This window comes from Lytechinus pictus, chromosome 19 (genome assembly GCF_037042905.1).
Source record: "Lytechinus pictus isolate F3 Inbred chromosome 19, Lp3.0, whole genome shotgun sequence".
In the NCBI taxonomy this organism is placed as follows: Eukaryota; Metazoa; Echinodermata; class Echinoidea; order Temnopleuroida; family Toxopneustidae; genus Lytechinus; species Lytechinus pictus.
In genome coordinates, this window is record NC_087263.1 from 14,998,755 (window position 1) to 15,070,843 (window position 72,089).

Sequence of the window (72,089 nt, forward strand, 5' to 3'; positions counted from 1 at the left end):
AAATAAGACCCGAAACAGGGACTGAAGCCTTGTCTTCTTCCTAAACCCTAAGCTACGTCCACAAAAGGGTTTTTTAGAACATGAGCTAACCAAGAAGCTCCTAAAGGTAACATACAGCCCTCCAGAGCCCGATTCATAATTGTCTGCCGACATAATCGAATCAAAGAAAATTTTGATTGAGGGGCTGGATGAAGCCGGGGCATATTTCATGGTTGCTTGGTTACCCTCATTAATCTAGGCAGGTGGTATCTTCCAAGACTTTGATCAATTGAAGAAACGTTGCCAATTTGCGGATGGTGAGCGAGTCACATACAGGAATGCTGTTCGATCTTGAAGGAGCCCTTACCAATGACTACTACAGGGGAATGAGCCACAGACATTTGTTGGACCTAGGTTAAATTCAACTTTGAGAAATGTAAAAAAAAACTAAAAAAAACAAGATTTTGCATAATATGATCTGAAAAATTGGTTCAACTTATGCAATCATTCATTTAGAAAGTTGAATTATGAACTGGTTATTTTTTAATGAATTGCTTTCCATTGTTATGATACATTATATCTTCGTGTATGTATTTGAAAGCCATAGCGAACTAGATTCAGGATTATTTAATTTTGAATCTAAAACATCGGCCTACTCAACAACACAAATTGCACTGATATCATTTTGAGTTTATTTCATTGACAGTGTCTCTAAGCACATCATTACCAGATCATCTGATTCGGAAACATCCACATATGCACATTTTCCACTCCCTGGGGACTATTTCAGCCAGATCTTACATCTCTATTAAATGTTACAGTATTGAGCAACTAAGCTACAGTAACATTCCCATTTCAAACCTGGGTGGAGAGTGGCAAATACAGATTCACGCCTTGCAAACTAGGGTGCTAGCAATATCCTGACATATTTCAACTTTAACCCATTGAAGACTGAATGATCTTGTTATAATAACACACGTTTTCCTTAAGACTCCAGTTCCCATATAATCATGCTCAGTCTCCGACGGGTTAACATTAGGTCTATATTAAATACATATTTTAAGTATGAAACCAAACAGTATCATTTTCAACCTCCTAGCTCTAATCAGGTAAAGTGGTGATACACGCCCACCTAATCTTCTTTACCCCCATAAGATCTTAGCAATAATACCACTATCCCATTATCAATAACCATACAAGATACCTGCAAGAGTGTGCATTTCACCACACAATCAACCACCATAGGAATCTCAACAATGCATAACAGGGCTGATATTCCATACAAAGGAGACACGAAATCTGCAAGCAATTCCCGAAACGTGCATCATTAAGATGACTCCTTAGAGAAGCATAGCTCAATTAATACCACAAATCTGCTTCCATTATAATCCAGATCATATCGATGATGCAAAGAATAAATTGATGTTTAATCCATTAGCTTTGTGGAAAGGCAAAGCGTATTGATTCTCCTCGTGATCCGATGCAGCTTGACATCAAAACTTCCAATATTAGGGTAGGACTGCATTCCGGGAATTCAGTCCAAGACGGTGTTATTATGTGCATCCATTTTGATAGACCAGTCCAGTGATTTATTAAGTACCTCTTTTGGAACATCCACTTTTGTTAAAAAGAATCTAGGCATTTCATTCTCACAATGGATAGGCATTCTGCCACTGAGGAGCAAAGTGGGCTGGCCCTTTTGACAAAAATCAAACAGAGGCAAGTGACAACACATACACACACACAATTGACTCCCCGAAAGCAATAGACTTAAAACCCCCCACCAGTTTGCTCAAATGCTAGGCTTCTTCTTCAGTCTTTATCAGGTCAGTAGAGTTGAAATCATTCCAAAAATTCTCCCAAATCACACTTTATGAAGCTGACAAACCATCATGTCATTTTTAATAATCTTGCATGATCCAAGTCAATATATATTCTACCCGAGAAGACCTTTTCACAATTGTATTTTAATATGATGCAGGTATGTAACTGACTCTCTGGTGTCTGATGTGAAAGACTACACCTGGCTGGGTGGAATTATATGTCTCAATTTTATTCAATTATGATCTGGTATTCGCTCATATATTTGGTTCCTAGAGGCTTTAAATATGATAGCCATCATCAACATTGATATATGAATGAGAGAATAAGGAGACCGTAAGACCCCCTTCATTCACTTTCTTTCATTCATTCTTCTTTCCTCGCCTTCCTTCTTCTAATTCTCCCTGTAAGTATCATTCATTCACATTTTTCTTAGCCTAGAGGCTTAAATCAAAATATGATAGCGATCATCAACATTGATGTATGATAGAGGATGAGAAGGCCTAATAAAGATCCCCATCGTTCACTTTCTTTCTCTACCTTCTCTCCCCTTTCTGATCAACATTTATAAGGTGCCCTTCTCATCCTTTCTCTCCTTGCATTTTTCATTCTCCCTTTCATTCCCCCCTAGCATCCAGTTATGGAGGGGGGGGGAGGGGGGTATGCTCTAAATTATGAAAAGTTCTAACATTGTTACACAAGAACTAAGTGCAAATGTACATGTACAAATGAGAAATTGAGAACACCAAAATGTCCCCTTCTCTTTCTTCTCTTGATCCCTCTCCCCTCCCCCACTCCCCTTTCGTCTCCTTTCGCATAGCAGCAACCAATATTCCTTATAGCGCCTTTATCTCTATCATCAAGCGACCCAGCATCTCATTTCAACCAGTTTCATTCATACATGTTTTGTGGAAGGGGATGTCAAAGCTAGGTATTTATTAACTTTCGCCTATGGCCGAAGACAGTAATATATACCTCAAGCTCGATATGAATATAGGGTATACAAACAAAGGAAAGAGCAACCATTAATAAAAACCTAAATGCAAAGCCACATAGGATAAGGGGTTGTAGACAGGAGAAAGTGAGGGGTGAGATAGAGGGAAATAAAAGAATTCATGGAGAGAAAGCAAAAGAGGAAGATGAAGAGATAAGGAATGGAAATAAACAGATGGAAAACAATAGGGAGAAATAGGGAGAGAGGGGGACAGACAAAGAGGACCATAAGATAGAGAGAAGATAGATATACATAGAGAAGAAGAGGGAGAAACAGAGAGGGGAGATATGGGGGGGGGGGTCCTGAAAAGTTACTCAAAAGAATTGCCTCCAATACAAACAAATTACAGACCTGTATATTGCATTATCAAATGATAATAATAATAGGCATTTATATGGCGCCATCTTTATAGAAATATTCTATTCCGAGGTGCAAAAGAAAAAGAAATGATAGCGTTTCTATCATTTTTGTTTAAAGTCCAATTACAAATATGTTTACAATTTAAACCTATCCTATACACCTCCCTTTCATTCAATACCAATATCTCAAACAAAGGGAAAAACGAGACTAGTAAGGTATCTCACAAAATAGCGACAATACCACCAAATAATATCCATAATTATGCATAAAGGATTTCTGCAAGCCTGAGTGAAACCATTATCCTATCATCAGTTTTGACAGTTTTTGGTGTCAGAAGTAATAAATATTTTGGATGGAGTTGTAAATACTCACAGCGGGCCACATTCCAGGTTAATAAAATATTATATTCGCCTCATAACCAGGTCATAATGGTGTAATTTTCATGGTAGTGAACTTCAATTGCCCTTCAAAGTCAAATACAATCCATATTTATGTAAAGTAATCAAAGTTGAAGAAGTTCTGAAAAAACTGAATTTGCTCGGTGAAGTTCTGAGAGCAACAGACACACACCACTATTTTTCGTTTTTTATTTTAATATTCGTTTTTTTAATAGTTATTTTCAATGAAATGACATAATGCATTCATTTACAATTGCTACTCTCCACACAGGTGTAGTAAATGGGTAAGAGCTAAAAAAGAAATTCATTGAAAGTTTGAGCACGAGCATCACTAAAGCTACAGTGATAATATGTAACTCTTGAAAACATTTGCATTTACCTCTGTAAGAATGTTTCATATCATTATCATCATATTACTACTATTATAATTATTATCGTCATTATTATCATTATCATTAAATTATCATTATTATTATCAATTACCACTACTACTACTACTGCTACTGCTACTGCTACTGCTACTACTACTACTACTACCACTATACCACCATACTACTACTACTACTACTACTACTACTACTACTACTACTACTACTACTACTACTACTACTACTACTACTACTACTACTACTACTACTACTACTACTACTACTACTACTACTACTACTACTACTACTACTACTACTACTACTACTACTACTACTACTACTACTACTACTACTACTACTACTACTACTACTACTACTACTACTACTACTACTACTACTACTATTGTTATCATTATTATTATTATCATCATTATTACTATCATTATTGATATTATTATTATTATCATTATTATTATTCTTAGTATTATTATCATTTCAACTGAACGCAATTGTGATACAATGACTCTTAAAGTACAAGTATAGGTCACTGTGTATAGAGCTATAAAAATACATGGCAAATCTGTTTGTACAGTTTACATTGTGTTCAGTCAAATATCTTGACTTCTTTATCACAGTTTTATCAGGTATCTAAACAATTTGACTGATATATGCTATTATCAAGAATAACCTATCATTGTAAGTAAACTAACTTAAAAGTTTATTAGGGAAGGCTGGTTTACTTTGCAGTATAAAACAAGGTCAAAGATACATGTAGTTCTAGTATTTTAATTTAAAAAAAATTATACAGGCAAATATCATATCATAATTAAGGAGTCAGGATTAAAAAGAAACTAATAAAATAAAATAATAATAATAATGATAACAATACTACTACTACTACTAATAATAATAATTTAAAAAGCAATTAATCCATTTGAGCATTAAAAAAATGTTAATTGAAAAAGCTATTCATTAATAAATTTTACAAAGTAAATGGACAGAGAAGAGAGGAAAGAGTCCTTTTCCAACTTTATCTAACAATTTCCCTAAATGAAAATACTATGATTTTAACAAAATAATAAACTTGTAACTTAAAATTGAGAATAAAAGAAAACAATTATTGCTTACAGACAAACCTATTGATCACCAAATAAGCCTTAAAAGTAATTGCGCTGTGATAAGGTGAGAGAAAAAAAATAAGAGTTTTCATCTGGATGAAAGGCCAAGTCCAGGGTAGCCTAATGGATGATCATATCCATGTATCTAAAATTAAATTTGTGTACATTGCTTGGGAATATGAATCTCATCATGAAATTGGTTTCAGTTCAGCTAAACATAGGAAATTAGAATGCAATTACTTTGGTACAATATATGTTCAAGAGTTATTACATGCAGTTGATGGCTATCAGTAAAGTGTCCTTTGTTTGTCTAAGTAGGGCTATTCGAAGATGAATTAGACTTTGGATAACCCGTGTATACGATTTCAGAAATCTATCATAAACTTGAGGTCCATTGAAAACAATCCAATTACTTGCATCACTATAATCAGTATTATTATCCGTTAAAATTGATATTCATCAATTGACAATAAAATACATTGTAAACGTTGAAAATGTAAATAAAGCAATGAATGGTTAATTTTGGGGTTTTTCTCTTTTACAACTCGCTTATAACTTTGACTATATTTAATTTGAAATTCATGCTTTTTATTTTATTAGAAACATTAAAAAAATACAATCAGTACTGACTGTTTGACAAGTATATCCTACTTTTACAACCCTGCAATTAAATTACAAACCCAATTGTATCAGTCGTGAAAGAATGCGTTTTTAAAACACTATAAGTTTGTCGTCCGTCAAACTTGTATTGTCACTTAGTATGCAAAACATGAAAAAAAAATACTTCTCTGTGGAGATTTTTCCACTCAAAACCCACAGAGTAATTCTTCTTACAAGTCCTGCTGAAAAAACTCAGTGCCTCAATGTATGCATATTCCTCAACTACAGATGGCAGCAAACAAGTATCACAAGAAAACACCATTGAGGAAATAACAGATTCCCCAGACTTTTTTGTTGGAATATACATCAGTACATTGCTCAAATTTTCGGTTGTATATTTTGTTTCCATTTTTGACCAATTAGTGAGTTTATAGACCAAAAATGTGTTGACAAAATTAGAAAAATTTGTGAGACTTTGAAAAGCGACGTTTCCATCTAAATGTTTCATCCTCTTGTACATGCCAGCATTTGTATGAAGAACGTCTTTGTATTCAGTACACCAACAAGAAACATCCAAACAATATCAAGACATTCAGACAGAATATACCCACTGCACAGAAAAGTAACAATGTCACACTTACAACAGATAGACAATACATATCACAAAACAGGAAAGGGATAAAAGGGTCGGTGGGGGGGGGGGGCAATAATAAATTTCAAAGTATTCATATGACTTATGAGCAGACAGGTGGAAATTTTTCTAGCATAACTTTAAACAAACGTTAATTAGACAAATATATATGACTGGGCAAGATACAAGAATGCTTAATTCTGGGAGTTGATTCTGACACCACCACATCTGTAACCCCCCCCCCCCCCCGAAAAAAAAAATGAATGAATGAATAAATAAATCAATAAATGAATACATAAATAAATAAATAAAAAGTAGGTGTTCTCTATATGCACATATCATTTAGAGAAGCAATTCCTGAATGGATAGTCCCCCTTAGGAAATACAAAATCAACAAATCCTTGAAAGACAATTTGCCAACCCAGGGGCTATGTAAGGGGGCTTTTTTATTTATTTATTTATTGTTTTTTTTGGGGGGCGGGGGGAGATGACATCGATGCAATAGTTATTTTTCTTCTTGAATGGTAGGGGCATTGTACATTTAGCTGACTGTTGACCAAACCTCTTTTTTGATAATCTTCTTTATTCACTTTTATTCTACCTTTTCTCTCCTTTTATTCTTCACTACTTGAACAAATGTTATGTTGTTCGAGAACGAACTACATCCGACACTGACCATAACAACATTACAAAATCCCCTAGAAATAGGGTAGCATGGGGTAGGGGGTGGGGGTAGCAGGGAAATGAGGAAACAGTCATTTTGACTTACATTATTGTTGAGTTGAGATGACAGGTTTCCAACCCGTCCTTGCTCTCTCTCCAGCTCTCTCCTTAGTCTCCTGATTTCAGAAGCTGCTCTGTCCTCGGCCTTTGTGACAGAAAAGTTTCAGAAAAACGGTGACTCTTTTAAAGCCTGTGTAAAACTTTGGCAACTGGTTAATGATGTAAATAATAATACTAGTAATAATAATAGGCATTTATATGGCGCCATCTATCTAGAAAAAATCTATTCCGAGGCGCAGTATTTATTATTATTATTACCCCGGCTTTAGCTCGAGCTGCCTTTCAGCACTCTGTGCATTCAAGGAATTAATCCTGCCTGGTACCCATTCACCTCACCTGGGTTGAGTGCAGCATAATGTGGATAAATTTATTTATTGAGTTATGCATCATTTAACATTCTAATCTAACTAACTTGTAGTGGCAACTTATTTTTTTTCAAGCATTATTCATTTTGGAAATTTGAATTTAAGGTTTATTAGGGACAAAGCGCCCTCTCTATTAATAAAGCAATTTTGTTCCTTCATAAATGGCGCTACTAACATTTATTTTACAAATCTAGTGATTGGCTATCAGAAAGTTACAGACAGATTACATCTCAAAACTTTCAGTCTATTCCATGCTTAAGAACTGTTTTAATATCAATAACAAACATACATAAACATACATATTTCAATTTGACCTAAAATTGCAAAATCATCCAGTTTATTCTTTGAATTTTTTTAAAATTATTATGCTAATAGCCAGAGCAGTAACTACAAATTTTCTTACCGTCGAGTACAGAGATGACGACGTAGAGACAAGGGATAGAGAGGATCCGGTGAGCTCTTCGGCGCCCTCGTTGCTCAGAACGCCCATGCTGAGGGCAGCCCGCTGGCGTTCGTCCAGCGAAACCGATCCGTTGCGTACTCTGTTGGTGAACGGTTGTGTGAAGGCATTGGCGGACATACTATTAGAACGGACCATTGAGGTAGAACTGATGGTGGTTTTAAAGAAGCAAAAAAGAAAATAAAGCAAGAAAAAAATGACAAAAATTCTAGCTTTCAAATTATAATAAAAATGCAAACTTCAAAAAAAGTGAACCATTTAATGCAGTACTGATCGTCGTTTGTAAAGAAGCGAAATTAATCAAATATAATCATATCAAAGCATCCATACTAGCAACGCATATAGGAAAATGCAAAATAGAGATAAATATTTATTTGATATGAGAATAGAGATAACTGATGGAGAAATAGTAAAAGAATTCTGAGAAAGATGTTTTTTCATCTGTATCTAATCATGATTTAACACTGAACTGGGGAAAATTGAGCTACACTATCACAATACACACAGAGGCTCATCTTCTAAAGTCAGGTTTAATTCAGACCATGGTCTAACTCTGTGCTAAAATTATGGGAAGCCAAACGTGTCAAAACATTTATTAAGTTGTATGTTTCTTATATTCACTGTGCTCTTTCCGATTCATCGATGGTGAATACAATCGTCTATTTATACTTCCTAGCCAATTATGAATGATTTGAGAGCCAAATGAGCTGGAATATTATATCTCTTCTGGTAGTGATTTAGGTAGCAATTGGCTATCCATACTTAAACCACAACTTTAAACCTGAGTTTAAGTTAAACCCGACTTCAGAATACGGACCTGAGATTCTAGACTTGAATGCAAGGCATGCACTGCACTACAAAGAAAATCCAGTGTAGATTTTGGATGGCAACAAAAATGGCATTCAAGTATGTTACAGTGTTAAGCAACTTGACAAAACCTTGAATATACAGTATACAACTTGTTGAAATATTTGTTGAATTATATTTGCCAGATACAATTTTGTTCAGTCGGATAGATCCTCAAATAATACTGCAGTCTTTGAAGGAAAAATTACAGTTACTTGTACAATTTTCTTCTTTTTTTATTTTAAGCTGAATTTTGCCTTGAATCATTTTTACTCTATATGATTTTATTGACTGCTGGGTTATGTAGCTAACACATACCAAATGACTTTAAGCTAAGACTTGTTACAAGAACAATACGTAGTATAAAGGCAGATGCTACAAAGCCAAATCTCCGACCCTGTTTCATAAAACATGTGATCAATAGCCAATGCTGTTCCAAGCCAATCAAATGACCCATGTTGGTTACATAGGAATTGATATCTTTAACATTGCCAATAATAATCAATTCCATGAAACAAGGCCCAGGTGAAGAGACACTTACCTGATGGCTGAGGTTGCAGCCGGGAAGTAGCCAATAGGAGGCTGAGAGACAGTAGACCCTGTCGGAGAGATGGATCCGCTCTTCTCCCCCGACAGAAGTCCAAAGTTACCGGCCCTGAGCCAGGCCATGTCCTCCAGATCCTTCTCGGTGAGTCCCTGGTTTGACCGCAGAGACTTCTCGGAGAAGTTGGACCTGGTGCTATTGCTTCGCATAACATTCCCTGAGGCATTGGGCTGGGTGGGGCCGTAGCGCTCACTGGCGGCGTGACTGGAGACACTCATCGCGCTGGACGTGGTGGACTCGATCGACTCCATGCTGTCCGATTGCTTCATGCTGGACGCGTTAGCACGATTATTGTTGCTCCGGAGGTATGGAGAGTTGATGCCAGCTGTATGGAGGGAAGAGATTCCGCCGATCTGTATCGAGGCATAGCCATCACTGACATATCCACTGTAACGTGGCGGAGAGTCCGAGAAGGGCGAGGTTTTTAATATGCTATCGTTAAGCGAAGAGTTCTGCGAGCGCCGTCGTATACTTTGAGGACTGGTAATGTACGACATACTGTGTTCGCTATCGCTCATTGCACCATGCCTATTGCTCATGTCCAAGACAGAGTTCTCTTTGCAGAATTGCGCATGGGGATTGGATATGATGGTGTCTTCGATCCCTGAGTCGCGAGTTCCTCTTCCGAACAAGTTCTTAAGAGCTTGTGACTTGCTCTTGGAATCAATGTGGCCTGAAGATGAACTACTTTTTAGTTCCTGCATTATGTGTCTGGCAATCTGTCCATGGGACTTTATCTGGCTTCGCTTGAGGGAGCCATATCTGAGACCCTCCCCTGGAGATTGAATCCCAGAGCCATCCAACTTTCCTGGACTGGTAACCTTTGAGCTCCTGCCACCTGTTCCGCCTTCACCTCTTGGTGATTTATCACTAGTCCTCATGTAATGTGACTCGGAGCTTCGAGGCGAACGTTGCCGATCGGAACTTGTGCTTTCAGAAGCAGACAGTGATCCTTCGAGACTAGCCTTTCCGGACCTTGGTAAGCTTCCTGTCCTGATATTTGTCGGCCTTGGCTGGCCATTACCACCAATCCTACTACCGTTAGATCCAGGTGTCCTTTGCCCAGGTGCATGCTGCACTGGTTGTCTCCTGTACCCAAATCCAAACTGAGCATTACCTGTCCTATGAGCTTCAGCCCCATTTCCTCTCTGAACAACCCCTTGTCCATTCCTGGGGTCTTTTCTCTCCGCACCAGCGTTACTCGTCACCGTTCCGATTCGTCCTCCGGGTGAGACCCTCATCAGGAAGTTGGGGTCTCGTCCAAACTGTTGCCGATGCTTGACCTGTAACCGATCAAGACTCCTCTGCCAGCTTGGAGGACCACCCTGAGGCGGGTGCGCACCCGACGCCCCTTGCTGCTGACCTCTTATCGGCGACTCTCCAGACCTACTTCCACCGCGAGCTCCACCTTCTCCCTTCTCTCCGCCATCTGTGACCGTTCTCGCCTTCCCCTGCCTTGTTTTCCCATTGCTTTCCTCCATCTTACCGTCCTTGGACGTATGCTTCCCGCGGTTCACCTTGCTCCCGGTTCCACCGTCTCCATTCTTCTTCTCGCGCCGAGGCGACGAAGATTTCCGGTGGGCATTTTTGTCGGTGGCTGCCTTGACGAGAGAGAGGCTGTCCAAGGAGATGGCTTCGCCGCAGAGCTCAAGGTTCTTAGAGGAGTCGCAGGAGTTTCTGGAAGATCCTGTGACGTTATCGTCAGTACTGATCTCGGCAATGGTGTCACTGATTCCACTCGAGATTGAACTGCTATCATCCAAGCTGAAATGAAAAAAAAGAAAATATGATAAAGGAAATAAGCAAAAACCAATATTCAAAGATGGAATTGAATATTTGAACCAAAACTTATCAATAAATAGTATTGTCAAGATGGACTAATGGGTTCATGCTCCAAGTCCCAACAAATAAGTAAAACAATTCAATAAAAAGTAGTGACATGCTTAAGAAATTGCAGTAAATAAACACATGGTTATTTAACATTCAACATAGGATGTCATAAACATTTTTATTTTCATTTTTGCACCAATCTTTATAATCTAATTCCTCTTTGAAGCACTTGATCTACACCTTTAAAATAGGCTTATGATAGTAACAATTTTAAAACTGATTTTGTTTTAGCGTTCAAAATGAAAGACTCAAGTGTTGATAGGAATCGGTTGAGACTTGAGATTTATGAGTGTGAACCTGTTGGTCACCTTCCGAACTCTATCACAACGATGGGTTGCATCATAAAATAATTGTACGACCAACTTGTGGTCCCCCTGGCAAAAAAAACCTTGAATCAGGGGCGCAAACATATCACCTGTTTTGCTCATGTTTTGATGAAAGAATTATGGAAGATTTATGTTTATTTGTGATATGAGGGTATGACTTTGATAATAAATGGGTATATTCTACCATAACAACGTCAAAGGTCATTGGCATTAGTTAATGTAAAGAAATCACTAATTCTGCACTTTTTTTTTAATCTGAAAGAGCAAATATTTGCGAACCTACCCACAAATGGTTGGCAAACATATATCATTTGCAAAATTTAGATCTAGAAGGATTAACATTAAGGTTGCATTAGAAGGATTGAGGAAACATTAAGGTTAAGAACGTATGAGATATGCCATAGGTTCACACTATTGTCAGAGGGGTGGGGAACTCTCCAGGTCTTGAAAGTGTCCCATGTGTGTCTCTAGGTCTAAAAATGCATATATCTCTCCTCTCTCCCTTCTCAATCCATACAGGCATCCAGAGGATACACATTTTGGAGGGGAGAGCGATATTTTAGTGTGTATATTAATTGGGCACAGCTGTTTTCATCAAGTGTGTGAATGCACGGAGTATGGTCATGGATGGCATGCCATCCACAGCTCTTACAAGTGCTCTGCGATAACCATACACACGATCTGCATAGTCTCTGACACAAGTGTGAACAGTTGCAAAAATATATATATATACAGTATATATAATATCGGGAGAGGATATCTCTTTCCCTTGGACGACAGTCTGAATCAGAGTACAGAAGCAGGTTCAGACGTACCATATCATGTTATAGAGTCTGGGGAAATGATAGGTCGGGTTTTGTAGGTTATGTTTTCTCATGGTGGGAGTCTCAATAAATTAAATGAATTTGGTATGGTATTCAGGGTGGTTTGCGTATATTTTAGAGGCAGACACATGAAATAAACATCTTCATGTTAAATATCTATTACAATGTCGGCAAGTCCTCAAGAAAATTGAACACACTTTCTTCATTTAGCTTGTGAGTGGTAAGAAAAAGGGGGAAAACTATTACAGTGGTGCTAAGAAGTTAATGAATGGCCACACCAGAAAATGAACATATTTAAAAAAAAAGTTCAAATCCTGCCATCTTTTAGATATTTAATTGTGAAGTCAGGTGATATAATATTACATTCAATATTGTTTGTTTCTATGGACTCTCCTGACATTGTAATGTTGTTGTCTACCATTCAACACTCAGCACGAAGGAGTGCATTTTCTGGTGGGGTTCACTAACTTTTTAGCACCACTGCACTGTAAAAAATGATGTGTTAATTTAGCACCTAAAGTGCTTGTATAGTGACTGCACAACGAGTGCTGATTTTCTAGTTTAAATTTGAACTGGCAAATCAACACTCGTAGTGCAGTCACTATACAAGCACTGTAAGTGCTAAATTAGCACTTTATTTTTTACAGTGTGTAGATACTGTGGAACCCCCGCCCCCCACTCCCTTCAAGGAGAATAATAAACAAATTAAAACAGATGGGAGGCCAAAAGAAGCAAGGACATTTATTTTTAAGTGTGCATTCTTTTTTGTAGCCATGACATGGAATGTGAAAAATTGCTGTTGTGTGTAAACACATAAAAGAGAAAAGAATGCTCCTTGCCTATCAAATAATGAGAGAATCACCATTTTCATGCATGCCGAAAAGGCATGCATCATGGCTATCATCTTTTTTTATAGGCCTATGAAATATTTTTAATTTTTTAATATATTTTCCTCCTTAATTTACTGTTGATATTAATATCAATGTGAAATATTTTTAATTTCATCATAGTTTTCCTCCTTAATTTACTGTTGATATTTATACCACTGTTAATTTACTGTTAACAATCCACTTGTGTGCTTTAAAACCACGTAAATGTCATTTTTATCATTAATATAAATTATACAATTCCACTTCGTATTATCAACAACAAAAAAAGCTGTAGGCCTACTACCTGTAATCTGTTAAATTTTCTTATTGCTTACTCACAGATAAATTAATCATTATCCTGTTTTTCTAGCGGAGTTTGAATTTGACATTTAACAGCCCGAAGGGAATGTGTACTCAGACAATTTTAACAATGACAATGACTATTTGTTTTGATGTCTCCTGTGTTTATCAAAATGACAGATAGAGCACAGTGTAGGCCTACCTGTTGCCATTATGGCTTGTCAAGGAAAGGTTTAAACATTTTGTTCACATTTATCTAGATATTCATTGCTCCTTAATCCTCTACCTCTATCACTCTTCATCTCTTTGCCCCAAACACATTTTGGCTAATATCCACTTGGTCTTTCCCACCACTTGATATTTATGGTTAAATGAACTGTTTATGAACCATTGACAAATTAAAAAATAACAAGTAGACAAATTGGAAATCAGACCAACTGGGGATTAGACTAAACGACAGTTAGTCTAAGTGGGTGTTGGACCAAGTGGGTATTAGAACAAGTGAAGTGTAGACCAAATGGCAATTCTAGACCAAATTGATAGACCAAATAGGTTAATCCCAGTAGGTATTGTGACTACCTGAGAACAAGACCAACTGCTTGTATACCATGTGAATATATTTAACCATCTTCTTGATTGATTGTACGCTTGATTTTCACGATTAATTTCACATTATATTCAATGCAATCAATCGTAAAACAACGTTCTACGATGATTGTTAAGTTTTGTGTTATGGGGCACCTGATGTGTCCTTGCACTCGGTGAAATGAATCTGAAATATTTACAGACAGCTTCTGATCTCAGTCAACTTTACTGTAAGCACTGTTTGGGGAATACATATTTATTTCCCTCATCATCATCATCTTCGTCATACCAGAAAGGTCAATTTTATGCAGGCCAGGTTCTATGTTCCAGTTACATGTATCTGAAGCTTTAATGATCAATATTTTTGCCTTTAAATGACATAAGCAGTATTTTCATTTCATTAGAGCAATTTCCTTTTTAAAGTTGATGTACTTGGAATAAAATGCATGAACATCAATTTAGAAATGGTTTTAAAATTAGACCATGACCATGAGAAAAAAATGAACAATGAAAAAGTGATTTTTGACAAATCTCATCACAATACCAATTTGAGGATTTTATCTATAATAGTTCTCTAATTTGTTTACTTTAACCAAAAAATTGTACGGGTGGAAATTCAATTGTCCAACACCTTACCACACTGGGATATTTATTTTATTTTTATTTATTTATTTATTTTTCATTTTTTGGGAGGGGGGGGGCAAAAGTCTGTCAGCATTTAGGGGCTGGTTGTAAACATATCATTTTCATATCTTCTCTTTGTCGGTTGCAAAGTGATATAAGAAAAATAATTCAGCATAACTGTATGGATCAGATGTATGTAAAATTATAAATAAAATACCAAGCATGCAAGGAAAGTAATCGGATATAAACAAAATACATAGCTCAATTTGAAATATGTGCACTATTGGGTTGATAAATACCTCAATTTTGCAAAGAATGTCAAAATTACAATGCCAAGGGGATTGATTTCTCGGAAAGTGTTGGTCAAGCTTGTGTCTTCCTGTTATTGGCCATCGGTCATTCTATTTATTTTTTTCTTTTCTGTTCCTTGGAGTATTGCCATGGATGGTCAAATAGACAGGTCTCCCCATGTGTCGAATTGAATCAGGCTATAGATTCAGAAGCCCTGTTCAGATGAGTTTTTAAGTCGGGGTATAGATCAACTGGGCCTCTTCACATGGCTATTCAACGTCAGAAGGGGGGTATCAGCACTTTTTTCTATAACGATAATGCTATATTTTTTGAAAAATAAAGTTCCTTGTTTATTATTCAACTATCATTAAAATATGTATGCCAATTTTTATAACAAACTTTGTTTTGAATTTCTTCTTATGGCTTTCAGGAAAGGCTGATGGTAATATTATGCTTGCACTTTTGTCCAATATTCAAGGAAAATAAATAAAAAATGAAAAGGTGTGAGAGATTGGATGTTGCAAAGTTTGCATTATTTTTGTCAGTTTTTTGATAAGTATGAAATGGGACACCTCATAAATGACCATTAACACACATCAATGGCGACCTTGTAATATCAAAACCCAATGCCAATATGAAAACATGGTTATGACTTTATCAGGGTATTTTTAATAAACTTTTACAGATATACTTGAATAGTTTGCTAGATCATCAGAAATAAAAGGTTTTCTGTCATTGTTTGGCAAATATGGACCACAGGTAACTGAAAATCCAATCTATTTTATTTATCTTTTTGTTTCTTAAACAGAAATATTGCATGCACACAACCCTGTATACATTTTGTACAGAAGCAAAATAGTTTTCTTAACCTCGTTGTGCAAATTACTGTTTTCTCCAAATTCTAACATTGCACAAATTAGGGTGCAATGTTTCGAGCCCAACACTATGGAATATGCATTTAACCCCCAAAGTTTAATATAACAAAAATAAAGTGTTTTAACACTAATCAGTGTTGAACTAAGGTGTGATGATTACACTCTAGAGTGTGCACAAATTCAAAAAGTGTCTTAACACCGATTGGTGTTGTGTAACACCATAAGGAAAAGTAGGGTGGTCTGATTCAATTCTTTAGGGCAGATCTTGACTTCATCTTAATTTTTTTTGTCAACAATGCTGCTTTATCCGTGACAAAATCTGTCTAAGTCTTAGTCGGTTAGTATGACAAGTTCCATGTGTTTTTCACCCCTAAAGGCAAGGAATAAGATCTTAAAAAGAAAGAAATGAAAATAAAGGTAGAAAGGTCAAAATGGTAGAAAAAATGTACAAGGAAATGATGATAATTAGAAAACACAAGAAATAAAAAAAATAAAGAAAGACAGAAAGAAAGACAGAAAGAAAGAATGAAAGAAAGAAAGAAAGAAAGAGAAAAGAAAAAAAAAGGAAAAAAGAAAAAGAAAGAAGGAAAGAATATAAAACAGAAGGCAATGATTAAAGAAAGAAAGAATAGAAGGAAAAGGAAATATTGTCTATATCACTCTTGACATAAAGAGCAACATTAAAGAAAATATATTCACACTTGCAATCAAGTTAATACAAAGTAATAGAGAAATAAAATAAAGAAATCTAGAAAGAAAGACAGAAAGGATAAATGAATATAAAAGAAGAGGAGATCAAGAAAAGAACACAAACAACAAACACTTGCCATATTATAAGATATATTCTTGGAGGCCATGCAATAAGATGAATTTCATGAAAGTATAAGTCACGTTTTGAAACTGAAGAATAATGTCAAGTTTATACTCAGCATGTAGCAAATTTATTCTGATCGGAGCAAGAAGGGTTTTAATTGAAATGAAAATAACTTAGGGCCTTTGTGGTATCAATCACACCCAAAAAAATATTTCAGTAAAGGTTTTGTGTGATTACAGCCTTACCCTCTCTATATATGTAGGAGCGGACCCTCTCCCCCCCAACAAAAAAAATAGAATAGAAGTTGCCTTCATATGTGAGAAATGGGCTTTTTGAGAGAGAAATGCCCTTCATTACGGACTGATGACCTTTTCATTTTTTTATTTATTATTCATTTATTTATTTTTATTTTCATAAATTTATTTATCTATTATTATTATTATTATTTTTTTTTTTTTTTTTTTTTGGGGGGGGGTTGTGAAATTTATCTGGGGACAAAATGGCATTCATTTTTTTGTCTTTGGGGGAGGGGGGGGGTCAAAGAGGTAGCACCCCTTTAAAAAATCCAAGACCTGTGGCTGTGTCATGCCAATTCGCTTTCTGTTAAAGACCGACTCTGATATAAATGTATTAAAACTAAGGCTCCATAAATTGCTAAATATTACCAGTTCATCTTATCTGGCAAAACTAAAAAGGTATGGCCCTATATCCTTATTGTGGATTGGACAACATGATGCAAGGGTTTTGGGACAATTAGACGAATGGCTATTAAATGGAAGCGCCATGGGTTAGCGGTTCTGACTCTCGCCTTGTAATCAGAGGGTCGTGTGTTTGAATCACATAACGACCCAGCGACCTTAGGCAAGGCATTAATCCGCACTTTGCCACTCTCCACCCTGGTGTTAAATGGGTACCAGGTAGGATGCGAAAGGCAATGTAGAATGCCTGGCAACTGAGTCTTGGAACTGTCGTTGAAATGCTGCCCAGGGAGTGGAGAAAGTGCATATATTGTATGCGGGCATGCCAGGATCTGATGACCAGGGTAATAATATATCTGTAAAGCGCTTAGAGATGTCAGTCCGATGTATTAAGTGCTAAAAGCAGATTATTACTACTAGACAAAGTAGTCGTACAAAATTAGATTTTATAATATAGGCATGATTAGACATACATGTAATGGTGATTAGACAATTTTAATGTCATAAACAAATATAACTAGTAGATATCAGCTTAAAAGATATATCAGCTAACAGAATTATTGATAACATGATAACAGAACTTGCCTACATCTTGAAATAATTGTGTTGCACTTATTCATGAATATCAAAAATCAAGCTGCAAGAATATTCTGGATATTTATGATCATATTTTCAAATGCCCTAGTGGGACTTGACCTCGGGTGACCTCTATCACAAGAGGTCAATCTATGGCTGACCTTTCAAACCCAAGGAAGAGGAAGCCAATGACTTCTCACATAAACTTTCATAAATCATCAAAAAGAGTGTGACTTGTTGGAGATTCTTGTAATTTCTATGGACACCATTTGTGCTAAACATTAACATTCATTTAAAGGAATATGCTAATATTAAACCAGTTAAAAGGTATAACGCAGTAAAAATTGAAGAAAGAAGTCAATAAAAGTTGAAGAAAAGATTGAATAATGGTAAGAAAGTTATGAACATTTGAATGTTGAGGTCACTAATGTTATACTGCCGATTTTTGGTAAAAGGAAGCAAGTTACAAAAGTATCATTTGTTGTTGTAAATGAGCAATGTGTGTTCGTCATTTACATAGGCGTCAGTGCAATTTAACAGTATATTTCCTTCAATATCTCTCCACAGGACGATTATTTCTTCCCCAAACTTTGCCTGAACGTGCAACATACAAAGGGTGTTTCAGAAACAACAATAACTCAAATTTGACTGATGTGCCACTTGCTTCCTTTTGCCAAAGTTGGGCAGTATAGACATCCTACCGTTTGCAACGCAACCAAGATGTGTGATGCCACACCTGTAAATCTCTGCCATGACTTTGGTACATATTTAGTTAAATTGTTACTTTTTGTAAGTAAATCTCATGGGAGAACATGTACTAAGAATATGTACATGGAGCATTGTGGCCCAGTGGATTAGTCTTCTGACTTTGAAACAGAGGGTCGTAGGTTCCAATCCCAGCCATGGCGTAATTTCCTTCAGCAAGAAATTTATCCACATTGTGCTGCACTCAACCCAGGTGAGGTGAATGGGTACCCGGCAGGATTAATTCCTTGAATTCATGAGCGCTGAAAGGCAGCTCGAGCTAAAGCCGGGGTAATAATAATAACAACGTGCCTCGGAATAGAATATTTCTAGATAGATGGCGCTATACAAATGCCTATTATTATTACTAAATGTTTCACAAAATATATCATGGACAAAGCATTTGCTCTATAGAAAAAAAATGAGGAAAAGTTAATTTCTTTATTATTTGGAATGTATGTACATGTACTGTTTATAACAATATAACAGGATTTTCCTACATGGGATAGTCGTGCAACATAGATTTTAAGAAGTTTTATACAAAACAAATATTTTGAAATATTTACGGGTTCTTATACACAAATAACTACATGATTTATGCTAAAAAATAATGCAGTTCAAAATTAAAGCAGTATTTTTAAGAACGACATGTTCTCAATAACATGAAGTTCATGATTTTGAACTATAACCCCTATATATTCCCTTTTTGAAGGATGAGTGATATATTTCTGACTATCCCACCGCATTAAGGTGGAATAGTAACTACTATCCAAATGCTTCTGAATAGCATCAGATGATATCATCAACCATCCCACGGGATAAGCTCATAAAACTGAACATGATCTGTTGTAGTTGTCGGTATGTTTTGATCAGTGAAAGTAAAGGTAAATCTAGACTCTCGGATCAGGGAATTGCTCCTTCTTTAGTTTCATGGCTGTATCATTAAGAATGAAAATAATCACGGAATAAGACATTTTTATGAAAGAAGTGAACTCCCATATCGACAAATTTCCGAGATCCCTTTACTTGTGACATGGTATGACATTGACCTATACAATCATGTACATGATATATATTAAAGTTTTCATCAATTAACTGTTGATGTGATGAGCAAGCTTTTAAGAATGTCAAAAATTAAGAGAAGAAAAAAAAATGTCTTCACCACCAATTTAAAGTCAGTTTGTAGCTCCAAAAAAATTGGACAAGCCCCCCCCCAAAAATGCAAAAAAATATTTATGGGGGGTGGGAGTTGAACCCAGACAGTTAAAAAAGGTTAAATGTTCAGGGAACATAATTGAACTTTGCAGCCCATATGCAACATATTTATTAAAATTTACTAGATATGTTTCACAAATGTAACCAGCTTACACAATCTATACTGACAAAAATAAAGAAACCAAAAAACACAAATAAATGAAGCACGATAGCCTACATGTATATACTTTAAAAATAAACCTTTACTAGAAGTAGGTCAACTACTAAAAAACTGTGATGTAGAAAGCCTTAATACTGAATCCCATCTCTACAGATGGATAGAAAGATAGATAGACCGTGACAGTGATAGATCAAAACAGATTGATAAGCAGGTGGACAGATCAACCACTGGATAAACTGGAAAGAGCTCTTCATAAAATTCTGCAGAAATTCTTCAAAATCCGGAGCCTATGAAAATACTTGGTTTTGACTTGACCCTCCTCAACACAGATTGACAAGCATAAGCCGGATGACTTCTTTATTTTTTTTCAAAGAAAAAGCAGTCAGAGATAATACATATCTTCTCATCCCCCTCCCACTTCAAAACCTATCCTTCATCATCCCAACTGGTATTGATTTCAAGACTTACAAAAGAGTTATTTTGTGAGAAAAGATATTGTTCTATTTTTCTTAGCATTTATATTTTACTGAGAAAGATATGAGGAACAAGAGTATGCAGAGCAGGAATATGATGTTCTTTCCACTCAGAAGTGAGACATCACAAAAATTCATCTTTATTAAAATATGAACTAGAATAGCATAAAAACATCAAAGATTGAAGAGGAAAAAGAGAAAGAAGCACAAATTTAGTTAAAGAAAAAGAGAGAAGAACTTTTCATGTTACACCTTGATATAAATGTGGCCTTTTTTTCCTCTGGGGCTGTAATGTACAACTAATAAAGATTGCTTGTATTTGATTGGCTAACCGTAAAGGAGCAAACTTCCTTCCTCAGCCAATGAAAGAAGTTTATGAAGGGAGGCTGAACACACACAACCAATCAGAACACACAACACTATCCAGCTATGGGTGCAAGGAACACACACCAAGCCAGTGTACATGGATAATTGCAGCGAGTGTTCTATTACGCAGTAGACACATGTGAACAAATCTGAAACTAGTCTACATCTTTAGACACTTTCTTTAATCAAAACTCTTCTATATTTGGGATAGTGATTGCAATGCAAAACAATTATGTATATTTTTACCAGGAAGATATATTGTTCTTGCACCCTTATTCTTTCTCTCTCTCTAAAAAAAAGACAAAATGACTAGATACTATGAACTTCCTCATTCCAATCTTCTGATTTTTAAAAGTAAAATTTCAAGAATGAAAGCTCCAATCAGAATTAGTTTTGACATACCAAGAGCTCATAGTTTCAGAGGATTGAGGCATGAGGTTTTGCTCTTCTACCTTTGGATATAATAAATGTGAATGCAGGAAAAGTGAGAGAAGTTGCATTACCTGAAAAAAAATGATAGTGAGCACTGGAACATTCCCACTTCATAATAACTTGGCCTTCTTTCATAAAGTCTTGTTATAATACCAAATGCACATTTTCAAGAACAAGTTTACTAACAGCCAATCAAATTGAATGATTTTAGTAGCTCATCGCCCCTGTCTTACAAAGACTTGCGATTGATCCGATCAATCTCATCTCTATGGAAATCCATCAATGTCATAATTTTTTTCCACAGGAAATGTGCACAATGTCCTTGTACACGAAGAGAAGCACAATGAAATATCACTAAAGAGAAGAACGTATGAATATACATCATATGTAGAAAACATTTTTAACATGCATTTTAGATGTTGATGTTGCTGGCTTTCCATAGTTGTGGTTAATTAATCAATCATAACTCTTTGTAAGATGGGCCCTGAACTGTTATTGAAATGTATTAGTAAATCAAATCATATGAAATAGGAGGGGGGGGGGGGGAAGAGGGGGTGAGTGGGCTAGCCTAGCAATAACACGCGCTCCTCTGGAAAACATAAATATCAAGCCGAACCACTATTGAATATCAGCGCGATCTATTACAAGTAGTGATAATGTTTGAAACTGCCTTCAGTGTGTGGACCTCCATACATACTTTTGAATCAATGTTTTTTTTTTCCTCACCAAACTCTCCTGAAACTACAATACAAAATTGAATACTACACTCCCTCAAGCAAATATGTTCTCTGCACACAAGCTGACAGAAAGGAAACCTTATAAAAAGATATTGTTGTAATACATGAAATAGATCTCGTCAACCAATGTCAATAATAATCATGAATGTTGGGGGTTATTTAATGGGCTTGGAATTCCGTTTACACTGCCATGTTAGGTATATTGACATTTGGGGTATTCTAAGACCCTTGTGTAATTTTTGCTCATGAATACCAAATGAAGACTGTACAAGCTTTGAACTAACATTCAATACTCATTGAAATTTGCCAAACCCTTGTGAATTCAAAAGCAAGGAAAACATGTACTCAATCACAAATCATTAGTTTTGCTCAAACTATATTAAGACCAGTGTGTTGGCTCAGTTGGTAGAGCATCTGTCTCACAACCGGCAGGTCGGGGTTCAAACCTCGGCCACGTCAGACCAAAAGACATTACAAGATGGGAGTCGCTGCTACCCTGTTTGGCGTTCAACGATTAAAGGGGTAGAGCCTCGTCGATCTGGCGCTGCACAGAATTTTTTCGGAGTATTTAATTTCATGTCTATTTCGAACAATGAAATATGGATTTTCGATTATAACTTTCAGCAATCCATAAAGGCCTAGGGCCTATACTGCTTCATAAATGATCTCTTTAATTTAATTTGATAAATATGCAAATCAAGGCCAACTAATGGGTTTTTAAATTCAACAGACCAAAACTTAATGGCCAAGAATTTTTCAGCTATCCAGAGTCTTGGTATTAGGGAAGAACCAAGTTGGTTTAACACTTTGGCCAGCAAAATCTCAATCTTGATGACAAAATGGTAACTAAAATTACAATTTTAATGTAAAGTTCACCGGACAAAAAAACTCCCTGGGAAACAATCTGATCATTCTTTTCTTTTCTTTTCTTTTTGAAGGGTGCCGAATAAACTTTGTTATTCTATACCAAGAGGACTGTTTTCTTCTAATTACATTCATTCGCTGGAGGAACACACTGTCCTACCATGATTGAGAAATTCTCACCTGTTTTTTATTATTGTTTTGACTGGAAGCGTGGCAAAAAGACAACAAAATGAACAGCATTGTCATTGACTTCAAGTTTATACTTGGAAAACAAAACGGTTATTTTCAGGAAGGATTGGCAACGTGTGAACTTTGTTCGTCTGTACTATTTGGGCAGTGTTTAGAAGCCGATGGCTCGCATTGAAAGTCCGAGAGGCTGTTGCGAGCTCCCCCGAGGGGGTTTGTTCTGATACCGAGCCAAGTTTGAGTATTTCTTTCATCTCTTGATCACTCTATCTCCTCTTTCTTTCTCTCTCTCTGTCTCTCTCTCTTATTCTTCCTCTTTAATCCATGATTATCTGTAATTCCCATAGATTTGTAAGGGGACCATCCTGTTTGAGTAAGAATTGGATAATCTCAGCCTCCCCACCCTCATAATTCTCTGCCGCCCCACCCCACCCCTTCCCCTCTCATGGCTTATCCATCACCTTGGTCCCCCCCTCCACCCCTCTCTCTCTCTCTTTCTTTCTTTCTTTCTCTCTCTCCTTTTCCACCCTTCCCTCCAAATAATTAATCAATTAATAATTAATCAAATATGTACCATATTTGCTGGTTTATTGCTTTTTTTTTTATCTTATCTCTCTCTTTTTTTGACTCTGCCTGCCCCCTCCCTTCCCTGTCATCTATAATACCCCCTCATTTCAAAATGATATCTTACCTTACTATAATATTAATGTATGCTCCTATTTCTCACTTCACCCTTCTATCTCTCTCTCTCTCTCTGTCTCTCTATTCCCACCCTATCTACCAGTCTTCTCTCTTAACCAGTTGCCTACTGGAACCGGGTGGTCCCTGTATAAAGCATATGTGCACTTCAAAATTCAGTAGTCAACGGGTTAAGTCTGTCTCTCTATAAAGCATCATATTAACCATCATCTCCCACCCCCTCCCCCTCTTTATTTCTCTCTCTCTGTCTGACTGTCTGTCTATCTCTCTCTCTGTAAACATGATAAATATGGCACATCATGTAAGCCCATCCCCCCTCTCTTTCTCTTCCTCTCTCTAGTATTTGTCCGTCTCTGACTGCACGTTCCTGAAACTGATTCTGAAGTAGCCCCTATTTGTTACAGTGTTTGTACGGCAGAGGGTATAAGAGCAAGCTCTTCTTTCACGAGGTGGATCAGTTTAAAGCACCTCCCATCCACACAGCCAAGCTACCTTTGCAAGAGGCAACGACTGCCGGGATGACTTGTCAGGATCGACTGCCCGGACTGCAGTTGGATACAGCTATCATTTTAACTTGGTTCATCAACTAGTCACCAAATTTTGACAATATTATTTCACTATTTTTAATGAAAAAGGTGATACAGGAATGCACATGAAGTTTTTATGGAAAAATAGGTCACAGACTTCTCTATTTGTGTAGAGCACTGAACAGTTCTGGAATACTGATTTTTTCAGCTAATGAACCTGTTTCCTAAAACTTCTTCAAGCTGGTTAAATTAGCTACCAGTGACCACACTACTGCAGAAAAGTGACTACTGAATCTTCTTTTTAATGAGTGAATAGGACATAGACTTCTACATATGTTCGAGTACAGTGCAGTGGATTGCTGACTTCTGTCCATATAGATAAGTGCCATTAGCGCAAAACTTCATCAAGGAAGAGCTTCGACTGTTGAGAACCTAAAGAAATAGGCCTACTGCATAGCTGTGACAATTTATTTCTTAATGAGGCATAAATTGACATCTACATGTGTTGAACACTGAGCAGGATCTGTGTTGGAACACTGGTTTCTTTCCGAATTCCAGAGAAATGAATAAATAAGTGCCCCATGTTAACCAGCTGCTTAACAGAACATATACCACATTCTGTAAGCTTTTTCAGGATTTGCATAAAGTTGGAAGTGAATTGGTTAACAACTGAATATACACTGCGTTGGTCTACCCAGTTAAGACTGGTCTAGCAGGTTAGGATCGGAGCAGAACCCATGTTCAAAAAAGTAAGTGGTGTTTTCCAACTTGTTTTCTTTCTTGCAAATGTTTACAATATCCGTGACCCAGCACTGTCATTTACTAGCCAAACTCAATAAATTGTAGGATTCTAGGCTTATGTTTTGATATTTGAGGGCAAGGCCCCCTTTTTTTTTAAGGAGCACACTTCGATAATACAGCATAAACATGAAAATTCAAGGCAAAAAATTAGTTGATAAAGCTATAAGTCCTCATGATATATATATTTTTTTAAAGTTTCATTGTCTTACTTTAGGTAAAGATAATATAATGGTCAAGCTTATGAACACCCCCCCCCAAAAAAAAACAACACCAAAATAGGGTATTCATTTGGGTGAAAGAGAAAGATTACATTTAGGATTAGTTTAACAAATATGGTGAGATGTGTAAGCAATCACTGAGTGGCCACCCCCCCCCCAAAAAAAAAAAAAAACAGCCTACAAAGACTCAGGCCAGTATATAAGTAGCAGCAGTAAATAGCCCAACCCAAATTCAAGTGAATACAATCCATATATACAAACTTGTTTTATACAACAATGAAAACTATGAATGTTCATGTTTATGAATTGAATTTAATGTTAAAACATTCACCAATGAAGCAATCATGTGATTAACATTTAGGAGGAAGGGCAAGCAAGAAAATATTGAGAGCTTATGCATGTAAAACTAGAATGAAAAAATGTGCACGTAAGTTAACAAAAAAACAAGATCTTTCAAAGAGTTTGTTGCCATTTTGACAGCCTTTGTTGCAAAAGTGTAATGATATGGACAATTTCAGTCATTGTAAAATTTGAAAAAAACTTGCCATCTAAAAGAAACTGAAGGTGCGGCATTCACTTAATACTTTTGGCCTCGGGCAAGATTGCAAAGTTTGAATATTTTACCAAGGAGTAACTCCTTGATTTTACAAAGAGATATTCCAAGTCTTTATTCAAACAATCTCATTCAATCATAGGCGTACTTGAAAATTGTATGGTATTGATACTTCTATTTGGAATAAATCATTCTGGTCGATTTCAATGTAAATCTTGAGCCTTTATAGCAAACAATATCTTTCCAATTTTTTAAGGTAAAATCAAACAACTTGGAAGGGCGGGCTGCAATAATATAATATTGTACACATCAGAAATAAATCATTTAAAATAAGAATTTGTATGAAGGTATAAATCCCAGTACAGATTTAAAAGCTTTATTTCATAATAGGTGTGCCATCATGAATTTCTGATTATAAATGTTTACAAATCATATATTCTATGGAATCGTTGCTTATTGATATTTGAGGGAAAATCTTTGTCAAAATTAGATCTATTTGTTATACTTATTTTTACTCTATTTTTTTTAATTTTATTGTTGTAGGTCATCATACCATTGCCTTGAACTGTATTGGTCAGCAAGGGTCAAGTTCTTAGAATGTCCAGAAACTGACCAGGGAGTTTATCCAGCATTCCTAAGAATTGCACTTTTTAAGGACTTAGGATGACTGGTATCCACGATGACGTACGCAGGTCATTCCGAAGATGAGATGGAAGACTGTTTAAAAAGAGCTGGCGAGCCGGAGATTTGATACAAATCCCTCAAGTGGACTTGAGAGAGAAGTGCTATGACAATTCTGCTTTTGAGAAGATCATGTTTAAGATCATATCATGGACTAATCATAATCATATCAAGCAAAGTTGTTTAAAGGATACAATATTTCAGATTTGAGAGATACTATTTTTAGAGGGATTTAGGAGAGCATAAAACTAAAGAAGCTGATTAAAATCAACTTGACATGTTGAAAATGTGAATGTCTACAAACGGAAAATACCACTTGGAATCTTAATCATTTTTGGGGGCGGACAGCTCACTATCAGGGCAGTGAATTTGCAGCAATATTCCAGACTACTTTCAACTATTTCTGATGAAGAGGAACTGCATCTTATGATAATTTTAGACAATAAGAAAAAAAATCTTCTGGTAGGAGTGACGATTGTATGATTTTTTTTCCTCGATAGTCATACGTTCTATTGCAAGCACAATAGAGGACCGTCACCAGAATCTTAGCACATTACCTCTTTTGCTCGTTATGTATGCACTCAATTTATTCAAGATGCTACAGGGCATTTTCTTGGTTGCCCTGGCAACCTGTCTAGCTTCTGTCACAGCCGAGAGGATTCAGGAATGGAACACATGGCAACAGGTCCGACTCCCCAAGATGCACACGGAACAAGATGCAGAGTCGGACCATCTTTCAAAGACTGCCAAGGCACTTCTTGACTTGAAGGCAGGAAAGAGAGTTAAGTTTGGAGGTGACCTTTTAGATTTGGAATCTATTGAGAGGAGTCTTTCATATGAACAAACCAGTGCTAAAAACTTGAGCGATACCATCAGAACTAAAATCAGTGTGGACCATGCTCAAGATCTCCTGAACATGAAGCGTTATCCTGGAGACAGTGCAGGGAACATGGACCTTGGGGAACCCCGCAGGAAGCGACAGATCTTCGGTGCAGACACTCGGTACCAGATCACCAAGGAGTTCAGTAAGATATTCCCATTTTCTGCAGCCGTGCAGCTCTCAACAGGCTGTTCCGGAGTATTGATAGGGCCACGGCATGTCCTGACCGCAGCGGAGTGCATTCACAATGGAAAGCGATACCGCGGTAATTCCAAGAACCTTCGGGTTGGGCTTATCCGCACAGGGAACCGTACGACATCCGGAAGAGCACCCTCTAGGAACTCCAAGCGTGATGCTAGTTTAGTGTGGTACAAGGTTGAAAAGTTGTACATCCCTGATGGGTGGGTGTCGCCAAACCTCATGGAACAGCCCGATACGTTCAATTATGCCGTTCTCGAACTCAACAAAGACCACAGGCAAAACTGCATGGAGGTCGGTGTAAGCTCCAATCTGAACACCAACAGAATGCAACGCATCCACTATTCCAGTTTTGACGATTATGAATACCTTGACAACCCCGTCCTCGCATACAGACATTGCTTCATCGAGCACGTGAGCGACACAAACAATTACCTCTACGAAAAGTGTGACTCTTCGAAATCGTCGGTCGGGGCAGGTATATACCTTCGAATGTGGGACAGTGAGAATTGGCAGTGGTCGCGACGCGTGATGGCGGTGAAAACGTCGGAAACGGAGAGAGTACGAGTTAGGGGTAGGTTGTTGAAGGCTGCGAGGGACGTTCGGTTGACGCTTTTAAACTTTGCTCAAATCTGTTACTGGGTGATGCGGGATTTTGAGGCCTGCAGTCGAGGAAGAATCGAAGATGCTTGTCTTATGGCTTAGACGATAGCATCGTCAAGGGTTGGATTCAAGCACCCTCTTTTCAGATTCATGTGTTTATACGACACTTTGTTAACTACATGACTGCATACAAGTGATGGAGTTCTTTCAAAATGCAGGAAAAAAGACACTATAAAATGTGGGCGATTTGTAACACATTTCTGCAGAGCCAGTGTTTCTAAAAAGTTGTTTAAATTCAGTGGATCAGGAAAGATGCTCCAGTGCCCCAATGGATACCAATGAAGATTGAGTGAACATAGCACTTGGTAAAAGACTCTACTGGTGTATGGTGTATAGAGGTTAGAGAATGGAAAAGAAACTATGCAATTTACAGTCAAACATTTTTAAAATGTCATTTCAAAAGCATCTATTTTCATATGTCATTCAGCTTTGAGCAATTTGCTTGAATCCAAATGAAATCTTCTATGATATTGAATTTACATCATGGTAAGAAAAAGGGCCACTTCATAGATACTTGTGAAAATGGTAACTTTGTCGCTATGGAAACTACCATGGTAACCTTAATTTTTATTGAATGTTACCATGGTAATCACTAAAATGGCATAGTAGCCGTAACCTATTTTATTTAGGACACCAGCATTGGATTAATGATTTCAAAATAAATTATTTTAAAAAAAATCCTAATGTATCAAAGTAGTTTGCATAATCAATCATGTCATTAGAGTAATGCTGCTTTGAATTATATTTCAAAATAATTATTTATCTTTTGGGGCTTATTAAACATATCTTAATTAAGTAGTGTAGTTTTTGTGTATCATTTCAAGTAGGAATAATGCTTTTCTTAGTTGATAATGTATAAAGAACCAGTATATTTGAATGGTGCAAAATTTTATTATTTTTGTGTGTAATTCAGCTGAAAATGACTAATAAATATTTCGACAACAAAACTATGCAAAGACAGGGAGAAAGGGGTCATTAAGAGTAAATAAATACTTAAGTTTCATTGTAAATGTAAATCTTATAAAAGTACATTGGCCACTGAATATGTAAAAAAAAATCTTATGTGATTTGTATGATATCTAGAGCACTATCTTGGCAATGTTTTAATTTGTTACAAAAAGGGCAATTTGAACACTTTTCTCATGAATTTAGTGATTTGATATTAGAAATGGACAGATACATCTTTTATTTTCCTGAAATTTTTAGTGCATCCCATGCTTGGAAAGAGGGATTTCTAATCAGTAAGCAAAAAATATGCAACCATCTATTTGAAAGGACACCCAACCGCGATAAATTGCCATGTAAAATCGCAAATGTCATCCAGCAAAACGTGATCTTATAGGTACTAGAAACCAGTAGTTGCAGAAAACAATTTTTTTCATGAGAAAGTCTTTTAAATCAAGGTTAATTGTCAAAATATTATCATACATCTATTTCTGGTACATTGATGTAAACTCATCTGTGTAGAATCATGAAAACTTAGGTCAAAATCGATAATTCTGATGGTCACTTACACAGAAAAGCATATGTGGGACAGTGAATTAATATTGCTTCGAAAAATACCCGACATTTGATGGAATTCCGTGCTTATTTTACTCATATCTCTGCAATTACGCATTTTCTTCCAGAGATATTTGGCACATATTCTTTAATCATACATACAAACACTTTGGTGGTAATTTCATAGGATTCTGTTCAAACTCATTTTGAGATCATTATCACTACTGGTATTTATCTTTAAAACAAGAAATCATGTGCTTACCTGTTTTCCAAGATGTGGTGAAGAGTAGACAATGCATGAAAGAGAAAAAGACAAAATAAAACATTGATTAGAAACAGTGATATTCCAAACATGGCACCAAAATCATGACTTTTATTCATGTCCCCCATGAGATTTTAAGGCAAAAACGGTAGACTCTTATCGACTGAAAATCTGAAAGTGATATGAATCAGCGTCAATAGGGAAAAACTAATGTGTTTAAGATTGTGGTTAAAGGAAAGAAGCTAATAATAATTTTGTAGCAAAAAAGGTCCTGATTTGAATTAATTTTAACTTCCGTCTCAGACAAAATTGAAAAAAAAGTGTTCAATCGTCACAACCTCGCCCGTTTTCCAAGGTAAGGTTGCAGATGTCATGTATAAGCTGAAAGGTTACTTTACATTTTAACTGACTATATGTGAACAGGTTCTAAGAAAAATATATACAAATTAAACAGTCAATTGTCTGTGTTTGTTCACACATCAGGGTCAAATTAGGAAGGTCGGCTGAAAAAAACCAAACATCCTGCCTAAATTTATAATGATGCATGCTTGCATCACCTGAGACACGGAATATATTGATATCAACATTATCAGCAAATTAAGTGTTCCTAATTAGTGCACTCTAATACCCTTTTTACACAGGATTTTCTTAACCCCGGACTATCGCTAACCCCGTACTATCCTTAACCCTGTACTATTTTTTTTTCCTTTTCACACATGCCAAATTGTTATCGCTAACCCCGAATAAGGAATGCTTGCTTTTCACACATGAAACTCGCTAACCCCGGACTAGTGGTTTTTGTCGATCATTCGTAGTACAAGTACTTCACTCGTACCTTTTTACACACGCTAACATTTCCTTAACCCCGTACTATAGGTGGGGCTAAATTGCCATTTAGCCCCACCTATAGTACGGGGTTAAGCTTAGCCCACTTTCGTTTTACACTAGCGATCTTAACCCCGTACTATCGCTCTTAGCACCGCAATTGCTGGGATAACCCTGCTTTTTTGCAGGGCCAAATAATCCCGTACTAAAGGTGGGGTTAGCCCACTTTGCAAAAATGCTGTGTAAAAAGAAAGTGGGCTAAGCTTAACCCCGTACTATAGGTGGGGCTAAATGGCAATTTAGCCCCACCTATAGTACGGGGTTAAGGACATTTTAGCGTGTGTAAAAAGGGTATTAAAACACTGAGTAAAATTTTACCCAATATTGGGTAGAAAAAAAGGGAACATGCATGTTTGCTGGGTATTCTTTTTACCCCATATTGGGCAATCTCAACGCAACATTGCGTGAAATTTACCCAACCAACAAGCATGTTCCCATTTTACCCAATATTGGGTAAACCTTTTATTTAGAGTGTACATATAATTATTTTTTCTGTTTTGTAATAAAATGCAGAGTTGATATATTGTGTAACTATATGATGATGATTGAAATATTACTATTTAGGTTAGTCTTTTCCTTTAAAATTCAAATCAAATTAATTGTGATGTCTGAAACCCCTTGTGTGCAAGGGCAATGGGGAAACTTTATATAACGTTGAAACTTCTAGTATATAGTTGACTTATAATGTTGACAATGACAAATTAGACTTTTTAAATCAATTTCTCGATCTTTGGTCTTTGTGGAATACTAGAACAGGATATAAACAATAACAAATGTAATTTTAGAATATGAACATTTCTCTTTTTGTTGATAATTGTTTTGTTTCTTTGAAGAATTGGGGTGTTTTATAAGATCATGAAGTTACAAATATGTTATATGTATATGTTATAAATATTTTCCATTGCTTTCTGAGCGACTTGAATTTGGCAAGGTGAATATCACTCCTCAAATAAATTCACACTAATTCCCTCATGCTTTGCTACTCTGTCACTAAGATCATAAATCTGACCTTTTTTTTGTTTAGTAATGAGGATAAACAGAAATATATTCTTCAAAATTCTTTGAACCTATGTTTCCTCAAACAGCCATGATAACAATGAATTGACCTAATTCAATAGAATAGAAATCATTATGCAATGAAATGAAATAATGAAAGCAAGGGCAGATATAAAGGAACAAGACTGATAATAACATCTTACTTCACCTAATGTTTGTTTGTTCTTTTGTGAAAATCATTCATTGGTTTTTGTCTTCATTTTCACCCCTATTTCCATCCACCCTAAATTCCCTTCGGTTTTTATTTCTTGATTTCTATTTCTTTTTTCCTCTCTTCCTTTTTCATCTCCTCTTCTTCTCTTTCCCACCATTCCTCCTATTTTGTCCAATTAAATTGTCAAATCAGTACTTCTCTCATACGAAAACATCAAAAGCATTAGACAAGAAGTCAAAGTTCTGTCATAAAAGAACATTGCCACCCACTTTCATTTTTACTCTCTTTTCATTCCAAACAAAAATGAGCTTTTATTTCACATCCATCCCATAACAAAACCTCCAATCTGTCTGACAATTTCATCAATGCCAAACTGTTCATGTATATAATGCAAGGATAGAAAAAGGAAAGAAAAATGATCTAGCAGTTTGGCTTTCACTAAAATATTCTTGTCGTTACCAAGTGGGATAGCACCCCCCCCCCAAAAAAAAAAGTGGTAACTTCCTTTTGTCTGAGAATTTTGACAATTTTATTTTTCGCAACTACCAGATGCCAAGCAAACAAGGAGATATTTGAACTATCCCTCAAAATCATTTTTCGACTCCCGAAAATGTGATCAAATGACAAATTCTTTGGCATGATTCTATGACATTCAGGAAAGTGGAATGTCAAGCATTATTTTTGCTAAATTATATTTTAAATGACAAATATGGAAGGAGGGAATAGCAACAAGAGAGGGAGGGGGGAATGCTTTGTTGGATTGCCATATTGTGTGATGAGACAAGACAGTCCATTAGGGATTACAAAGAAAATCAATAACATTGTAAAAGAGAGAAAGAGGGAGAGAAGAGATGGAGAAAGAAAGAGAATGAGGGAGACAGAGGCAGACAGATATAGACAGAAGGAATGAGGAAGAGGGAGTGCGACAGAGATAAACTTAGAGAGAGTGATATTAGTTATTACGTGATATTTGATTTTTTTTTATGGTGTATAGCTTGGCCCAGAATGCAGGCCTATAAGAGCACATTGGGTTAAGAATATAAAAAATATCTAGAAGTCACAGGGGAAAAAGTACATGGGAGCTGGGGTGATTTAGCCCCCCTAAATGCCCAAAAGAGAGCTGGAAACTAAAAAAAAAAGAGCCCAGTAAATCCACATTCATCTTAATATTATAACTCATACAATGTTGCAGATTTAGATAGTAAGTTGTGAAAAGTAGTCCCTGAAAATAAAGAAAATATATATATTTTTTGGGTGATAAGTCAAAACTTGGTTGAAAAAGAACTAGCTTAATTTTGCAATTATAATTTATAAGGCAGTAAAATCCTAGACACATGGCTACAGGTAACAAGGAAAGTCAGACAGCTATTCGTCTGCTGAAGTTCACCTATATGTCTCAAGGGGAAAATGAGAGGTTTAGATTTATCGATGACACACTTCCTTGAAAGGCTGGAGGCTAAGACTACACAGGACATGGGACTTTCTCACCAAACAATAAAACAAATCACATATGGCCCATTTACACAGTCAAAAATATTGATTCTTTCTCATTCGTTTTAACGTGGAGGCGGGATATTCGGAGAAGTTATATTTGGAATGTCTTCAAATAATGCCATTCTTGCACAATGTGTCAGAAGTTCCAACAATATAATGTTAATAGATATTGTGGCTAGTCTAGGTCAGTGTAATATTTAGGAAAATGAACTTAAACATGCAAACGCACACACACGCTACAGAATAACCAAAATACAAAATAATTCTTTAACTTCAATATTCAGCAATTAATGTGATCTCAGAACCCCCCAAAATGTAAAAAAATGATGTTTAAGAAAAGCAGGTAAGAAATTCACATGCAAGTCCAAATGCCTCCTCTTGATTTGTTGAAAATAAAGTTGCACTAGAATTCTGAAGCTGAACTAACAGCATGTAAGGTAGCTCAGATATTCGCAAAACCTCCAAAAAATTACTAAATCCCTGTAAAGTTGAACATACTTAGATCAAAACCAAGAAACTTCTGAATCATCTAAACATAGATACCTGTCATCCACCTGTCTCAAGCAAAGGAAGCGCCCCATCCTCCGAGAGCTATCTCTCAACACAGGATGACATCACTGAGGGGCTGCCAAGAATACACTCTCGGACATCAATGAGTCCTTGGAAGTGATAGTTCTTGAAAGATTTTTGGTGAAATACATGTACTAAATAGGCAATTAGCTACATGTATGTACATGTAGGTCAAAGTTTTTTAAACTATTTTTTTTTTTTGGGGGGGGGTCTCCTCCCCCCCCCCATTCTCTCTCTACTCTTGTTAATCTCTCACTCTTCACAATGTAAAGGTGTTAGCATTCTGGATGACAATCTATTGAGACACCCTGTACACTGGTCATACTTTTTTTTCCATTCCCTTCTCTTGCTATCCCTATTCTTCCCCGATGCTCTCATTTTCCCCACCCTCTCTTTCTCCTCTCCTCTCTTTTGAATTCCTAACCAGTAAAAAAAAATTGTACAGGTATAGATAAATACATTGTACAGACCCATTGGGATCAATGCAGGTATAACTCCCACTGGATGTTTATCTGTTGGGACACCCTGTACCTGGGCCATTTCAATAGAAACCTTTTCTCTCCACCCCTCCTCCCCCTCTTGCTATTCTTACTTCCTCTCTCTCTAGGCGGTTTCAAACCGCCTCGATCACAGGAATCCCCGTTAAATTACGAGAACATTTTTAGGCTAAAAAATACCCATTAATTATTCCTGCATTCACACCGCCCCGAAACATACCCTTCAGGATAAATTCCTGAAGTTAGAAGCATGCGCAGTATGGTCTAATAAGCAGGCAAGGCGCGAGATTCAAAACCACTAGCCCAGCAGCCACCCACGGCGCCCGCGCCCAATGTCACGCTGGGCTAAAAGTTCCCGTAAATTGCTTTCACATTGCCAAAATACCTGCGACCTTGGAAAAATCCCCGCGAAAGTTCTCGTAATTTCGCCAAGTACCTACTATTTAGCGGGTATTTTCTTTCGGGGAAATTACGCGTAGTTTGCTTTTACATTACCAAAATACCTGGTATTTTCTGATCGGGGTAACTTTCCCGATCAGAGAATACATGGAACTGACGAACTTCGAGGCGGTCTGAAACCACCTTCTCTTTCTCTTTCAATCTTGTGTACAGACCTGTCTGAATCCACACAGGTATCACTGCCACTGGAAGACCATCTATTGAGACACCCTGTACCCGGACCATCGTAGTAGATACTCTTGATCATATTCCATGTATAATCCTGATCGTAGTCCCAGTTGGCCAGAACAGACATCCTGATCGACTCCAAGGAACTTTTAAAACCTCAAAATTCCATACAAAAAATGAAACACGGGAGTATAAAAACCCAAGCTTTGGGTACTGGTAAAACAAACTGCGCTGTCAATGTACACATCTTTCCCTATATCTGTACAGATACATGTTTAAGTCATGACTTTTGAATAATTCTGTCATGTGTTGCACATATATACCAAGGAAATTTCTCACTGAATAGTGGAACATGTTGGCTCAGAGGTTTAGGGTCCTTTTAAAGTGTAAGATACTCAGTTCAAACAGCGGAGTCACAAGATAAAACCACCAAGATGACCGGAAGCACAGGAATCCAGGAATTTCCAACGCAATATGCCACGACAATCTCTTTCTCTCACCAAGAACACTCCAGAAACAGTACGATAACATTTTCCCATTAATTTTCACTTCTCACAGCCGACCTGCAACTCAATGTACAACAAATACAGTTCTAATGGACTTCCTGAAAATTCAAACTGGAATAAAAACATTTGAATTTTAAGATGATAACTTCTGTTCAATTAAATGACACATGAGCTAGTCCAACAATCCAACTCAACCGCTAAGTCTAACAGTAGTAAATGAAGTTGACATCTAATATTTTCACATGGGAATGGAAAAAAGCTAGATTGGTATAGTGATGAAAAGGACACTGTGGTGAAAAAAAGAACTTGTTAAAACAAACAGGGTGGCCACAATTTCATTCACTGGTAAAAGGGACAATAGTAAATCTATTGACTTGTATCCTTCGTATGTGTCAAGTTTGAAAACTCATAGTGATGCTAGGCTGCAAGCATAACTGCTATATATTCGTGCTCAATAAATGTTTGATTTGGGTTTCAATATAGTACATCATATAACTATATTTATTTCTTTCCTTTTTTTTGAGGGGGGGGGGGGGAGGGGGCATACGGAAGTATAGATGTGGAACATATGCTTTCAAAAGAAAAGATATTCCCAAGATAAGAACAAATATATACTTTGTCTTAAAATAATTTTTCTTTTCCTATCAATACTGAATGAGATACCTCAGACAGATTTCCCCTACAGCAGCCGTACGGCAAGTCGAGAACAGCCCTTAACATGTTTTGTACCAGCTACATATAGGTGGTTTGAATAAAACTGAATAAAATGGCCTGTTTCGACTCGCCGTATGGCCGCCGTAAGGGAAATGTGACTGGGGTATTATCTGAAAATCTATACTGTTCTTTCGGGGAGATCATGCGTAATTTACTTTCACACTGCCAATATACCTGGAACTTCGAGGCCGTCTGAAACCACCTAAAATCATACCAACCCCCTAAAAAAGCCTATCAGGTGTTCTGTTTGATATATGGACATTGCACTACTTATGCAAACTTCCTTTACTTTCTCAATTATTGCGAAAAATGGGCTAAAATATGATCATTTCATGTCTAAAAGGAAAATAAATAATAAATCATCCTGTCATTTATACATGTGAACATAAATAATTTGGATAAAATACTTGGAATACAGATGGGGGGCCCACGCAATAAGGAGTAAAGTGGCACTATGCCAAATGAATAAAAACCTACATTCATATATCACAATTCCTTTGTATGTGGTTGAGTAATTGAGTGTGATATTGATGTGCTTTTCTTTTCAGCAATGTACATTGTTAAGGTGAAAGCTTGTAGATTTCAACAATCAAAGCTTGCTCCCCTACTTAACATCATTAGTTAGGCTTGGACAACTCATAATACTGCTTGCAGATTTACCATGGAATTGAAGTAAATGGAGAATAATGATTTATAATCGCTAATCTGTGTGATACTTGTATATAATGCTAATTTACAAAATAGATAATGCTGGAGCACGACCTACAAATTTGCAGTTCACTTTTAACTTCACAGAATTTTCTTAGAATTATATAAATCTATTGTAATATTATTACAATAGTGAAGTTGGGGGCAGCCTATTCCCTTCAGAAAATCCTTGTGGTATAATAATAAACAAAAAAATAAATGGGGCACTTTTATAAATGACTATCAATAATTTTGAATTATCATTATCCTATTATTTTTTTTAATGTAGATGTCGGTGACATGAAGGCAGTTCTTATCTGACAGTAACATCTTTATGATGTAATTAATTATCCTATTTTGTTTTGTTGTTTGTTTGGTGAGTCCTAATGCATGCAGGGCCCCCCTTTGAAATCAGTAACTGAAAAGGCAACCCTCCAGACTTAAATCAATAAATCAATCAATAAATAAATTGTGATTTTATTGGAATTATATTTTAGTGTTTTGAATCAAATAAATCATGATACAATTAACCACAAGTCATTGCAAAAATATGAATAAAATGTGATAAGGACCATGCATTTCAAGCAATCTGTTTATGATGAAAATCCTTCTCCTGCTAATTGTAAATGTTGTACTATGTTGGTAGTGGATTTTTTTTCTGTTAAATTATATATATTTTTTGTACATTTATTCTATGATTCATGCCAAAAACAGGAAGTAATTTTATGTTTATGTCAGTTGTCATGGAAAAAATTATATGAATGTATATGCAGAAGAGAACGCTAAATCTATCAATAAGTAATGAAGGAAAAAAAGAAAGAGACCAGCATGACTGAATATTGTAATGTAAAAAAAATGCAAATTTTCTATTACACTCATATATAGACTTTACTTTTCAAGGATCCTTTACAATGACTGTGTAGCACTATATCGCTGCTAATCTAATGATGTAAAAGTATACCGTTCATTGCAAAGTGAACTACATTTCAACTTTTTTACTTCTTGGGTCACTACACAAGCCCTGCATGTCCAGTGACGGGCTACCTGTGTGGAATTCAATCAAATTGGACACCAATCTGATGGCAGTTTATGGATAATTTGGAAATGTTAGGCGCCGAACTCCGTCAAAGCTTCTTTGAAAATGAATTAATCTAATTAACCTACTTTTCTATCCCTTCATTTTTAATTCATGATTTTGTTCCTTCCTCCCCAACAGGCTAATCGTCATCATGCCAATAATTTTGGCAACATAGACTCAGGGATTTTTAGGAAACCATCATCACTTTCCATTGCAATCATGAGTGGATACGTGGGCCCCATCTTACAAAGAGTTACGACTGATCCGATCAACCTCAAGTATATGGAAATCCATAAATGTCATAATTTTTTCTTCACACAATCTCCTTTGAAAACAGAAAGAACCATACTGAATTAACAACAAAACAGTGAATGTATGAATATTCATCATATCTATAAAAAAAATTGAACGAACATGTATTTTAGAAGTTGATGTTGCTGGCTTTCCATAGTTGTGGTTGATTGGATCAATTGTAACTCTTTGTAAGACCGGAACCAGGTGTGACCAAAGAAACGCATAAAAAATTCCTTTTTTGAAGACTGGGAACGTTACAAACGTAACAAAATAAGGGTATCTAAAACACTACAATACTGAAAAAGGGTATATATTTTGCTAGGAAAGCTACGTGTTTAAGGTCAAATTTGCGAGGGTATAAAACAGACTAAAATGCTTTATAAAAATTTTGCACTTTTTGCCCCAATACTACGTGTTTGGAGTCCGATTTGAGCGAGGTGGGGGAGGTGGGGCGGTACTAAGCCCAATGTAAGCAAAGGTAAAGCCGACGTCTGTGATCACGTCCATGACATAACAGTTAAAATATCGCTTTACTTGTTGTCAATTCAGGGAATACTTGATCAATGGTATGCCACTGACTATTAACATGGTAGCTTTTTGACTGGGGCATCAGTTTGAGCAGTCACACTAGAATGCATAATATTAAACAGACAAAAGAGTGGCAAGTCCCTCAGATAGGAGGTGAAGTTACTGGTCCACACGATATTCACTCGATCCCATGTAATCTCTTTGGAAGTTGAGTCCGGCCTTAACAAATTAAGCAGTTGTTCAAAGGCATTGCAAATGCAAAGTTGCATACATGTATATCACTAAATTTTACTAACTCATTTTAGGTGAAAAATCTAATTTGATCAATCAACAATTCTCAGGTTTTACTTACTTATCAGCCATCCCAACAAATGCATATGTCCATAAATGATTTTCCAAATTTGAATAGAGGCTGCTCTGTGTATATCACTAGCTCTCATTTTATAAAACCAATGTTGTTCTATTTCACTATCTCGATAACAAAGTAACTATGGGTGTGTGTTAAAGAACCACAACTTTTTTTTTTTTCCAATCAAAACCCCCCACACAGAAAAAAATTGCTTGCTACATTACTGTAATTAGCCTTCAGAAAGAATGTTTACAAACTTAATACACGCTAACTGCTTCATTGCACTCGACTGAACTTGAAAAATATGTTAAGTCTTGTCAAATATTGGATTAAAAGCAAGCTTGATTGGGAAATGGAGGTCAGAATACAAAGGGAATCAAATGAAGGCATTATAAAGGGGGAAAATATTACATATAGTTTCAATTCAAAACATACGGACTTGATTTCACAAAAACACCATGAAAAGTGAGATCCGGTTCAATAAATAACTATACGTTTCTATGGTGAATTAAGAACAATATGAATACAGATTTATGCCAAAATAGCATTCACCTTCCCTTTTTATATTCTTTAAAACGAATGTCGTCAGTGGTCTGTCAAAATCTTGTTTCTCAAAATAAAAACATTTTGAGATCAGCTCATGGCAATGCTGGAAACCTTTTTAATTTCTCTGAAAACAGTTTTCTCAATCATGTACAGGGCTCTTTCAAGGCAAAAAAGGTTGCTACTTATACAATTCATAACACTAAAATACAATGTTTTCTGACCTGACCTCAATATTTTTTATAATTTGAGATACAAGATTTTAACAGCCCATCGACTGTGGACGACTGTTGTTATGTTATTGAATGTATGCATATCGTATATTAGTTCCACTTGGAATTAATCAAACACAGAATATGTTTTTCTGTTTCAATAAAAATCAAGCTTTATCGCTAATGTGAAAGGGTTGTTAAGTCTCCACACATTAGAACAAGAACTCACTAGAATCTTTCCAACAGAATTATGACTTAATTCAACTTTTTCCCATTTTTCATAACCTTAAAAAGTTATTGAAATTCACCGAGGCAAGACCGCTCATGTTTAATCCTACATGAGTTGGATTAGATTATAATCCACTCTGGAAATTTGTATAAACATTCAAATACTAATATGGTACACAATCACATATGTGCCATAACCATGGAAATACAAATGTTATCAGGCAAATAATTATCAAGAATTTCAAGTCTGAAATATTCTGAAAATATGAAGGGCAATAATCGTTTCAAATAAATCTTGTGCTGCTGCAATGATCATTTTTATGCCACAATGAAACACTCATTCCCTTTGCAAATAGAAAATTGATTTGCACACTGCACACTGACAAAGGAGTACGAGGTCATGAACAGAAGAACTGAGAGAAATATAAATGACCTGTCTCTAACAAAAGAGGGCAGCATAACATCTAAGACTGCTGAGATCGATTGAGTATTGAGTTCCAAAGCATTTTGCCTGCCTACAAACAATACATATTTGCTACAGCAATGCACCAGATATGTACACTATGGTCAAGATGGGATAATTCCACATGCTCCCTGAAATTACATCGCATCTTATAACATTTCTATAACAAATGCCGTCAGCCAATCAGATAGGACAATTTCAGTAGCTTTAAACTGTTATTGGAAATTTGTAATTATAACAAGTTTTATGAAACAAGCCTTTAATAGATGGCAGAGGACGAGCATGCACTTTTCGGAATCATATTCTAGGCCTAATGGGCAAAATACTTTGCAAAAATAGTGAGTCAGTCATTCTTAGAACACAACTTTTCTGAAACTTGCAAACAGTATAGACTTCAGGGAGTAAAAAGTACAAGCAAAAATACTCTCAGAAAAAAAAAAAAAAAAAAACATTTGTGAGGAATTAATTTTATGGGTTTGTTGCATAATAGTTACTATTATGGTAACTTTACCATCTAATGGTAACAATGCTTCAAAGTCAATCAAAATCAAGGATTCCATGCAAGTTACCATTGGAAGGCACATTTACTATAATCGTAACTTTTATGCAAAGGGGCCTGGTTTCAAATTGTAATTTCTTCCATACACTGCTACACAGAATTTATTTGTATAGCAATTTTTTTTCCTGGGATTGTACAGAATATACTTGAAAGTATCAACCTTACACCTGGAAATGCTAGTCCAATTTGAGAAGTAAAATCCCTCCCCACATGAGACTGGTCTGTCCTTGCCACCAGAGGGCAGCAGACTGCTATTAAGGATGATTGAGAGTAGATTGAGAAAGCATGTTCCTTTCTCTGGACTGTACAAACACGTATTGATTACAATCTATCTAATGTTGTAGCCAGACGCGACCAATCCACGTTATGGTGATATATTGCCCCTGCGAGTCAGGGGAAGCTATTTATTCTCTGAATGTCAAGTCATTCTAACGATTGGAACATGATAGATGAAGTGGCTCCGGCTCTTTTCACACGAGTGTCTTCGGGATCATTCTCCAACGAAGCATTCACTTTCCACAGATAATTCAAATGTCTCTATTTAACACAATAGTAGATGTAATAAAAAAATCTCCAAATCGACTCTGTAAAATGCTCAAGGTACACTTTGTATTACAGACTTTTCTGATAAAACAAAATAAGAACTTATATTTGTACACTTTCTCCATTCTCAGCCTTGCAATTGGATGTAAGCTATGTAATTATTTTGTATCATTCTTTTGTGGAAATGAGTAAAAATTTTAGTTGTGAAAGCCAGAAACTGCATTTGCAATATAATTTTAATCTTTATCGAAATCGCTTTTTCCCCTGTTATTTATTTGAAATTTACAAAATTGTAGAGTACACAGACGATTGTTTTTTTTAGAAATTAAAATACCATATGAAAACACTATTGGACCCTCACCAGATGAAGAGCTGTGAGATGATTATGAAATATAGCCAACCTACCAAAATACATGGCAATAAGTTAGATAGATGTGGATTCAAATACTGATGGAGAGTACTTGCTTCTACTACTATCAACCATACTTTAAAAATCTAATGATGAGCCATATATTTTCTTTAAATAGGGGGGGACAAAAAAAGAAAGATTTTTTTTTTTTTTGGGGGGGTTGTGTTTTCTAAATTTGAAAATAAAATATATATTTATAATAATACTAGTGATGTCTTATTGAGTGTACACACCGTCCAGTTAAGCTCATGGCGCTAGCATCAACCGAGTATTACATGTAACAACAGTGTTCCTATTTTTAGAACAATTTGTAAGTACATGTACACTAGTTACCATAAATATTATCACTGATGCACCAAGCACACACCAATAAAACCAACACCGAACCGATCAAGGCTATTTAGTTAATTTGAATGGTGCATCATCGGTCGGTTTGGATTCAATTTTGTTGGTGTAGCTGGAGCACAAGCAGAGGATGTATAGCTACATGGGGGGGTGTCGTGGTCTAGTGGTTAAGACTCTCGTCTTTCAATCTGAAGGATGTGGGTTCGATCCCAAGCCATGGCGTGTTTTCCTTCAGCAAGAAATTGACCCACATTGTGCTGCACTCAACCCAGGTGAGGTAAATGGGTACCGGTAATGAAGTAATTCCTCAAAAAGTTGTGCGCACCGGAATCTGTAGACTAGCTTAGCCAGGGTAATATAGGAGCGCCTTGAGCACCTAGCAAGGTGGATACGTGTGCCATACTATATAATCACAAGACCATGAGGAAGATGAAACTCACGCCCTATGAAAAAAATGCTTGTATATATAATATATGCTAAATGAAGAAACATCTGCCTGTCTAAAAATTACTTAAACCAATCATATACATGAGAAAAAATGTTGCTCAACCCTTCCTATTTGACATTTCAAACACGATACTTTTTACATAAAATACTTTAGTACAGCGAGCATTAAATTTCCCAAATCTAGAGACGACCTTTTCTGGAAATATGGTCTTATTAAATTTGGCTGAAAGGAAAAATTCATTATGCTTCGGTAAAGTTTGGTTTAGCGAGATCTATGTAATAAACGCTGGCAAAAAAATACAATTTCCTTCTGAGATGAGGAATCTGTATTGATTGGAATGTGATTAGTTATGCGTGTGAGGCATACATGTTAGTGTTTGGGTGATATTAACATCTCACATGTACATGTAGATATCATGTATATTTCACTCATTATCAAAATGAACACATACACTGTGTCTGCATTCTGATTGAGGAATCATCTATAATGAGCTATGTTCATACGAGTAGAAGTGAGATTACATTTAATCCAGTTACTATTTCTCCATTATCATGGTACAGATGCACATTTTCTCGATCCTAAGTATTAAATAAAGAGGTGCCATGGTCCAGTGGATGGGCCTCTGGACAAGACATCACCAGGCCGGCATAAAAATCCCCCTAAGCTAATTACCCTCAGCAGGAGCTGCGAGACATTATTCTACATTTGCCACACTCGACCCAGGTGAGGCACATGGGTAGGCTTACAGAGCATGCTTTATTCCTCAAATGTTAACTCTAAATTACAAGACGTTTCTAAACACCCCTAATGTCTGATCTGAACATTGACTTTTGTTGTTGTAAGTGTGAACGTGACCCTTGTGTAACATCGCAAATAAATAGCTTAAACCATCGCCCTAAAGCTCCGACTTCCTTACTTAAACGAGAAGGCTGTGTTGATTCTCGGGACATACAGGTGTCGGGGCGGTGTAATCAATGTTCAGCTCCGGGCTGTATGGTGCGATAGTTTTGGGTCAGCCAGGCTCTGATGTAAATGCAATGGGGATGATTGCATGTGGTCAGGTCTCCCAACGATACTAATTTGTTGAACCCGTGGGTTCCTGAAGTCTGTAATTCTCGCAGATTGTGGGAAGAGCTGACCCATCCCTTAAGGCAATGGGTGAAATGTTTATGTAATGAAGAGGAATGTTGCTTCTATGCTGGCATAGTTCAGGCGAAGTTTATTTCAATTCACTTGACTTCTAAACAAATTTACAAGTAAAATATACATTCATAATATACATAAAGGTCATCAATTGATTTATAAATGGAGGCTTCTACAAGAGAAATTAAAAATAAAGGCAATGCAAATTCTTCTTGAAAAGGGAATGCAAATACTTCAAACAGATCCCCCTCAATTCCCAACAAGGCGAACTTGAAAAAGAAGCTTAGTCCGCTACAGCAACATTCATGAAAAATAAAACATGAAATATTGAAAATACATGTTTCTCTCCAATTTCATGCCCAAAATATCAATGTCGGCATTCTTCACAATCATATGGATTGGATATAAGTAGAAGCATGTCTTCTCTGTAGCCGCCGCTGTGCTAAATGTTCACATTTGCGCCATACGAGAGCATGCTCACGCTGTGATGTCGTCGGGCCAGACGTTATTAAGTTTCCCCGTGCCTGTTTTAGTGGAACGGCAGCAGTAGCACCAGAAGAGGGGCTCTGGAAATATATATACCAGAGACAAGGTAATGTAATCTAGAAGGCTTGATTAGAAAATCTCAAATACACAAGTAGACCTTGAGAGCTGTGGAAAAGTGCTTGCGAATGGGAGATGTTGTTTCAGTTGTCAGAATTGACTTTTTTGAGGTTGATGAATACTGAGGTGACATACGTTGGAGAAGTTTGCCTTGCCTCAGGAACATGTGCTGTGTGATGTTGATACCACCTTATCAAACATTTTTTGGTTATTATTGTTAATTTTGTTTTTTATATTTTCATCATATCTGATCAATCGTGTATGGGATTCCCCCCGCAAACATGACAAATAAGTACTATACTTGAAAGGAGAAATGGAAATGCGAAGTTTTTGCCTTTCAATTGTAATGCTTCCCGGCTGCCAGTAATTGATGGTAGAGGAAGGAAAAAAAATACATGAAAAAGGTTACAAAATCCTGCACTTTGTAACGTATCATAATCCATTAGTTTGTATATGCAAGTTGGCAAATGAAGAACATTTTCAACTATAGGCCTATAATTACAATGTCAAATTTCAGACTCATTTGCAATGAAATGAACTGAAATAACAGGATGAAAGATTTGTATTACATAGTCTTCTAACACATACTCAAGTGAATGAATAAGGAGGGAAAAAAGGAAGCAGTAACATTGGTTTACAAGAAGGGGAAAAGTGAAGAGGGTGGGAGGGGAGACGGGGGAGGGGGGATGAGAAAAGGGGGAATTGGAGGGGAATGGGAAGGGGATGGGAAGGGTAAGCTAGGGAAGGGGAAGTGAGGAAGGAGATTAGGAGTGGGAGTGAAAAAGAACGGGAAGGGGATGGCAAGATAGGAGAAACACAAAAATAAGATAGAAACACAAAATGAAAACGAACAAAAGACCAAACAAGAAATAGATGGAGGGAAAAACAAGACAAATGCATTGCAGAATAGTGAAAACAAATAGGGATAGTACTAAAAAAGTGCAGACAGAAATAAGAAGCCCATTTAGACTAGCCATGAAGCACATTAAATGCCATCTACACGGAACATTTTCAATCCCAATTTACGTCATCGCTGAGCTTCCATTATACATGAGCAAATACACATTGTTCATATTCTTTTGAAGAAATTCAATCAATATAGAAGGCTTTAGTCTCATTTGGCATAAAAGATGGTCATAACCAAAAGCTATGTATTCCTTTGAGCCATTATAGGGAAATAAGGAAATACATTACGTGTAGCTGCAAGAACATAAATAAACTAAATAAGAATCTATTCCAGTCTTTGGTTCTATTTGTAACTGTATTTCCAGCTGCATAAGATATATTTCCGTCCATCATACTTCTTAAATAAAAGTAATAATGGATTGAAGTTGTATCATGCCAAATCTACTCTGTAGAGTACTCAAGGGGCTTTTCAAGAAATTTTAAGGAAACTCAGAAGAAAAGAATAGAAATATTTTAAGGTGTTTTTTTTTTAGTTTCAGAAGTTACACATTTTGCGATAGCTCAGTCGGTAGGAAGGTAGGTAGCTCTGTCAGTAGAGTGGGGGTTTCAGATTCTGGTGACCAGAGTTTGATTCCACTTGGTGCACTAGTGCCCTTTCGTCAGTAAGGCATTATTCCTCATAACCAGGTCCCTCGGAGAGGACCTTAAGCCGTTGGTACTCTGGTTGCGTGCTTACAAGCATTCATGCTTTCTTAGCAATAAGGTGAAAAAAAATCACCACCATTTACCATTTACTTTAGAGGATGACTTACAAAGTATCAACCCCCCCAGTTTTGAAAGCATGGTTTAAAATGGATCATCTCATGAAATATTGCAGCCTATTCTTCTAACAGCATTTTGTTTGAACTAAAACATCTTAACAATAGCTGTAGTAATTATTTTTTGTAATCCATGCAAAACAGCCAGGGGGGGCAAGTACATAAAATTTCACTAACATGAACATAACAAATGAAAATTTTTGATACACCAGTGAATAAAAAACATGTTGTTGATCAAAGGAATGAGTAAAGAATTCAAGGAATATGAAAAGCTAGAATATCAGACAGATTTCCAGGGTAGAGGAAACGAAAGCAAATCAATCTATGGATTTTTATTCCAAAGTGACTGCTATTTCGAAGGGGAAATCAAGCAACTTCCCTTTCTAGGCCTATAGAAAACAACATACAAAGGAGGATAAGGATTCACTTTCAATGTGAAATGCAATACATCTCTATCAATCAAATTTGATGGAAAAGAAATATGATGACCTTTAAAGGAATATCTCTTAACCATTTTATTTTTCTTTGAAGTCTAATTCCACTCTCAGAAAAATTATTTTGCTTAGTTTCTACTTTAAGATTATTCTTCTAGGTACTTACCCACTATTTATGTTGATTTAAAGAAAATATGGACTATTTCTCTCTCTCTGCATGTATGTCTTATTCCCATCTCCTCTCTGTATAGACATTTCTTCACTACATCTTATGCTAATTATTGTTTTCTAACACCAGCTTCCTTCATACACAGTATAAAACTTTTTTCTTAAATTTTATACAATGCTCTTTATTAAAAGAAGTTTAAACTGGTTATTTACAAGTTTAAACAACAATTATTTACTGAAGATGGAATATCAAAATTTAAAATTCGTCGTCAAGATTTTAAACACTTCTTTTAATTGTTACACTGTTTCTTCTCTAACACCTTCTCTTCTACCGTCTCCCCGATAACTGTACCAATTCAATTTTATGCCACTACTTTTCTTGCAAGCTACCCCTTGCTGTTATTAAACCAACTCTCTTCCCTCTCCCGGCCGCCCCTCTTCATTTGCCTACTTCCCTCCTCCCTTCTCTCCTCCCCTCTCTCCAACAACTTTCACACCAAAATCCACTTTATTTTCTTTATTTCATGTCACTTCCTACTTTCTTCCAAGATTCTCATGTTCTAGTTTATATCTCAACTCCACCTTAGAATTATGTTGACGCCTTCTCACTCACTATGTTGTAAATTCAATTGTTGAGGAATGTTGTGCCAAATGGTACGGGGGTACGGGAGAGATATTAAAGATAGGGAATGTTTTTGGAGACACGTCAAACATGAATTATGTGTGAAATAATGTAATATGCACCTTGGTATTCTAGAGTAGGTGTATGTGCAATTGGTAGTTGTGAAGGAAACATGAATGAAAGAATTTATGGGGAAAAAGGGTTTTAAATAACTTCTAACAAAAAAAATTATCAAAACTTGCGAGTAAAAAAGAAATCCATGTGAAAAAAGAAATCCATGTCTTCAGTCTCTCCTTTATATTATAGTTTTGTAATATACGTACTGAAACTAAGTTACGGGGGCTTGCCTCTCATACAAGCTTTGCTTTTCTTGGCAAGCCCCTCCGTTCTGTTTTATATAGTCATTATAGTCAAAGTTACTTTAGTTCGCATTAGTTCTCATTGTTTATACCTTATTCCGATTGATGTTGTACTTTAAATTTGACTATGTATTGTTTGATTTTGTTGTGCTTTGTGAATGGAAAATGAATAAATCTAAATCTAAATCTAAAATCTAAGAATACCTACCACAAATATGAAAAAGAACAACAACAACAAGTCAACCTTATACACTAAAAAGAAAACCATGCAAAATACTGTTTAGCGGACATTTTTTTTTCTTGAATCACATATACTGATATTCAAAATAGAGGGTGTAGGTGGGGACATATTTGGCAAATCCCCCCCCCCCCTTGTACTGTCCCGCACTGGTCAAAAATGGGATATTACTGCCTCTTCATTGCAATGGTTACATCTACTATTCTTTCTTTCTTGTTGTAAACAAAATGTCCCAAAACTGCCCCCCTTTAACTATAACTTTTTTACAAGTATTTTTCTATGCTTGTTTTAAAATTCCAAGTACCTTGCCCCTTCTTAAAATAGATAAATCTGTTTGAAGGTGCACTACTATTACTCACTATTTAATCAAACTATTTAACAGGTTCCCCAAATTCTCCAAATTATTTAAAAATCTATTTTATATTTAAAAGAAATGTGTAAAGAGCTATTAACAATGCTTAAATTGAGAGACATAAGCAGCAATTAATCTGCCCAACAAAGATATGCACACCAACGCAAATATGAAGAGCTCTAATAGTTATAACATACAGCATACCTATAGTTGGAGCATTCCATATCTGCCATCAACAGATAGGATCTATTCTGTACAATTCCCAGTCGACAGTATAAACTATCGCACAGATGCCTATTCAACTGTTCCCAGTAGATAGTACAAACTATCGCACAGATGCCAGCAAAAGATGAAATCTATTCAATAGATCCCTACTGACATTAGAATGCGGGGTAAGGGCGTTCCAATTACCGACCATCAGGCCGTCTGACACCTCTTTTTAATCTCGTCAGAAAGATGGACGGGTCTGAAATGGACATCGCAGATAATGTCTGTCAGTAGCTCATTTGCTTGCTTAATTTAAACACATCAATTCCAATTGGATTACAGGGTAACTTGGTGACATGTATTATCTGTGTGAGTTCTCAAACAAGCTTTCACACATTTTGATAGCTTGTAAATTACATGTGCATTACACATAGAGGAGTAATTTACAAGAATTGCTGAGATTAATAATAATATAATAATAATAATATAGGGTATTTATATTGCGCACATATCCACCTTGTTAGGTGCTCAAGGCGCTCCTATATTACCCGGCTAAGCTAGGCGTTCATAGCGCACACAGCTTTTTAAGGAATTACTTCCTACCGGTACCCATTTACCTCACCTGGGTTGAGTGCAGCACACTGTGGATCAGTTTCTTGCTGAAGGAAATTACGCCATGGCTGGGATTCGAACCCACGACCCTCTGTTTCAAAGTCCGAAGACTAATCCACTGGGCCACAACGCTCCACTATTTATAATTTATTTATATATAATATACATGTAGGTATATTTACCCAGGGAAGATACTTCAGTTCTGAAAACTGTTCTCCCAGTGGGCCCTGCTATCATTATTACCCCGGCTTTAGCTGGGCTGCCTAGGCGCTCAAAGCATTCGAGGAATTTCTTCCTACCGGGTACCCATTTACTTCACCTAGGTTGGGTGCAGCACAATGTGGAAATATTTCTTGCTGAAGGAAATTACGCCATGGCTGGGATTCGAACCCAACAGCCTCTGTTTCAAAGTCAGAAGACTAATCCACTGGGCCACAATGCTCCACAATGCTTCATACAAAATAGTGAGATCTGAGATTGTTTGGGTGCACTAAACAGTTATTCAGGTATGGGGTATTCTGAAAATAGTTTTCTAATTGAAAGAAATAAAACAAAAAAATATATAAAATGCAACAAGAAAAAAAATTGAAGAACAGTAACCTCATATCTACTGAAGATGTCTGTTTTACATATTTTGGATGATCTAATGGGAAAAATTGAATAAATGGTAGGTAGCAGATTGATTACAGAGGGGGTGGGGAGAAGAGTAATCAAGAGAAAGGGAGAAATAAAGTACAGGGGAGACAAGGAAAGAAGGAAAGAGAAAGAGGGGGAGTAATGGAGAGACAGACAAACAGACAGAGAGAAGAGGGGAGGAAGAGAAGGCAAGTGGATGCGGAACAAAATACCTTTATAACACAGCTACAATGACAAAGATCTTTTTCTTTTTTTTCACTTTTTAAAATTTTGTAACGGTGTTTGTGGTGTTCCTTTAATACATGACCTGCATGGGAACCTACACTATGGTATCTTTCAATATCAAATGATAAAATGAAAAGGTGTGCTGTGATGGGCTCAGGTGAGCTGGTGTAAAAGAAATCAATTTTACATACCAATGGCTAGAGCTAGCTTTTTTATACCTGCCCATCTTTCTATCTCCTCTCAATCTCTCTCTCTCTCTTCCACCTCCTCTCATAACCCACCTATCAATCCAATAACTAAGTTGCTACGAACAAATGAATACAAAGGTATAATCAATCTCTCTGTCCCGTTCTCTTCCTCTTGGTACCAATTTCCATCTATCTCAAATCTTTCTCTTTCGACCTCTCAGTTTTTCTTTCTATCTCTTCTCGTCTCTTCATCTCCCTCCTAAAGGGATGGAGAAAGAGCTGAAAGGAAGGACTGAAATAATACCAATACAGTGATAACTATGGTATTGAAGATGTCTAAAGAAAAATAAGAGAAATGGAGAATGATGGAGGGAAAGGGTTAAGATATTTATTTAGAGAAAAACAAAGAAATACAAGGGAAATAAGTTGAGAGAAAGAGGGAGAAAGAAGCCAATAAAAGGAGAAATAGTTTGAGAGAAAAAGAAAGGGAAACTGAGAAAGAGCAAGGAAGAAATTGAAAGACAAATAAATAATGATGGTGTGTAAAATAGAGAAAAGAAAGAAGAGAGAGACACGGAGGGAGAGAGGGAGAAAGAGAGAGAGGGGAAGAGAAGGGAAATGGAAATAAAAGATGTATATCAAGGAGATCACTGCAAGCGAATTCATTTACGTAACCAGCACCTGAATTTTGTTTTGAGATCCACTCCATTCTGAACTCGCCCGCACCGAACGTACACTGGAAAAGAAATTCTGCTAAATATTCCTTGACCTGCGTGTAAGCAATACGATGGATGTAGGGCAGATGGGGGATTTCTTTTCACCCCGCAGCCTGTGGAATGATATTCTTCCGCATAGGAAATAATATGATGGCAGTTCAGTGAACTGTCTTTATCTTACAACCATTGACTTGTACAGCTAGCTCGATGGGTAAGGAAGATGATGGTCAATTTCAATGAAGAAACAAAAAAGAAAAGAAAGACAACCGAAAGCTTGATAGAAAAAAGATGGATAGAAAAACCCTATTATTAAAAGCATGATGGAAAGGCAGGATAATTGTTGATTTCATTGAAATAAAATTTGAAAGAAAAATTATAGTAAGAGGGATAATTGGAAGATTGATGGAAAGATAATAGATAGAAACATATTTGCCCGAATTCACAAAGGTGGTTTTGAAAACCCACGGTTAAGTCAATGGTTTATGCAGATTTCCTGTATAAATTACGCTTAATTTAGCGCGTATCGGGTGCTTGTATAAAAAATTCCAATGCCGATGAGCGCTTTTGTCACAGTGCGCCAAATTGATGCCTGTTACCATGGTTTATTTATGAGTCCACTGTTTGAAGAGTGGACTCATTATTCAAAACAGTGGACTCATAAATAAAATAGCATGGATAACCACGGCAACAGGCGTCAATTTGGTGCACTCTGACAAAAGCGCGCATCAGCATTGGACATTTTTTAATATGCGCGGTAAAATAAGCGTAATTTATACAGGAAATCTGCATAAACCATGGACTCAACCGTGGGTTTTCAAAACCACCTTTGTGAATTTGGGCCATTATCATACCAAGCACTGACTTGTACAGTTAAGGGAAGTAGGATGAAAACTGCTTTTTCTAAGAAAACAAAATGAATGTCACAATCGTGTATTTTATAGAAACACATTGAAATCCAGACAAAATAAAAATACCATCTGTGTTATATTGTATGATCACATGCAGATAATTGAACTTGTGGCAGAGAATGACACTGCATTTCATTCATTTCAAACCAATAACATTTGCACACCTTAACAGGATATACATGTATGCTAAGGCATTGCTAGACATGGGCATATTTTTATGTCGGTGCAAGAACACCCTTAGCAAAACATTTCTGCAAACCGCATCAATGAGAAACCCCTTTATGCCCAAAGGTGTGGTGTTAAGGGCATTCTTGCACCAACACGGCGATATATCACAGGAATAAATCTGCATTAAGTGTTCAATTCACCAACTTGGCTTTGTTCTCACAAGCATTCTATTAATTTGACGAATGGTTAGACCCGTTTGGAGTACAAATCTTATTAGTTATATCATGTGTGAAAAAATATGGCAGCTGCTATATATGAAGAAAAACAGCAGGGGTGCTAGGGCAAAATCCAGGCATGAAAATGACTTGGCATTCAGATTTCTTTTGTTTCGAAAATGTAATAAATAAGGAATTTTAGCTTACTTCACTTTGCACGTAGTGGCATTGTTCATAAATGCCTAATATTCTGCGCACTGTAAACTGCATGTCAAAGCACCGCATGCCGCCAAGTGCCGTCTGTATTGGACTCAATGGCACTTTATGAGGGCATTTTTGGTGTGTGTGGAAGTGACTATAAACATTTTGAGGGTGAAATCACCCTTAGCTGTAACATTTTTTTTAACTGCATTGTTGTGATCGGTAAAGTAGAATAGGATAAACATTGCAACATGCAAGCAAAAACAGAACCTTATCAAACAATAAAATTGTTAAGGTTATCAATGTAAGATCTCTCAAAGAGAAACACATGATCAAATGTGATTACAAATGGATGTGTTTCAACAATTAATATCCTTTAATAAAACTATTGATATCAAATTTTCATGGAAAGCCCCTAAAATACATTCTCAATAATTATGCTGATTTATTTAGTTTTTCTTTTTTTTACACATCTGCAATCATTTACATTAATGATTATCAAAAAAGATATTGGCACATTTCTTGTGGGAGCATACGTGTACTAATTCTCATGACAGAACCTACTGGTGCCAGTAGAGCCATAATGTCAGGCCAAAATTACATTTTGACAAAGAACACACACTTGTAATACGATGACTAATGGGAGAAAAACTCATGTGTGTATTAAATTCAATGACATCTTTAACCTTCATTAAATGTGATACCAGCTTGTTCTGCTAATCAGATATCTCGCCAGACATTATCACATGAGGGTTTGCTCCTCCCCTCTTTTCCTTCTCTGTTTCACAACTTCTAATGGGGCAGTGCAATACATTTATGATCAATTGCATATGGGGACCCCAAATCAATCATATGTTTACAATGAATTGTGAGCACTCTCTTTCGCACTATTATTCCTACATTCATTTATGAACATTTCATTCATTCATAAAGATCTACATCCAACAACCCATAGCCCCACTTATAACATAAGGGTTGAACTTTCCAACCTACAATCGCTCCTCCTCCCTAATTTCATCTATCCCTCCATTCCCACTCTCTTACCACTTAATATCCATTCATTCATTTATTAATTCATTAATTAATTAAGTCATTCATTCATTCATTCATTCATTCATTCATACATCAATCCACCCATCCATTCATTCATCCATCCATCCATCCATCTATCAAACCATCCATCCATTCATCCAAACCTACAACCAACACAACCAAACCAGAACCCCCTACTCCCTATAGCACCTGAAGGGTTAACTCTCCAACCTTCAGACAATACCCGCATAAATTATCCTCATCTTTGTTGGTCCCTAGCGACTGGACCGGTGAGAAGCGATGGAATATTGATCTCCTATGAGTCATTCCATGTGAAATATTGTTATCTTTGACTGATATCACCAAGTGGACAGCTTCCAAAATACTGTACGACTGGCGTCTGACTATATAGCAGTAAAATTTATATAGTTATATTTTTAAGTAGCAATGATTATGACAGGATTTTGAGATAAGTCACTTATTTTGTGAAATATGTTATCTTTGAAATAATATCATTGAGTAGCTAGCTGCCCAAACTGAGAGTAGAGTCTGAATAGTATAACATTAGAGTTAATAGTATGATTATTAAATCTCTTAGGAACAATGATACAATATGATTCAGAGATAACTCACACGTTTTGTAAAAAAATAAAATATCATCTTTCATATAATACCACAAAGTGGCTAGCTGCCCTAAAATTTGACTGCCATAGTGGTATAGTCATAAAGTTTATAGTACGCTTGTTATTTTTTTAAGTAGCCAAGATTGCAATATAATTTGGGAATAAGACACATTTTTTTGTAAAATAAATTATTATCTTTCATATAATATCACAGAGTGGCTAGCTGCCCCAAATAAGACTGGCGTCTATAAAGGAATATACTCATGAAGTTTATAGTACCATTATCTTCAAGTTCATATTTTAGCAGTGAAATGAAATGAACTGTTTCATATTATTTACATGAACTTTTGATGAAAAACATTACAGAGATCAAAGGTTATTGTAAAAGAACATCCTGGCAATTTAAGATTCAATTACACGTTAGTTATAACCAAATTTATGTAATCAAAAGCTACTTAGAAATCTAAATCTATGCACAAATGCCGAAGAGAGGTCCCCCGAAACAACAAAAGAAGCAAAACTCCCTTATAAATCAACAGTCATCAAATTTCTGAGTCAGAGCATCAAGCAACCCCCCCCCCCCACATCCCCACCCTCACCCCTTTGAGGGATTGTTCCATCCCTAGATCTGTTCAGTCAACACAGATCGGCCAGGCAAGATTTGACCTAATTCTCTTCATAACTCCAGGCGCACGAAAGCACATGTCAGTAAAACACAGACGCATGACGTCAGGTTTTGATGGACATGCGCCTGACAACAAAATACAAAAAAAGAAACACACACAGAATGGCTGCAAAAAAAATTAAGTGTTATTCTAAACTAATAATTTTTAAGGTTTGATTCCTTACCCCAACTTAATTGCATTGATCTGTATTTTAAATGTAATTACAACTTGTATAACCTTAGTTATCACAAATTTGTTTATGTCTTTTGTATACTACTAAAAATGTATATATGCAATTCATTAGGCGCCGTATCCATCTTGTAAGAGATGATCAAGGCGCACAAGAGAAGGGGGAGCAAACAAAATAAAATAACAAAATAAATCAATGAAAATTGAGTTATAGAGGTACTAAGCTAAAAACTTTAAGTTTTTAGTTTTATCTTTAAACGTTTCCACAAACTTGCTATCCCGGTTCTCTCGTGGGAGGGAATTCCATAGCTAGGGACCCGCATGGATGAATGCCCTTTCCCCCACTTTTTTTAACATTTTGGAATTGTAAGAAGACCAGAGTCACTGGAGCATAGAGGCCTAGATGGTGTGTAGGTGTTAATGAGAGCAGAGTTGTACTGTCAGTGGAGTAGAGCCATGAACTGAGTGACATACCAGTAAAAGGATATTTAATTTAACACGTTCACTCATGGGCAACCAATACTCTATTTGAAAGGAACCATAGTTTGTTCAGACATATTCCATTATTATAGGCCAGATTTTGAAGTTTTATATTTATTTTAATGGATAAAAGATACATATATCTAGGGTAGATATGGACCTACTAAAGGATTGTACAAATAGCAATAAACTTGTTGTATTTAAGGTGCTTAGTACAGTTTTCGATTAGCACCTACAGATTAGTTACCTGATTGCCCAACATAGCACCAGGTAAACACACAACCTGCAAAATTAATTATATGAACATATTTAATATGAAATATACCTGCTATTTATAAGGTGCTAATGACAAAGTATCTAGGCATTTTCTGATTGAAACCCATGACGAAAAACCTCCATTTGAGAACACTATACCCCAGTTTCCCTTGCAATAAATTCTCTTCTCCAAGTACGACAAACCCTACTGCCCCAAGCATGCAATGTAAGTATCAAAACACCTGTTTCTTGACCTCGGTCAGAAGATAACACAACAGCCCGGCATATACAGTCACAGCAGGGGGCCACACACGATGGGGATGCATGCGCAGCGCTGAGTGCGGACCCGGTAAGCATGACGTCATTTCTATTCGCTTACTTTCCTTATTTCGAGGACGATTTTCTTCGTTCGAAATTAAAAATGGACTAACATTGAATTTCTGAATACAATATGCCTTTGAAAACGTGATTAAATATCGAATACAATAATTTCATTCAGAAGGTCCTACTACAGGCAGAGAAGTCTTACGTAATAGCACAGCTGTTGTTTATCATTTCGTCCTTGGCTCAACGCTCATAATCTGGCCTGTGGAGGTGAAATTGAGACAGCGGGGATTACCTGGCCAAGCGGGGTTGATCAGGCGGGTGTTTCATAAAGCTGTTCGTAAGTTAAGAGCGACTGGTGATCCTGTCTTGTGGTAAATGGTACACTCCATTGGCGATAATCACCAGTCGCTCTTTAAGTCGCTCTTAACTTACGAACAGCTTTATGAAACGGCCCCCTGGGCTTGGAAATGTTTTAGATTTTCAAATGCAAAATGGGGTGAAATACCGCAGTTTGCAATCTGAACTGCGGTACGTTCTCAAACGGGGGTTTGACGTAATGCAAATCATCGGGATCACCCAACATAGCAACAGTTACTGTAGGAATGCAAACTATTCCAGTTGTTTTGCATATAATCCTGTTATCTATAAGGTGCTTGGTACTCAGTATCTATTTTTGTTTCCTGGTCAAAGGGAATTCGTAATTCAAAATGTCAAAGTTCAATCATTAATAACAACTTCATGGAATAACTTGTAGCTCCATCGGGAATCAAACGTATATTGATTGAATGAATATCCTTGCAAATCAGCTTTCAATCTGTTCATAACAAAACATGCAAGGCCGCATAAAACGGCATGTATCTTCGAGCACATACATGTACACGTAAATAATCATACTGAACTCTTTTTGTCTGCATACGCCTGCCCTCCCATAGGCTAAGGGTATTAGCGGCTCCATGTACACATGTGGGGGGCAAATAACGTTAATCACGGTGAGTGTTGCTCGAAGGTTTACTGGGAAATCATCTTGAACCATTGTCCGACTGTGATCTCTCTAGTTCTTTTCTGTCTTCTTCCGTTTCTTACTCCCTCTCGCTCTCTTTCTTTCTGTTTTTTTTTAAATCCTTTTCTTGATCTATCTGGCATGTCTAAAACTGGGTTTTAGACATTTCTTTATTTTCTCTCCATTTCCATTTAACTTGAATTCTGCATATGTACACAGATATCTCTGTTTCTCCCTTCCCCCTTTGTCCACTGCCATTCTTTCCCTCCCTTTCTCCCTCTCTCTCTCCTACCCCCCTCTCATATTTTATTGTCTCTCTTTCTCAATCCCTCCTACCGTAATAACAAGTTAGGGTTATCAATAAGTATTTATAGGTGGAATGAACTGTGTGTGGTCTCTCATTGACTGTGTGTTATAAATGCAGTCTTAGAATATACATTTTCAGATATCTACTCATACTACAGAGAATAACTTGAACTGTAATTGTATTTATATAGAGAAACTAAAATGTTCTGAGTGAAAAAGTAATTGTTTTGCTACTTGGTAACATGATTATTGCAGTATAAATGTTTTGAGTACCGTAGTTAATTAGCATGTTATCATTCAAGTGGGGCTTTATTACTAGACTACACTAGAATTATTGGTCAGGAAACTGGCCAGGTATGAGTAGTTGAGGACTCGAGATGGCGCTATTGATTCGTATCTGCTTTAATTGCAACATGTTATTTATGAATTAGTCTCATGTCTCCAAAGTCATTTCAATCCAACAATTAAAAAAACAAAACAACAACATACATCACTATTTATTGGAGCAGACCACCCATGCAATTAAATGACAATAGTAACCATAGCAATGCAGTATAAGAGACTCTTCAGAACATTTTTAGGGCCCTAACCGGTTCCCTCCTCACAATTTCTCCTCCGCAAAGTGTCAACCAATTGAAAAATGACCTGCATTCGGCAACGTAACAAAAGAGCCCCAACTTTCGTCCAGATAGATCAATCAGGTATTGGCTTCACGTATTTCAATTCTCCCTTTTTTCAGCTTAATTCGATTCCCATCAAGAGGAACAGTTATACATGGCCAGGAAGGGTTACCAGACAGTCTAATCTATTTACTCAGTAAAAGCAGTGTTCTTGCATGCAAGGGGATAGAGTGTGCTGAGAAGTGATTTTGAATGCAAATTACAATTGAACCTACTACTACTATTACTAGTAGTAGTAGTAGTAGTAGTAGTGGTAGTAGTAGTAGTGGTAGTAGTAGTAGAAGTAGTAGTAGTAGTAGTAGTAGTAGTAGAAGAAGTAGTAGTAGAAGTACATGTAGTAGTAGTAGTAGAAGTAGTAGTAGTAGTACTAGCAGTAGTACTAATAGGTAGTATTATTATTATTAGTAGTAGTAGTAGTAGTAGTAGTAGTAGAAGTAGTAGCAGGAGTAGTAGTAGTAGTAGTAGTAGCAGTAGTAGTAGTAGTAGTAGTAGTAGCAGTAGTAGTAGTAGTAGTAGTAGTAGTAGTAGTAGTAGTAGTAGTAGTAGTAGTAGTAGTAGTAGTGTGAATATTCCCATGTACATATGTTTTCAGCAAACTTCAAACTTTTACACAGTTCTAACTCACTGAAAAAAAAACAATCAGGATATTGCAAGTTATTTTAAGAGATTTTGGACCATAGTCAAAAGCTAACTCTGCTTTAAATCATGGAATGTCGAAAATATGAGCATTTTTTTTATGTTACTTTTTTTTCCTATGCTTTAGTGATGAAGGAAATAAATTTATTCATTACTCAAAGACACCTATGAATGAACTGACCACCAAATGAGCTGAAACTGCACTGTTTAACTGCTAATGCTAATGTTGAGAGATTTGTGTCACAACTGATTAACCAATGAAAATTCCAATATGAAACGAAGATTAAATTAAATAAAGATCAAAATATGGGCCTTTATATAAAAATTACAGCTCACTGTGACTTCTTGGTTTGATTTTAATCCATATAGGCCATGCAATAGTTCAACCAGAATACCTGCATAGCTGTACAATGAAAGTAGTAAGACCTTGAGCTAGCCGTTGTCCAATTTAATCTATGCGGATTTGGCACCAAAACAGACACCCAGTCATACAGAAAACACATAATAGCAACTCAATTAATATTTCAGTTTCTCATTATATTCCCAACCGATACACAAAGCATACTCATGCATGCTGCAATGTGAGGTTGAGGCCTGGCCAAACCGTTATGGACAACAAATGGATTAAAAGTGCACATGCACGTCAATAATTATAATTTCATTGTTTGATTATAAAGGCTATGATAATCGATGCAGTAGGAGTGGGTGTTCTAATTAAGGACAGATCTATATTCCCTTCTCACAATGATGAAATAAAAATATTTATTTTCAAAATGCTGATGTTAAATGTTTTAGGTCAGGCAAGAGTTGGCATTTAGAACGTTTGACTTCTTTGTGAAAATGAATATTAATGTTCATTTCAACCAGTTGGAGATTTCAAATATTTCGCTGGGGTCTATTTTCATTCAGTTTTCATAAACTGTCAAAAAGTCAACACAGAAAGTACTACAATTCAAAATAAACAAATAAATACCAAATTAAATCATCAAGGATCATGGAACAATTCTAAATAAAAGGTTCAAAAGAGAAAGGATTTTCCAAACTGTCCATTCTGTAAAAGAGACCCTGAAACTATTGTACATAATTTTGGTGACTGTCCAGTTGTTAACATTGTGTTGGATGACATTTTATCTACATGTATAACCCCCCCCCCACAAAAAAAAAAAAAAAATCCAATATTATATTTCCCCTTTGTATAGATATTTGGTATTCAAGGTGATAATTTTCTAACATTCATTTTCTTGCTTTCAAATACTTTTGCAAATTTAATAACAAAATCTCAAATATTGTGGAATTCAAAGCTCGTATTAAAGGTATTAGGGATATTGAATATTTTTTGGCTAAGAAAAGTGGTAAATTACCTGTACCTTTAAAAAAAATTGAAATTTTATATTCAATTTGTATTTTGTATCTGTCTTTACAAACTTATACCTACTTAAGCGCTGCTCTGTTTAATCATGTAGATAGCTTGTTGATTTGTTTGATTTATATTGCGATTTATATTTTGATCGATAAAGATTGAAAGAAAAAAAGTTTCACCTCCTCTCCAGATCATGAATTTAACGTGATGTAGGGAATGGTGAGTTGATAGGACGCAAACTTGTTGCATAGGGGCAGATAGAGAGCCCCTGTGATATGTACTTGAAATGCACACTTCAAAAGGATTGCACGAATTCCATACATAATTGAAATCGACTAAGGCTGGCTGTCCCCAAAATTGACAAGTTATTTCTGACAAGGTGAGTTACTAGGCTTCTTCAAGACAACTCAAATTGTTTTTCCACATCAACATGATGAACATTTCTTTTTCCTTATCACATGTATTCAATATATTGTAGTGTGATGTATGACATTTAAGATTTTATGTGGTTAGTGATTGGGGCTTTTGAAAATATTGCTGGAAAATGCTCATTGAGGAGGGGGTGTGTTGCAGATATATTAGTGAAGTCTGGAAGAAGGCTATCCACGAGTTGTTGATTTGGAAAACACCACTTGAATAAGAATGGGATTCGTAGCCTGTAGGAAATCCTGTGTAGTTAAATCCAACAGCATTTATCTTGCTTTTATCTATATATCTATCTATCTTTTCTTTTTCCCTTTCTGTTTCTCTGTTTCTCTCTATCTCTCTCCATTGCTATCTTCTCAATTCCTTTTTCTCTTCCTTTCTCCCTATAACTTATTTCCCTACAAATTATATTTTGTATTGATTCTTATGTTATTTACGAGAGCTATTTAACTAAGAAAGGGTATTTTGCTATATTTTGTTTTTCAATCCATATACTGACAAATATAAAAAAGGGGAAACTCTGATTTATCACAGAATATACATGTACAGGTGTATATTTACAATACAGCACATAGAAAACATTACCATCACATTTATACAAAAAATAATGCACATGGTGTATTTATGTATTAACATGTTTTCTTAAATATATGTTTTGGTGGCAAATAGCTACTAGCTCCAATGCATACCAGTATGTCCAATTCCCTATTTATTAACATACAACAACCGAAGGTCAAATCATTATGGCTATTTCTAACATGTTGTCCATTCCTGAGATAAAACCTCTCAAGACATTTAATATAATGCATTCATAACTTGTATGGCAGCAAGAAGGGGTCTTCCTACATTCATACACACATGCACCTTCATATGCTGATGGGTATTAATACATAACCGTTATGTACCTCTCCATTGCATGTTCATACCAACAAGTACATTTTTTCCACAAGTTTAATTTTTTTTCGTTTCCATTTATGTGTACTTTTTTTTCAAATATCATTATTTATTGCAAGTATTGATTTTTCTGCGGCATACTTCGCCGTATACATTTATACATTATACACCCACATATACCACATCTACCGAAACAAACACAAACGTATACATCCAGAAACAGACTTACATGAGCTTATTTCATCCATCAATTAAGGTATGTCATAATCATTATCACCATTACCAAGCAACTAAATGTATAGATACAAAGGCTTCAACTTTCTATGTTCCAATACACATTTAAACACTAAGAACTACCTCAATTTATGTGCATACTATACCTTCACTAAGCCATAATAAATCTCCAAATGATATGATTCCGTATTACTTATATTCCTCGTGCAGGCAAATATTCCTCATAGTATAACTCCAAGATTATAAAGCACATGATAGCTCCAGTCATTCAAAACAGAGCATTATGTAGCTATTAGGATACTCATAACATACAGGGATTATACAACATCTCCGGCACAAAGCAGCATGTTCCTTGCGCTGATCTATCCAGCCGTGAATCTGAACCAAGCTCTTAAAAGGTGAGATGAAGCAACAACAAAAAATGCAGGAATAAATAAAAATCAAGAGCTCTCTACCTCACAACACTGCCCAACCAGCTCCCACTCTGTATTTAAGGATCCTGAGTGAGCTCGATCTGCACAGGGGCTGCAATTTGGCCGTGTTGGTGCGTGCTTTGGCAAGGGAGGGTGAGAAAGAGAGAGAGAGAGGGAGAGATAGAGGGGGGGGGGGTAGAGGTGAGATGATTTCCCTTGTGGATGCTGTGCAATGCATGGAGCAGGGAAGCTTGGGCATCTCTCGGTGATGATGGCAGAGAGAGAGAGAGAAAGGGAGAGATGGAGAGAGAGAGATGGAGATGGTAAGAATGAGATGTGGGAAGAGAGAGGGAGGGAGACTAACAGAGGTGATTGTGTGATATAGGGGGGGGGGTGAGGGATACAAAGCAAAGGATACAGATAAAGATATCAGGAGATGGATAGAATGAGAAAGTAGGGGAGAACGAAAGAGGGGAGAACGAAAGAAGAGAGAGACTGGATAGAGAAGAAAGAGAGTGATAGAAAGAAGAGAGAGAGAGATGGAGAAAAAGAGCAAGAGCCAGAGAGGTGAGGAAGAGAGACTCACATAGATTAAAAAGAGAAGAACAAAAGAAAGAAATGAAGAGAGCAAGAGAGAGAAGAGAGGGGGAGAAAATGTGAAGAAATGAGGGGAGTGAGCAAGAGAGAGAGAGGGGAGAAAAGAAAGGAGCATGTGAAGAGGAGAGAAAAAAAGACCGAGAGAGAGAGAGAGAAGAGAGAAAAGAACAGAGAGAGCAAGACTTATGAAAAGGCAGTAAGCTAGCGTGCATCACCGGCATTTGACATACTATGTACAGTACAAACCTCCCCACAAGGGCTAGCTAGCACAATGAAGACCTACGGAGCAAAAGAGGCATGCCAACATCCATCTGAAGAGAACACATCCGAGGAAGGATGGCGTACAATGTTCGCTCGCTATAAAGACTTCCCCCGATTCCTGCAAGCGGACAGCCCGTGTGTGTGTGTGTGAGGCATTGCTGCCGTCATACAAGCACGCTAAGTTATGAATCATATGAGTAAAGCGAAGAGTGATAGCACTCCTCTAGTTGCTTTGCAAGACCCCAATTTCCTAATGGATTTCAAAAGCAGTCATCTATTCTGCACAAAGTCAACATTCCAAGCTTCAGAAATGTTCATGTTTATTCAATTAGCATATTCACAAGTTCCGACTTGTATGTACATTTCCTATTCTATTTTTGCTTTCATTTCCAGGTCGGAAATGTAGAGAGGGAGAAGTAATGAGCATGCTTGCTTCGCCAGACCCTAAATTTCTTAATGGTTTCCAAAAGCAGTCATCTACTACACAAACTCAACAAAGCTAATAATCCCATTTTCCAAATATTTCCATGTTTAGTCAATTAGCATATTCACATGTGCCAACATTTTAATGTACATGAATTATCTGATTTTGTTTTCATTTCCAGGTCGGAAATACAGAGAGGGAAAATTAATGAGCATGCTTGCTTTGCTAGACCCTAACTTTCTTAATGTAATTTAAAAGCAGCTTCGAAATATTTCAATATTTATTCAATTAGCATATTCACCAGTCCAAACATGTAAATTAACATACATGAATTCAATCTCCAATTTAATTTTGCTTTCACTTCCAGGTCGGATATGAAGAGGAAAGAAAATTCATTACGATGGTTGCTTTGCCAGACCCTACTATCCTAATGGATTCCAAAAGCAGTCATCTACTACACAAACTCAACAAAGCCAATATTCCCAGTTTCCAAATATTTCCATGTTTATTCAATTAGCATATTCACATGTGCCAACATTTTAATGTACATGAATAATCTGATTTTGTTCTCATTTAAAGGCTGGAAATATAGAGAGGGAAAATAAATTAGCATGCTTGCTTTGCTAGACCCTAATTCTCTAATGGAATTCAAAAGCAGTCATCTGCTACCCAAACTCAACAAAGCCAGTAATCCCAGTTTCCAAATATTTCCATGTTTATTCAATTAGCATATTCACAAGAGCCAACATGTAAATAGACATGAATCCATTTTCTACTCTAATACTCCAGGTCAGAAACACAGAGGTAAGAAAACATACATGTATTACGATGCTTGCTTTGCTAGATCTTAAATAATTTCCTAATGGATTCCAAAAGCATGCAGTAATCTACTGCACACTAAATCAACATTACCAGCATCCAAATATGTCTATGTTTATTCAATTAGCATATACACCAGTTTCAATGTGTCCATGTGCATGAATGAAACATAAAGAAACATAGAATATTGATTTTTTTCTGACTCAATTATTACGTTTATCATTATAATTCTATGTAAATTGCTTCAGTATCCTTTAGTACTAACTTTTGATATTTCCAAGATTAATCTTGAATATTTAGTTTATCACAAGAGGTGTGAAGTTTGAAATGAACACGATGTCTCAGTCTTTCTATTAAACATTTTTTAAATCCATGATACTTGAATAAAAAATGCTTCAACAAAAAACAAAGCCAATTTATTTGAGTAATCTCAAAGCATCAGAATTAGTGCGGGGCGATATTTAGATATTTGAATTGTGCGATATTGAAAAAATGTTGAATATTCGTTGGGTTAAAGCCGGGGGTAATAATAATAGCAGGGCCCGCTGGTAGAACAGTTTTCGAAACTGAAGTGGCTACCCTGGGTAAATATACCTATATTATTATTATTATCCTCCCTATTTTGACCTCTGATTAAAAGAAAGGGATTTTAGAAATATGCTTGAAATCAACATTAGATGTGAAACTACTGAAATATCACATTTTTTATATTTTGATATTTTTCTTGATATAGGACTAGGTAATTTATATCACAAAATGTACATTCCGTGTATACAAACAGATATCAATTTTCCATTACATTTAATCATTCAAATAACCCTTCGTTTGTTTTCTAGTGCCTGACTTGGTTACATAAAGCAGTCTTTGATTACTCTGCAAAAACGATATTTGAAATTTTTAGCAACACTGATTAAGCCCATTACTCTAACAACTATTGTTTCTAAAAAAAACTCGTTAAAGAGTTTAAACAATACTTGTTAGCATGACTGGCTTTAACAGCATTGCTTAAAATGTCAAACAGCAGGTTTATATGTAGGTACTTGTAAAACAATATAGATTGTCAAGGGAAACTATACAGAATGCGTAAAGGAGGGGAGTGGTTGGAGCACCGAAAAGTATGTATGAAATTTACAATACTTTTGTTGTTCTTTTTCAATGTTTTAACATTTATGCTTCCTGTCTGAACACAGTTTACAAGCTGAACTCTTCAGCATTAAGCAACGTTTGAAAACAGATGCCGCAAGTGAAGTCTAAACACAGGCATACCCACCTCCCTTCGGCTTCAGCACCTATTTCTTGATGCATATTTGCACGACGGAATCATATTGGATGTGAATAATGGATTTTTCATCAAGTCCCAGCACGATATTAACTCATCATTTTCAGCTGAGATATGAGAATTACGGAGTTTGCCAAAACAACTTACTCTTGATCGGTGTGATGGAGTGAATTTAGATTTAACCCTTTCCCTCTTACGACACAAATCAGTTAGTATCCTCTGGTGGAAAGGGCTTTCTTAGCCGCAGCGCTTTCTTCATGGAATAATTTACTCTTCAATTTGAGGATTCTAAAATCTTTAAGCGACCTTCAAACCTATTCTAGGCCAGCGTGTGTCAACGCAGGGCAAGTTGTTTTAACATTTAATCCCATTTCTTGTTGAAATCAAACAATCAAATTCTTGGTATAACTATCAAGAATTAATTTCTTGATGTCAAGAAAACCATTGTGTATTAACAAATGGCAATTCCTGGTGTATCAAAATAACTCTTCAATACAGGAAATAGGGTAAATTATTATATGGCTTAGGGTAAATGATTATATGGCTTGCCATACATAGACAATCAGTTTGTGTTGCTAAACAATGTAATTCTTCATTCTAGAAAATAGGATAAAACAATTAAAATGGCCTGCCATAAACACTGGCAAAATAACTAGGTGTGGCAGCGCCTGTAATACCAGCAGTTTTTGTCCCAATATCATGAGGACACTCACCCACACTCTATTCACTGTTTTCCGTGCACCCCCCTCCAAATAAAATATTTCCAGACCATTGACACTGTGCAGTATAAATGCCTTTCAGTGAACAAACCAACAATATATTCAAACAGGAAATAGGTGGTGGTGGTGGTGATTTTTTACCTGATTGCTAAGAAAGCATGAATGCTTGTAAGCAAGCGACCAGAGGACCGACGGCTTAAGGTCCTCTCCGAAGGACCTGGTACTGAGGATTAATGCCTTACCAAAGGGCACTAGCGCACCAAGTGGGAATCGAACCCGGGTCACCGGAATACGAATCCCCCGCTCTACCGACTGAGCTACCGCGCCTCCCTATCTTGTTAAGGGGAAAGCAACGGTTTTAAATCATTTTATCTCCTCTTTTACTGTCATCAGAAATGAGGTTGTAGTGTACAACTAATAAAGACAAAAGCAAAACATTACTTTCATCTTTATGAGAAAAAGAAGAACAAGGGCAAGGACAAACTTATGACAGTAAAAGTGGGGATAAAAATGATTTAAAACCGTTGCTTTCCCCTTAATAACAAGTTAGTGTGATTGGTCTGGCGGCGAATTCTCAAAGAGAATTCGAGAGAGCCACTCTGTAATTAGTCTATATTGCTTAGAAATTGACGATCTGATGATGGTAAAGGCTTCATAATGGGTAATGAGCTTCGTGGACGTATATAAATCTAACAGCCTAACGACATTCATTTTAAGAAATAAAAGTCAACGTTATCAAATATGTGAGTTGCTATGGCAACCGAATGATCACTACAAAGGTGCTTAATGAGGCAAAAAAGTAATGACTTTGTGAGAAAATGAAAAAAATGAAAATGAAATGGTGACGTGACGTGACAGAATTTCATTTCCAAGTCAAGAGTAGCTGTTAGAAGCAGTGCATACTATATATCCTCAACGCAAGCCAATGCTATTGGGCCGATTCAGAATTGTTGTTGAATGGATTAATGCTATCTAGCCTCTGCCAGCTCCCCCCCCCCCCCCCCCCCCCGCCAACCACCTCAACGCAAGGTTTTGGGTTTTGAGTGACTTTTTTATACCAGCATTACAATAAAAACTCCAGGGGACCCCCCCCCCCTGGGCCCCACCCTTCTCTCTAGCTGAGAAGCGAAAATGTATTTGTATCTTCAATAAGATCCCACAGAAATCAATGTCCCCGTAATTGAAGAGATGTTTGGTGCAACAAAAATCTCAAAATGGTGTCAGGCGATGGATGAACAGACAAACAGAAATATCACCTCCAGTAGATGAGACAAGAACAGACACAGAAAAACAGACGAAGGAGACAAGACAAGACTTACGGAGAACACAGCCTATTTGAGCTGACCTTTACAAATTTCTGGAGGGGGGGGGGGCTATTCATCTACGATACATTAGGAAAGTACACAATCAATCCATTTAGCAGCTAGGTATGGAAAGGCCTTCTCTAAACAAGGAGTAAATTGATGAATGGCCTTCTCTACTTCTTCAGACAAAAAGATAAATAAGGGCGGAGGAATGAAGGAGTTCACTGATCTGTATCACCGACGAATCGCCATGGCGATACAGGAATGATATGAGCAGAGGGATTGGTCATAAAATGTATATGTGAGAGGATGCAAAAAAAGAGGTAATTATTCATTTTTTTTAATTAACAGATTGATGAAGTTCCAAAGTGATGAAAGGATTAATATGAGCAGGTACAGAATATAAAAATAGAGGTGATTTGTTTGTTTTTCTACAAATAAATTGATCAATCGCCATGGTGATACAGGAATTATATGGACAGAGGGGGTGGTCATAAAATGTATATGTGAGGGGATGCAAAATGGAGGCAATTATTCATTTTTTTAATTAAATGATTGATGAAGTTCCAAAGCGAGTAAAGGATTAATATGAGCAGGTACAGAATTTAAAAATAGAGGTGATTTGTTTGTTTTTCACTAATAAATTGATCAATCGCCTCGCCATGATTATACAAGAATTGTATGGTCATAAAATGTATATGTGAGTTCCAAAGAAATCAAGGAATATGAGCAGATACAGAATAAACAATATAGGTGGTCTGTTATTTGTCAGTGTGATATGTGAACAATAGGAGCAGAGGGGGTGATGTAAAATATACGATAAAAGATGAAAAAATAGACGTAATTATTCATTTTTCTACCAATAAATTGGTTAATCGCCATGGTGATATACGAATAATACATGCAGAGGTTGTGATCATAAAATGTGCTTTTAGAGAAAGTGAAAATAGAGGCAATATATTCCCTTTTCTATCAATTGATGAATAATTGATGAATTGCAAAGCTGACAAAGGAATAATACAAGGAAAAGATATACATACAAATAGACAAATAGCATAGAATACGAAAAACAGAAGAAGTGACTGACTTTTCCCCAAAATGAAAACAAGCACATAATACTTTTAAATAGGAATAGTTCTATGAAACTTTTAATACAAGTTTCCCACATTTACATGTATGTTGCATTATCATTGCTGTTTTTTTATGTACTCATTTACAAATATTTCTTTATTCGTTTTCTATTTATTAGCTTTTAATTATTTCAATTTTATCCATTCATTTATCTACAATTGTTATTTCATTTATTGTCATTTTATCATTATAAGTCTTCATTTTATGTGTATGTGGGTGGGGGAGGGGGGTGGGCAGGAACAGGAAATGATGCCAATAAACCAAACCAGGAATATACTGGGGATACGTCTTAGAACAGAAGAAATGGCATTCAGCTGTGGATGCCTAATGCACTGAGAAGTGTGAATTTTATGGGTGTAATTAAGTTATGGGGGCATAAAGGTAAGGAAGAACTTTGGCTGTTTACTTTAAAGGTCAAGTCCACCCCAGAAAAGGGTCGATTTGAATCAAGAGAGAAAAATCAAACAAACATAACACTGAAAATTTCATCAAATTTTTTTTCGAAATAAGAAAAATTTCGCTTAATTTCCCAAAATAGTTATATGCACATCCGGGTGGGTATGCAAATGAGGGAATTGATGACATCATCCACTACTTTTTTTCTGTATTTCATAATAAGAAATATGAAATATCCTAATGTTCTCCTCATTGCCAAGTGAAATAACAATTAATTCCACCCTGAACATATGAAATTAGCAATGCTTAATACTATATGGTTCCATCGAGTTGGTCCTTATTGTCATATCTGTAAAAATTGAAATATTGTGTAATTCAAACAATAAAAACAAAAGAAATAGCGATGGACATCATCGACTCTCTCATTAACATGTCACTGAGTTGTGCATAACTGTTTTTTTTTTAATAAGTGAAACTTTAAAATGTCATAACTTTCATATTTAACACCTCATTTTGATGAAATTTTCAGAGTTGTGCTTGTTGGATTTTCTCTTTTTATTCAAATCAACTTTTTGTTAGGATGGACTTTTCCTTTAAGGTAAGGAAGATCTTTGGCTATTACTTAAACCCTATTTTAGTTTTATCTCGAGGGTGTAATTTTAACACCTCCAGGTATGATCCTATAGGGACACCAATAGGTGTCAGATTTAACACCAAATATTATACAGCAAAGAACTGGGATTTACAGGAATGATGTAGAAGTCCTCACAAGTACTTGTGTACAAAGTCAATACAGTTGAAAAGTACATTGTCAATGCACAATGACACCACTGAATTAAGTAACCAATTACATTTGTTTACACCAATCTAAGCGGGTTGATGATACTAACCATATACCACGAAAGCAATGGGGGGTCATCCAGAACCGCTCAGGTGACTACTATTTTTAGCGTTTTTGATAAGGCAAACCGTCTTGAGTTTGAAATCGAAATGTCAACGAATTTCGGAATCCTGGTTGGTAATAAACGAGGGACTTGCACTCTGTGATGTAGCTAACCGGTCGTTAGGGGTCGGCAAGGAAGATAGCATACTTGGAAGGAGTGATATGGTGTTTACATGAAGTAGACATAAACTGTTCTGAGAGATAGCAATGCACATTGAGGGCTTGCTTGCAAGAGAATATCAGTAAATGAGGACAGGGGAAGATCCAAGGGGGCGGTTAGGGGTATTAAACTGAAGGGGAAAATTTGATTTTTTTTTTTTGAAAGATACAAAACAAATGGTGAAAATTGTGTTGAGGTGATTTCAAAGCTGACCGCTTGGTTTAAAACAACAACAGCAACAAAAATCTAGTCACGTGTTAAGAAAGACATGAGGATAAATTCTGAGAGACACAGCCCCTCATATAGCTAAACAAAATGTCAAAGACTGCATTTATCCATCTATAACATATATGTATTTCCCTTTGCAAGGACAGTTTGGATAATTTGGACACCTAACCACTTGTTTGAAAAAAAATTGAATGCCAAGGACAATGATACGAATGCACTTCCCCTTATAGCATAGCAAAAAGCTATACACTACATTTCTTCTTTAAATCATACCTATGCAAGCACGGTTGAGGTAATTCTGGAGTAAATTCATGTCCGACCGCCTAACAGGTCAAGCACGGAATCATCTTACCCCCGATGAAGGAAGAGATACGAAATGAGCTCCGTTACTGATTTTCTGAATGAAATTAGGGGACGTCTTTTTTTATATTCAGGATCGCTTCTCAGGTGTACAAGTAGGGGGCCCACAGAGAGGATAGAGTTTTTTGAGAAAGGTTACAATTACTCCACTTTTCTCAGGCTTCGAGAGGGTAACAAGACAAAAATTCCCCCGACTGTTGCTCTTCTGTATATTCACCAGGAAAATCCTGTGAGTGATGTAGAAAGTGATCTTTTGATGTTGCTTTAGTTGGTATATATGCTGATAATCAATTTAACCAAATTCACACTATTAATTGAACTATACTTGCTGTATATATATATATCTCTCACTTTCATCATCTCTCTCTCTCTGCAAATCTACTTAGCTACTAGCCACTTTCCCCTATCCCTTCCCTCCATCTCACCCTATATATCCCTTACCCCCTCCCTCTCTCCCTCTTGCTCTCTCCATCAACCCTGCCCCCCCCCCCATCAACCCCTCTCCCCATCCCCCTCTTGTTGTCTCCCTCCCTTTCCCTAACCCCCTCTTTCTTTCCTCCTCTCTCATCTGCCCATCACCCCTCTTTCCTTCTTGCTCTCTCCTACTATCCCCCATCCATCTTTTCCTGTCCCTCTCTCTTCCCCTAACCTTCCCTTTTCACCCCTCCCCACACTCTCCCTCTCCCACTACTCTTCAACGCCCTCTTTTACTACCACCCCCCCCCCCCACCATCCTCATTTCTCCTCCAAATATTATCCTTAAACTTGATGAATGGTGTCAGAACCAAACACGTGCATAATTCACAGGTCAAACTGCCAAGAGAATATGAAGACCAGTCCATACCTGTGTTCAAATAGCCATACAAAACTTATTAACCCATC

General features: G+C 36.5%; 2 protein-coding genes across 2 annotated transcripts; one reads left to right on the top strand and one right to left on the bottom strand.

Moving 5' to 3' along the window:
* Window positions 1-6,741: 6,741 nt before the first annotated feature.
* LOC129282811 (neuron navigator 3-like) lies at window positions 6,742-39,748 on the bottom strand. Its single transcript, XM_064113917.1, has 4 exons — window positions 39,601-39,748; window positions 9,265-11,091; window positions 7,821-8,025; window positions 6,742-7,137 (listed from the first exon to the last, which is right to left on the bottom strand). Exons 1-4 carry the CDS (start codon window positions 39,609-39,611, stop codon window positions 6,862-6,864), a joined length of 2,319 nt encoding a protein of 772 aa, XP_063969987.1. The 5' UTR covers window positions 39,612-39,748; the 3' UTR covers window positions 6,742-6,861.
* LOC129282493 (serine protease 23-like) lies at window positions 24,327-30,103 on the top strand. The gene is made up of 2 exons (XM_054918388.2): window positions 24,327-25,151; window positions 26,518-30,103. Exon 2 carries the CDS (start codon window positions 27,227-27,229, stop codon window positions 28,436-28,438), a length of 1,212 nt encoding a protein of 403 aa, XP_054774363.2. The 5' UTR covers window positions 24,327-25,151; window positions 26,518-27,226; the 3' UTR covers window positions 28,439-30,103.
* Window positions 39,749-72,089: the final 32,341 nt, after the last annotated feature.

Excerpts from the sequence above, each read along its gene's own strand:
- LOC129282493 (XM_054918388.2), top strand. The coding sequence starts at position 27,227 with ATGTATGCACTCAATTTATTCAAGATGCTACAGGGCATTTTCTTGGTT.
- LOC129282811 (XM_064113917.1), bottom strand. Across the intron at positions 8,026-9,264 it reads GCTGCAACCTCAGCCATCAG|TTCTACCTCAATGGTCCGTT; the intron begins GTAAGTGTCTCT and ends AACCACCATCAG. Across the intron at positions 7,138-7,820 it reads CGTCATCTCTGTACTCGACG|GCCGAGGACAGAGCAGCTTC; the intron begins GTAAGAAAATTT and ends TCTGTCACAAAG.